Below are 72089 nucleotides of genomic sequence, written 5' to 3' on the forward strand. Positions count from 1 at the left end.
TATTTTGTCCACCTATTGATGATGTCCTTTCTTCTGTAAGACCGTTCCCTTCTTTGTCTTAAATTGTGTTAGCTTTGGTCCATCTTTCCTTTGTCAGATCTTTTACAACCTGGAAGGCTCATTTGCTATTTCTATTATTGATACACTCTTCAATTGTAGAGCATTGTTTTTTCAATCCATATCTCCTTGTCCACCTTAATTCCTTTCTTGATCTTTCTGCCAGTCACTCTGTATTTATCAGCTTCCTCAGTGCTGTTCCTGTCTCTCTTAAGTTCTCTTCTAATGTCACACATTTGTATTATTGCATTTGTGAACCATGGTTTTGTCGTCTTATGATGTTTCCCAAGGATTTCCATTGCTGCCTCATTCACTACAGCGTTGCAATTATTGGTCATTGGTTCTAAATCTTCCTCTAGAGCAAGCAGCAGGGCAAATTTTCGGCCTATCATTGCTTGGAATGACTCTGCAATGTATCGGTCTCTGAATCTTTCTAAGTCAAACTTGGTTCTGGTGAACTTTGGCCTGATTATTTTCCTTAGCCACAGCCAAAAATTTAGCATCACAAAGTTGTGATCACTTCCAATATCAGCACTGGAGAAGCTCCTTGTTTTAGCTCTGTTAATCCCAGAATGAAATCGGTTTTGCACCATGATATAGTCGATCTGGCTGTGATGTAGACCAGTGGTTCCCAAACTTATTCCACCGCTTGTGCAGGGAAAGTCTCTGGCGGGCCGGGCCGGTTTGTTTATGTGCTGCGTCTGCAGGTTCGGCTGATCGCGGCTCCCACTGGCCACGGTTCACTGCTCCAGGACAATGGGAGTTGTTGGAAGCGGCGGCCAGTACGTCCCTCGGCCCGCGCCGCTTCCAGCAGCTCCCATTGGCCTGGAGCAGCGAACCACGGCCACTGGGAGCCATGATCCACTGAACCTGCGGACGCAGCAGGTAAACAAAATGGCCTGGCCCACCAGGGGCTTTTCCTGCACAAGCGGAGGAACAAGTTTGGGAACCACTGATATAGACCATTACGTGCGTGCCATGTTGATCGTCTGGATGCTTTATGTGCTCCTAATGTGTTTGCAAGAACCAGATTGTTATAGCTGGCAAACTCCAAAAGTCTCAATCCTCTCTCATTGGTTACCACATTACAGAAAGGGCCACAATAATCTCGCCAATCTGCCTGTGCATCAGTACTCATTTTAGCATTCCAATCTCATTCCAGTCATTGTATATACTGAGATGAAACAGCTGCCTTTCTCATTCTGATCTGTATCAGCATACTGTGTTTATTTTAAAAAATGAAATAAAAAGCCACAAATAATCCAGAGTAGATATTATTACATCAAAAATAAACTACATTAAAAGAATGTTATTTAGATTGCAAAATCAAGCACCTGTAGATTAGGAAATATCAGATTTATGGTTTCTTATGCAACCTTAATTCTGCCCTTTTTTGTGTCTGAGCTGTGCCCTGAATGAGGCAGGAGTCCTGTGGAAAGAATAATATGTGATCATGTAATTAGAGACTGTATCATAATACATACACACAAAGGGACATAATTAAGGTTGCACAGCTAACCATAAACCTCACATTTCCTAACTTTTGAGTGCTTAACTTTGCCACCTAAATTTTTAATTTTTTAACATAATTTTCTAGGATTTTTAATAAAGGAAAAAGGTGTAAAAAGCTTGCTCTTTGCACATGTAACAGTGCGCTCAAGTGTAACTGTGTGTATCAGCAGCAGGAGTGGGGCCCTGAGCCTGCAGCCCAGCTTGTTACCACTTCAGCTACAGAACTAACACCATTAAGTGGTAGTAGAAAAAGGCTGTTTCCCAGATAGGGAATGGACCACTAGGGATTGGTTGGCGTAGGGAGACCTGATCCCAGCCGCAGCCAGCCTCCTCGCTCTCTCCCTATTCCCTGGGAATTGGGGATCTGCAGCTGGATGTGGTGCCCCGAGGGATGAAGGGGATTTATGGTGGAGAGCTCAGCGTGACTGTCTCCCTTGCACCCAGCAGGAGATGTAGAGGTTATGGAGAGCGGTCTTCTGCCCAATGTGATGCCCCCAAAGTAAGGCATGGGCCACTGGAACCATATGCTGGGTCCAGGATTGTTGGGGAGCTCAGCCTGGCTGTCTTCTCCCATCCCACCCCTACAGCTGCTTGGCAGCTCCCCAGCATTCCCAATACAGTGTGTTATTGCTGATGCTTTGGGGTAGCATCAGCTCAACTTTAGAACGTTCACGTTCAGCTTATTTTGGCAGGCTGAGGAATGAAAGAGAGAGGGTGGTTTTAACAGTTTATATCCCTGAAAAAGCTGGACGGAATTTCATGGGGCAAAGAAAAGACACTTATGTAATCTGAGGATATTCCCTCTGCTGAATAGCAAAGACCTGTTGCAAATAAAGGATAATGTGAGAGCTTCTCAAAGAAAAGGTTTGAAGACTCTTTTATAATGGAAAGCATTAGGCATTCTAAATATTGGGGTGGCCACCAGCTGCCCCATCTCAAATGTTTGTTTTGCACCCAACCATAACTGTAGAATGCAGCCTCGCATTCATTTCAGTCTGAATACAACAGAAGGGCCTGACTTCTGCCTACTGCAGAAAAAGACTCAAGTAATAAGGGCCTGATCCTGAGAGATGCTAAGGACCATGAGTTCCCACTGAAGTCAGTGGAACTCAGGATGCTCTGTGCTTTGATGGGTGTACTCAATGCCTTGAAGGAGGATGTTTGCAAATATTATAAAGAAAATGTATTGAAAACCTTGAGGAAGGGAGAGCCACTTAGAAAAATGTACAACTGAAAGGTACCAGACTGTGAAAAGAGAGTTTTCTCTCTCTCTCTCTCTCTCACGCACATGCCACCTAGTGAGGGATAATAGAAAAGCACACCTAGCTTTTTGCCGGTTTTCAGTGCCACTTCTTTCCAGTGCTTCAGACTCCATGAATACACTTTCCTTTTGACAAAATACATACTTTTAATTAAATCTTTAGACTCTTCTGTTGTTCTTTTGTCTTTTTATTCTGGAAGAGAAAAAATTTCACTTATTCTCAGTTACTCTTTTGCTGCTTTCTCATCCTTTCTAGTTCCAGCCTAGCCATGGTTTACATCAGCAGAGTTAATAGATCCTTTTCCTATCAATCAAAATTAATTAGTAGCCCTTTCCTAATAAAATATGTTCCATGGACCCTGAAAAATACGCTTCTAAGACATACACAAAGGTTCTTTCAGGAAGGTGTTGAGGGATTCTGTTATGTTAGGATGCACCATTTTTAGGGATCTAGAACACAGCTATAAAGATAACCAGCTGGCATACACTTTTTCAACCCAAAATAATTTTAACACCCTTTCAAATTAACTTAGGCTAAGGAGGCAAAAATAGAGCTTAAAGAAATTCATTGTGTTTTCTTTTAACTTTAGATTTACAGAATCTATAAAACAAAATCAACCTAACTTTCTATGTCTCCTATTTTATTTTCTGGGTTTATTTTGTTTGTTTCCATTTTTACCTTTTGTTGATGGCTCTCTTTAATTTTATTTTAAAACTAAAACTGAGCTTATCAGAGTTAGTAAATTTCAGGAGAAATTGCCACACACAATTTTGATTTGCCCCCCCTTTTTTTCAACTACCTCTACTAAGGATTGATTATTTTAAACAGTACAAATTGAGTTTAGTTTTAAAAATATCAGTGAATCTGGCTAGTGTTGTGTGCAGAATCAGAGGGGCTAAAAGTGCTCACTGGGTGAACTCTCCAATAGATAGTCACAGCAAAGCCAAGAGTCATTTATGCAAGTTGCCCCAAAGAAGTGCCAATACAATGTTATGCCCCTGACCCCTGGTCAGGCCCTGATGCTCTTTCTTTTCCTGAGAAAGACTGTCTTTAATTAGGAGTCAGAGTGGTGGAGCCATGGTGCTAGGGATTTCACCACCGAGTCCTTGCCCCTGGAACTCCCACTTAGAATTAATCTGTGCTGGCCTGTTCCACAGGTTGGGAGGGGACGATGGTATGGAAAGCCTCTGTTCCTCCATCCCAATTTGTCCCCTCCACGTCCACTGAGCCCATATCCAGAGGGATTTCCATATGTTTGCAAGGAAGAGACAAATTGCTGCAGAGCTGGCAGTCGTCTTCTCCCCTCATAGAATAACAGAGTTGGAAGGGACCTCTGGAGGTCATCTAGTCCATCCCCCTGCCCAGAGCAGGACCAATCCCAACTAAATCATCCCAGCCAGGGCTTTGTCAAGCCTGACCTTAAAAACTTCTGAGGAAGGGGATTCCACCACCTCCCTAGGTAACACATTCCAGTGTTTCACCACCCACCTAGTGAAAAAGTTTTTCCTAATATCCAACCTAAATCTCCCCCACTGCAACTTGAGACCATTACTCCTTGTCCTGTCATCTGCTATCACTGAGAATAGTCTAGATCCATCCTCTTTGGATCCACCTTTCAGGTAGTTAAAAGCAGCTATCAAATCCCCCCTCATTCTTCTCTTCCGTAGACTAAACAATCCCAGTTCCCTCAGCCTCTCCTCATAAGTCATGTGTTCCAGACCCCTAATCATTTTTGTTGCCCTTCGCTGGACTCTCTCCAGTTTCTCCACATCCTTCTTATAGTGTGGGGCCCAAAACTGGACACAGTACTCCAGATGAGGCCTCACCAATGTCGAATAGAGGGGAATGATCACGTCCCTCGATCTGCTGGCAATGCCCCTACATGTACACCCCAAAATGCCATTGGCCTTCTTGGCAACAAGGGCAAACTGTTGACTCATATCCAGCTTCTCGTCCACTGTCACCCCTATATCCTTCTCTGCAGAACTGCTGCATAGCCATTCGGTCCCTAGTCTGTAGCGGTGCATTGGATTCTTCCGTCCTAAGTGCAGGACTCTGCACTTGTCCTTGTTGAACCTCATCAGATTTCTTTTGGCCCAATCCTCCAATTTGTCTAGGTCCCTCTGTATCCTATCCCTACCCTCCAGCGTATCTACCTCTCCTCCCAGCTTAGTGTCATCTGCAAACTTGCTGAGGGTGCAATCCACACTATCCTCCAGATCATTTATGAAGATATTGAACAAAACTGGCCCCAGGACCGACCCTTGGGGCACTCCGCTAGACACCGGCTGCCAACTAGACATGGATCCATTAATCACTACCCGTTGAGCCCGACAATCTAGCCAACTTTCTACCCACCTTGTAGTGCATCCATCCAGCCCATACTTCTTTATCTTGCTGACAAGAATACTGTGGGAGACCGTGTCAAAAGTCAAGGAATAAAACGTCCACTGCTTTCCCTTCATCCACAGAACCAGTTATCTCATCAAAGAAGGCAATTAGATTAGTCAGGCATGACTTTCCCTTGGTGAATCCATGCTGACTGTTCCTGATCACTTTCCTCTCCTCTAAGTGCTTCAGAATTGATTCCTTGAGGACATGCTCCATGATTTTTCCGGGGACTGAGGTGAGGCTGACCAGCCTGTAGTTCCCAGGATCCTCCTTCTTCCCTTTTTTAAAGATTGGCACTACATTAGCCTTTTTCCAGTCTTCCAGGACTTCCCCCGATCGCCATGAGTTTTCAAAGATAATGGCCAATGGCTCTGCAATCACATCCACCAATTTCTTTAGCACTCTCGGATGCAATGCATCCAGCCCCATGGACTTGTGCACGTCCAGTTTTTCTAAATAGTCCCGAACCACTTCTTCCTTCACAGAGGGCTGGCCACCTCCTCCCCATGCTGTGCTGCCCAGTGCAGTAGTCTGGGAGCTGACCTTGTTCGTGAAGAAAGAGGCAAAAAAAGCATTGAGTACATTAGCTTTTTCTACATCCTCTGTCACTAGGTTGCCTCCCTCATTCAGTAAGGGGCCCACACTTTCCTTGGCTTTCTTCTTATTGCCAACATACCTGAAGAAACCCTTCTTGTTACTCTTAACATCCCTCACTAGCTGCAACTCCAGGTGTGATTTAGCCTTCCTGATTTCATTCCTACATGCCCGAGCAATATTTATATACTCATCCCTGGTCATTTGTCCAATCTTCTACTTCTTGTAAGCCTCTTTTTTGTGTTTAAGATCAGCAAGGCTTCACTGTTAAGCCAAGCTGGTCACCTGCCGTATTTACTATTCTTTCTACACATCGGGATGGTTTGTCCCTGTAACCTCAATAAGGATTCTTTAAAATACAGCCAGCTCTCCTGGACTCCTTTCCCCCTCATGTTATTCTCCCAGGAGATCTTACCCATCAGTTCCCTGAGGGAGTCGAAGTCTGCTTTTCTGAAGTCCAGGGTCCGTATTCTGCTGCTTTCCTTTCTTCCTTGTGTCAGGATCCTGAACTCAACCATCTCATGGTCACTGCCTCCCAGGTTCCCATCCACTTTTGCTTCCCCTCCTCGAATCTTGGACCAGATCTGCAGATTTGTGCTACTCTCTGCTCACATGTAGGTGAAATTTTGGCCTTGAACACCAAGGCAATTCATCACTTTTATGAATAGTCTACTGAGTGATCTTTTATACAAGTAGAAGAGTCAGGACCTCATTTTTTAGGGTCTTATCCTAGATGCCAATTGCAACAAGCCTCATGACATACATTTTATCCACCATGAAAGGTCAAATCTCTTCTGATGGGATTTAATTTTATGGTCTGTGGAAAAGTAGGCATTCCAAACATGGTACTTAGACCACAAAGTACCCCTCCCAGGCTTTGCTGCAAATATATTTATAGTGAATACCAATTTTCCCTCAGGAAATAGGTCATACCTAGAGGGGGGATACTGTAAAATGGGGGTGACCTTATATGAGACTGACATGAGAGTGAAGAGCTCACCTATCATAGCAAAGATTTGCACATTCCAAACGCTCTGTACACAGAATTTGGTTTTGAGAGTTTTACATCTTTCAAAGTGTCCCTTGATTTTAAATCCACTCTTTGTAGCTGTAGTAAATCCCAGTGTTTAATTCCCATCTGTACTGATTCAGCCTTCCTTGATAATTAACATGAGAAAAGAATGTGAGGGGAAGAAAGTAAAAGAGAAATGAAGTGCCAAAGAATGGGTGGCAGAAGACATAGCAGGGCTATATGACAGTCAGTGAAATGAGCAAAGGGAGTTCTATACATAGTTATTTTTAATTTTATTACTAGCAAAGACGGTGCTGCCTTAAAGTTGGTTTTCCTGCTGTTTTCAGACAGGGTCACAGCTAGGTCATTCCAAAGCAGATGACTTTTTCTGTTTTGTTTCCTCACAAAGGAAGTGATTGTTCCTTTCAAACTGTTTGGGTCATTCAGTTACCCTCTCACTGCTGCATTCCACTTCATTTTCTATGCTCTGTCAGAATGCAGCATGGTACCTGTGAAGTGCTGATGTCCAGACAAGCCTCCTAAATTGCTCAGCAACTGACGTGATTTTTGTCCAGTACACTGCGTATGTTCAGCAGTACCTAAATTAGGGACATTTTTAAAAGTTTAATACTCTACCTACTTTATATCATTATTGGTACTAGCAAAGCACCTTGGAATCCTAGAGGACCCTATTGTGCTAGGTACTGAACAAACACAGGGTAATAATGGTCCCTGCTCCAAGGATCTTACAATGTAATTATAAGACAAGAAACAAAGATGGATGCAAACAGACAAAGGAGGTCAAGGAAACAATGAGACAACCCCATAGACCAAAGGAGCTCTGCCCTGTGGTTAGATCTGAACTTACTAATAGAGCTGTATGAAATGTGTGCAGCAAAATTAAAAACATTCATAAGATGCTACTCCTTTAGTTGGAGGGGTATTTTTATTTTTATTTTTGTAAGAGTAGGTACTGTGGCCAGGAGGGCCAGCAGAAACCATTTGGGCTCTGTTTCTTCGAAGCAGAGGTTTTAGTTAGATTGCTCTCTGGGAAGTATAAAAATACATTTTTTGAAAAGGGTCCAGGCTCTGATCCAAGTAATACCAGTGTAGATGGGAGTGAAGCCCATGCAGTTAATTTGATTTACACTGCTACTATGGACATCTGAATAAAGCTCCTTGTCTCAGTGTAGTTTTCCCAATGTTTCCCTTCCAATGCACCAAATTTCTAATTTATTAAACCTTAGCCTGGAGAACCAAGAAATGGGGGATAAGGCAGAGGTGTAGGCTGTCCACAGAGGCGATATTGATAACGTAAAATGTTGAGAGCAGGATTTCTTCCATGTGTCAATTCTTGAGAAGTAGATGAGTATACTGCATCCCCCGGGACCCAGGAGCAGTAACAAGAGAGAGGATCAGAAAGGTACTGAGAAGGAGTTAATGACCATGAGGTGGTTGTAATGGGGAGGTGGATACGACATTGAAGGACACAGTTTAGGAATGTAACCAATATAGCGGAGGGGAAACCATTTCGTCCGAGTGTGATGTGTCAGCGCAAAGGCCCCAGCTACCGGGAAGGCAGAACATTTGCTGTAGCAGCACCATGTGTGCAAGACTGCTTCTGCCACAGCTTTGACTCCTGTTATCTCCGTCTCATCCCTGTGTGGCGCCCAAAAAGCAGCAGCAAGGGGAGGAATGCATGTGATAGTGTGCACGCAGTGCCCAGAATAGAATGAGAGAACGTGAAGAAGGGCTGGTTGCTCCTCCATAGTTACAGCTGCAACCAACTTGCATGAGAAACAGTCGCTGTGAGGAGGTGTGTGGAGGCCTGGCCTCTCCAAAGATTGCCAGTGCCTCCCTTGTCAGCCCTCTGAGCTAGTAGGTGTTCAGCAGAAATGGTGTTGTGAGCTTCCCAGAAGCACTGCCCTGACTGCTCAGCCTTTCCACACTGGCAGCCTCTAGAACAGAGGTGGGCAAACTACGGCCCGTGGGACCGTCCTGCCTGACCCCTGAGCTCCTGGCCCGGGAGGCACACCCCCCACATGGTCCGTCTCCCCCACCACGCAGCCTCAGCTCACTGCGCCGCTGGTGCAATGCTCTGGGCGGGGGGGCTGCGAGCTCCTGGGGCAGCACAGCTGCAGAACCCGGCCTGACCCGGTGCTCTGTGCTGCGCGGCTGCCTGTCCTGATGCAGCCGCGCCGCCAGCCACTGGTGCTCCAGGCAGCACGGTAAGGGGGCAGGGGAGTTCAGGGTGGTGGTTAGGGGCCGGGAGTGTGGATAGGGGTCGGGGCGGTCAGAGCGTGGGGAACAGAGGGATAGAAGGGGGGCAGGGGTCCCGGGGCAGGGCAGTCAGGAAGGAGGGAGGGTTGGATGGGACAGTGGGGGGCAGTTAGGGGTGGGTGTTCCAGGGGCAGTCAGGGGACAGGGAGCAGGAGGGGTGGATAGGGTAGGGGTCCCAGGGGGGCAGTCAGGAATGAGAGGATTGGTTGGATGGGGCGGCAGGGGGTAGTTAGGGGTGGGAGGTCCAGGGGTGGTCAGGGAGAAGGTGTGGTTGGATGGGGCAGTTAGGGGCGGGTGGTCCGGGGCGGGTGTCAAGGGATAGAGAGCCGGGGGGGATGGGTGGATGGGGCAGGGGTCTAGGGGCGGGCCGTCAGGGGGTGAGAAAAAGGGGGGGTCGGATAGGGGATGGGGGCCGTGCCACGCCTGGCTGTTTAGGGAGGCAAAGCCTCCCCTAACCAGCCCTCCATACAATTTTGGAAACCCGATGCGGCCCTCAGGTCAAAAAGTTTGCCTGCCCCTGCTCTAGAATCTCCGATCCCTCCCTACTGCCCAGAGTTCAGGCTTATCCCCTGCCCTGAGCCACCAGCTCTGCTCTCCCCACTTTCATGTCACTTGTTGGAGGACACCCCTCCCTAAACCCAAATGACTTTTTCTCTCCCTACTGCCCACCCAGATTTGATTCTCTCTCCTCTCCTTTCTCAATGGCCACCCCCAGAATCATCCACGTCTCTGCTGCCTCTTCCAGTCATCCCTTCTGCTTATCCTGCTACTGCTGATGTTTCCTGAGGAACAACACTATTGACCTCTGTGCTTACCTAGCCTAAATTGAATCATACCCACCTCACAGCCATCTTGTTTGACGCCAAGTTGACAAAAGTGCTGGCACTTCCTTTACTGGCATTCTCTTTTGCTGACTTGTGAAGGTGCCTGGAAAAGAAAATTCACCTCACAACTGTAGTCAGAACACACAGGTGGGCTATTTGTCAAACCAGTGACATTATGGGCCTGGTTCTGAGCTCAAGTCAGTTGCAAATAGAAGTATCTATCTATGGGTGAGCTTATGACACTTCTACTCTCGGTGAGTAGAACCTTACTCCACAAATGGTCCCATTGACTTCAACAGGACCATATATGAAGTTAGCTACTATTCAATGTAAATTAAAGGTTCTGGAGTCTAACCCAATGTGTGTAATGGGTTGCTGAATTAAGCTCAATTCTTTAATTTAAATAGTTACTCCTGATCTATACTGTTCTAATTACTCTTGATCAGTAGCCACCCTTTATCTAGCAGCCACCTCTTTCTTATGCAATAATACCATGCAAACCACAGAGGGAAAATAATTAAAGTTAAGAGAACCTGCCTTTGTATTGGAAGTCACCCTCAATTTAAATCTTCAGGGTCAAGTAATTGGATTAAACAGAAGCTGCAGCTTCTAAACATTTGATATATTCTATAGGGATGTCTGTTCCCAACAGACCAAGTATGATAGATATTTTTTTAAAGAAAGCTTAAATATGTACATTTTTAAACCTATTAAACCAATAGCTAGGATGGGTAAGAAATTGTCTATCTCATAATAGTTTGCAGAGTAGATTGCAAAGATGTTTATACATAACATGTAACTATAGCCATAGAGAATAAATCACCTCTTAAAGGGAAATGCTTTCAATTTTCATAGCATAATAACCCTATCATTCTTGAGTGACAAAGAGAAACAAAACTGTAAGTCAGTGACAAGACCACTGTCATGACTGAAAAGAAGATGTGTAACTCACCCTAAAAAATGATGCATTTTTAATAACTTATTTGTTGACTATGTTTTATAAATGATTGATGAACATTTGATTTTCTTTACAGATGTTCTTGAATTTCTAGATGCTCTGTGCCTGGTAGAAATCCTACGGAGTGTCAAGTACTGCTGACTCTTTCTTTAAATAGAGGCATTGCTTTGCAATACTGTTTGAAATCAGGACATAGATGAGATTTCCATGTTTAATATATTGCCTCTCTGATACCATTTGTTAACGACAAGAGTTTACACTATTAAAAAAGAGTGTGTATAAATAATGCAGAGAGCATAGCCTCCCTAACCTTGGAGGTCTTGTACGTGCTAAACTAGGCATTATCATTTATATTCTGAGTGAAGATGTAATGCTTTTATATTCCAGGTACGTGTTTATAAATATGAGTTATTGCACGTTTTATAATTGGATTCAACACAATAAGGCTGAAAGCACTGAAAGACAGATGCATGCTGTGCTATCTGTGTTATTCTTTCTATCTTTCTTTATATTTGTGTAATTCAGTGGTTCAGCAAACATGAGAAAACAATTTTAAACTGGCCTGCTGATATTCTGCAGCCTAGTCATGGGTTCTGCATATATCTGATACTTTATAGGTCTGCACAATACTGCTGTGTCTGTTACCAATGAGCACAGAGGACTTGATTCCTGACACAGCACTGATTTTATTACAGTAGCGAGCATCCATAGCTGGAAAGTAGAGTGACCCTTACACCCAAGTCATTATGCTCCAGGGATTTGTGGCCTTTGTGCAAATTGTCCTTTTGTTCATTCCAAATCAGCACCTGGTGCTTCCTCCAATAAGGGACATCTATCCAACACAGGGCAGCTGCAACATAAGTAACACTTAATAGGCAGATTGGAATTTATAAACTACCAAGTGATATCCCACAAGGTGGCACAGGTATAGGGAAAGTGATAAAGAACTTGCAATTTGGCAGGTTAAGTAATACATGCCATAAATTAAATAGTAAATGTCTTAAGCAACCTACAGAAACAGCCCTTGCCTGACCATAGTCTGAATCCACAGCACACCCAGTGACGGCTTAGCAGCAGGGGAATTTGCCATCTTCTTGCTACTGTGTTTTTGAAGCCCAGGAAGATCTTCAGCTCGGACTTCTCTTTGCCATCCTGTGGCACAGAATGTCAGCAGTCCCTTCAGACGTGAGTGAGGACTGCTTGTACCAGTGCATGCATAGTGTGGCTTCTCTGTCCAGCTCTATCTCTCCCACCCAGAAGCTTGTCCTAAGATGGACGCCAAAGAACCACTTCACTGAACCTGCTTCGCATTACTAGGAGCTCCCAAGGGACCTGCACTCTCTGATATACACAGATGCCACTTAAGAGGTTAAAAAAGCAATGTGGGTGGTATGAAGATATGTATACTGTTTGTTTAAAACCATAGAAGGAAGCCAGGATGCGGAACAGAAGCTCTACAATGAAGCAGAGAGAGCAAGCGTGCAGTTTTAGGAATAATACTGTTTTTCTTATTCCAGCAAAGTTACTTCTTCAGTGTTACAAAAAGGGACTCATTCTGTGAGTCTTTACCATTGTTCCATGACATTGTGTCAGAAGTTGACACATTTTGAACTAGCATCAATAAGAGGAAAAGAAAATGCTAATGTTCATCCTTCCATAAGACTTTCAGTTTTATAAAGCCATGGAGTGACCTGAGTGGAAGATGTGCTTCACCATATTTCAAAGAAAGCTTACCCCAGAGTGGCGAGGTGCATATCCGCTCATTTAATTTACTGAGTGGTGAGTGAGGCTGAAAATACTTATAAATTGTTTACCTTTGCTGAGGAAGGGGATTAAAAAATACCTTGACATTGTCTTAAAAAGTCTAATGAGCGTTTCATTCCAAAAAGGAATGGAAAATACACAGATGGGAGTGCTTTTACCAAAGGGTCTAAATGGCCAGAGATAGTGTGAAGGCCCTCTTTGAACAAACAAAGCCGTGTGACTTTGCATTCAGTCAAGAAGTCCACATATGAGACTGTTTGGTAGGTGACATTTTAAACAAGGAACTCTGAGAAGTTGAAGTTGACAGCTGAGCTAGCTCTGGAACAGCTATCACAATTACTGTAAATGCACATAGCAGAAGCATGATGCAAGAAGCAGCAAAGAAAAATTTACCAAGAGGAAAAAGAGAAGTACCATCAAGAAAGCCTCTTAAGAATACTGAGTTCCCTTGGCAGAAATGTGACAAGAGAGAACAGTGCAGATGAAGTCCACCCAGGCAGCGGGAGCATATGCAGAGAATGTAAGTGTAACCCCCATTTCTTTTTATTATTTCATGGTGGTCAGCCAAAAACACTTACTGCTGTAATTACAGCTGCTGTTTCTACTTGCTCTCAGACAAAGTGGCAGTAAAGAGCCTTGAATGGCTGCAAAGAAGTAGTTGCTATTTCAGCACGCTACAGGGAGTGTGGGAAATTGTTAACCATGCTCAGTAGTTGTTTTGAAGCTGGTGCAGAAGCTTCATTAAGGGCAGGCTTTCCTGCATGTGCACACGTACCCCGAGAGAGAAGCTGGAAGCTCCTAGCCAATCAGTAGTGAGTTATGTCAGGGCTACAAAACCTACAGCCTTGGTGAGCACTGGTCAGATCTAGCCTAGCCCTGCAGGGACAAGCTAGAGTTGCCAGGGATAACCCAGACAGAATCCATGGGTTGGATCTCAGTGCAGTTGCCTGTAATTTTAAAGAAGTCAGTGGGATTGAGACTGGGACCACACCATAAAGGAGGATCCCAGACTGGATGCCAAATGTCTTCAGCAGCTGCACTACATCTTGAAACCAAACACCGTGTGTGAGCCTAACAGCTACAGTCATTGTCCATTTGTTTTCTTCCTTATTTGAAGTGTTGTTTGTGCCCAATATTGGGGATGATGAAACAACTGGTTATATAGTACAATCAAATGTTTTATTTAATTGCCAGTGTAATACCCTGGGTGAGCTTACGTTAAAGCAGAAGATCTCCCATTGTCAGAAATCCCTGTATTTATTTAGTGTCTGGGCCCTGAGTTATGCTCTTCATTTTAAAAGAAAATAAATTTCTAGTTAGGGTACACTGTAACTGCTGTGCTGCAAAAGAGGTGTATTTTTTACTGTTATTCATAAAAAGGATTTTGAAATTATCAGCTGGGTGCACGCACGTAACTGTCTTGTGATTAAGGCTACGATTTAGTTAGGGGTATTTTTAGTAAAAGTCATGGACAGGTCAGGGGCAATAAAAAAAAAAGTCCCAGCCCCTGACCTGTCCATGACTTTTACTAAAAATACCCCTAACTGTATCGTAGGCACTGAGGGTGGGGGATGCTCCAGCAGATGCTGCTGCTGCTGGTGGGGCTCAGGGGCCCCGCTGCTCCCCCTCAGGGCAGGGGGAGACGGCACCCTGGGCCCCCGCCATGGCTCCGGGGGGTGGGGGGGACATAGAGACCTGGGGCACCACTACTACCGCTGCGGCTGCTGCTCTGGGCAGGAGGGCATCACCCTGGGGCCCTGTCCTGCCACCACCGCTCCTGTCCCACTGCTGCCCCCCCCCCCGCTGCTCCACCCCCACTGCTGCTCCTGCTGCTGCTCCGGGCCGGGCGGGCAGGGCCACGCCCTGGAGCCCCAGCACTGCTGCTGCTGTTCCGGGCGGGGAGGGTGACCCAGGGCCCTGTTGCTGCTGCTGGAGGGTGGGGGGACCCAGGGCGCCACTGCTGCTCCCAGACTGCTGCTCCGGGGCAGCCTGGGACCAGCTGCCTTGGGGCCACCTGAGCAGCAGCCAGTGCACAGCTGCTCAGGCAGCCCCTGGGGTCAGCCCCACAGGCCGCTGCAGAAGTCCCGGAGGTCCCGGAAAGTCATGGAATCTGTGACCTCCGTGAAAGACTCACAGCCTTAGTCATGATAAAGACTGGTACTGGATTCCTAAGGAGAGAATGAAAGTGAATCCTGTTATAATTTCCACTTTTGGTATTTGGAGGCTTCCTTTAGAAAATCCCGCTGTAGTCTCTTGCAAAAATAGAAATTCATGTTCTATGCAAAGACTTTGTCAGCTAGAGGAGTCCCATAGCACAGAATTGTTAAGTAAATTGACCTACCTGCCCTCTACATAGGTTACAGAAGAATGAAGGCTATTGAGAGTGTGTCAGTTGAAGTAAAAATGACGGCCCATGCAAGGGTGGGTGGTGCCTATTTCTCCTCCTGTCTTGTGACAGTAATCCCAGACAGACTTGGCCTGTTAATCTCAAGGTTTAGAGAACTGTAGTTGACTTAAAGTTGATTCAGGGTAGAGGCAATTGTGATTTGTAAATACACTTTTAAGGAAAGGAGTCCTAGCCTTTAGTTGGAGCAGCCCAGGTAGGACAGATAAATTGCAATCCTGTACTTTGACAAAAGCAAGGTGTATGCGGCAGATCTAGCGCCTTGCCTGACATAACTTGAGGGTTGTAGAGTGGGGTGTCTGTTAGCCACTTTTTGCAGCTTTCTGATCCTCGGGGTACCAGTTCAGTCCTGAAGAGCAACTCAGGGCATGTCTACACTCCTTATGGTGGTGTGTCAAGTACATTCACTGCACTCACCCCCTAGCATGGGTACAAATAGCAGTGTAGATGGAGAGGCACTACTTAGGCAAGTAAAGCCATGCCAGAACCTTAGAGTATGTCCCCTACATGGCTCTCTGCGTGCCCAAGCAGTGCCTACCACCTATTTTTAGCAGTGTAGTGTCCTGCTCTTTACTGCGGTGTACAGCTACATGTAACCTACACGCCGCTGTTAGTGTGGGCAAGACCTTAGCGTAGTCTCAAGATTGTTCTGAGTTGTTGTAGCCCTCAAGGGGCTGTTCAGTATCTGGGGAATCACTGGACAGCAGCAATACCCCTTTCTCCCAGCCGTGCCCTCCTGTGATGAGCAGATCATCAGCTGGCCAGTCAAGTCGTGTTTTCATCTGTTTTGCCCTGCTAGAGCAATACAAAGCCTGTAGAAGAGGCCCTTGCTGGCATACATCACAAGTGAAATGAATGTGGGGGTGTCAATCACATTTTAGTGCCAGTCTACAGCAGTCTTAGCCTTAAACGATAATACAATTAAACAGAGACTGTCTGTCGTGCTATGGATACACCCAAAGCCAGTATTTGAATAGCAGCACTGTTGCTGATCAGAGTGGAGAGGCAGAGCTCTGCAAAAAGGTTGCATTCCACCTGCCTGCCTCCGTTGGCTCTTTACAATACTGTCAATTTATCAGTTTAATCAGCATCACATTTACTAAATGTAAAATATCGGTACATATCCAAAGGCACACGATCTGCTGGTTTGCCTGTACTTAGTCAAAAGACAGTAGTCATTCAGTACTTGATGCTCTTTGTATTTGAATCTTCTATGGAATAAAAGTTTATGTACCCCCCAAACTGATGCTGATCCATAACAAAGCTAGCACACAACTTGCCAATTTTGTGCTGCTGATTGCTATCTGTCTGTAACAACCTTTTGTCAATGTATAAATATATAGTTACACACATACGTACAGTTGGAGTAAGAATAAAAAGGGAGAACAGGATACACTGTCAGTTTCATCTTTTATAAAAGGCTTTTGCAGCTTTCTCCCTCTCTGTGCTCAGACTACAGAAAACATAGTAAGAATAAAAGCAGCTCTCCAGCTTGTGATGCACAGCTGTGGAGCAGCCCTGGGCTTTCAGGGATGACATTTATGGCTGACATCAGGTCTGAGTATTTGCATTGGATTTTAGTGTCAGCATTGGAGGTGGGGCTTAGCAAGGACTCTGTTTTGTGTTTCTGATCTAGCTAAGAGGCAGCTCTGCCTGGAAAGATACTAATTTCCCCCCTTTCTGCTATCCTGCTTGGATCTGACTCCTCCCTCCTGCAGCTCTGAACAGCGCAGGCTGAATCAAAGAGCCTCTCATTCTCTACTATGTTTCTCCCTGAACCAGTTTGGCTTGAGCATACCTGACATTCTGCCTTCATTTCAACTGAACTCTCGAGTAAGGCACATTGTCTGCTATATGTCAAAAGTGAATGGTATTTTATTTCCGCAAGAACCCAATTTAATCATCCTCTTGCACTTGGAAGGATTATAAAGAACCAGCTCAACCCCCAAAGTCTGTTTTAAGGAGGAATTGCTTTTTTGTCAGCATCGTGCGCTCTTTGGTACATGTGTTAATGTTTCCTTTGATTTGATGGAGCCTGCTTTTTGGGTGTGAGCTATCCTGGATTTAGAGGACACACACATCTGAATGTATCCTGATCAAGTGTCAAAAAGGAGAGTCTATGAAAACAAAGAAGAAACTTGTGATGTGGAGCAGTTCCGATTCATCTGACGAAAACTTGCGGAGTCGGTGAGAAGGCAAAATAAAATCCCTAACAACCATGTCGGTAACATCTAGTCATTTCCCACTGAATGGGACAAGCCTCTTTACTGAAAATCATGGCATTATGGATGTAACCAATGGACAAAGAACTTTGAATATCTTTCTTTTTTGCTTGATGTTTATAATTACGCTCACTACCCTGCTGGGCAGCATTTATTCACTAGTGTCCTTACTGAAAATTCAAAACAAAACCACACTTTCAATGATTGTGATTTCCTTGTCTGTGGATGATTTGATAAGTGTGGTGCCAGTCACTATCTTTATGCTCATGCAGTGGTCAAGTGAGGCACTCCCCCAGCCTCTGTGTACCACATCAGCGCTGCTTTATTTATTTCAGGGCATTTCTAGCAATCTGAAAGGTACTCTTATAGTTTCTTACAACTTCTACACGATCAACAAAACTGTGATGTGGAGTCAGTGGACCTCCAAACAGCCAGTGAGCATGATATGGGCCATTCTCGCTATCTGGACTGTCAGCTTGCTGGTGTGCATTTTGCCTCTCTGTGGTTGGGGCACCTATGTTCCCACCTCTTGGGGTTGCCTCACAGATTGCACCAGTTCCTATGTCCTGTTTTTATTCATTGTCTACTCGCTGTGCTTCTGCCTTCTCACCGTGCTTTCTGTCCCTCTAACTTACCAACTGTTGTGCTCAGATGAGCAACAGCGTCTTTATGTCAATTACCAGGAAATCACCAGAGGCTATTTTACCCCTGGGACGCCCCCAGCCTGTAGCACCGCCCCATCCCTTTCTCTGGAGGACCCCGTGGATAAAACCCTGAAGCATTTCCGAAATGCCTGTCCCAGCTCGGAGATAGTATTCAGGCAAAGCCCAGCTGAGCGCTGTGGGCTGGACTCCCATTGCACAAACAGCGTGCAGAGCAGGAGCTACACTGTGGAGTTTGCTCAGAAACGATTCTCGCTGATTCTTGCGTTGACAAAAGTCATTCTCTGGCTTCCCACAATGGTAAAAAGTCAGACTTCTTTGCATATTTGTAATGATTTATTTACACAGGGAGAGAGTTTGTGTGATATTAATTGAAACAGTCATCCAGCAATTATGAACAGCATAAATCACATCCATAGAAGTCATTTCAACTAGAGCTGTGTTTGTCTGGCTTTCATCAGGATTGATACAGTCATACAAAATCAGTGCATTTCAAAAATGAAAAGCCAGATTCATCATTGTTTTTCCAGTTTTACCTCAGTGTAACGCCACTGAATCCAGCACAGAGCTAGGCTAATGGTAGGGGTGAATCAGGTTTTGTGTTTCAAGCAGTCTGGCAGGCATTGGGTTGACTCTCTGAGATCTGTGAGTTTTACTAAGGCAGATTGTTTTTCCTCCATCCTCACAGTTCTGAGTCACGCCCTTTGCCAGTCATCTTTGGGTAAGAAACTGAAGCTTGTCTGAGAAGTGATGAAGAATGTTTGTATCTTTGTAATTATTGAAGCATTACAACATTTTGATGCAATGTATGGAAAGGGTAAATATAACAAAGGATACTTACAAGTGAGTCCTTTGCTGGGCATGTGAACATGTTGGGAATTGTTCAGTGTCATCCTTGTCCTATGGATGTGTATGGAGTCAGCCTCTCAGCTCCTATCCATAAAGAATGAGAATTATCATGCACGTGAAGCCGAATCCTGCCTGGCACTGAGTGCCCTCAAACCTCATTGACTTTGGGAGTGGGGGATGCTCAGCGCCTCACTGGATTGGCTCAGTCATCCCTAAGAATTGCTTGGAATCTGAGCTGCTTCTTTGGCAGACCTCAGGCATCAATATTTATAATTTCATTTGCAGCATAAGGCATTCTGAGAAATAGAGAGAGAGGGAGAGGGACTGTATGAGGACATTTGTCTTCTAGCATCTGTCAAAGTCACAAAGCCTAGCAGGAAATCAATGAAAATCTGTGACCTCTATTTTTGTCACATTAACAATGTGATGTTTTTGTTATTCCTGGAAATACAGTATGTGACTGAAGTGATTTAATTTCTTAATGTTCTGCCTTTCAGATACAGATGGCTGTCCAGCACATAGTTGGTTTTCAAAGCCTTTCCTTTGAGACATTCAGTTTTCTGCTGACTTTACTAGCTGCCACGGTCACCCCTGTGTTTGTTTTGTCAGAACGCTGGATCCACCTGCCCTGTGGCTGCATCATTAACTGCAGGAGGAATGCATATGCCATTTCTTCAGAAGAAAGGAAAAGTAAGTGTGGGAGGTTGAAGGATGGGATATTGGTTTAAGTGATGTTCCATATGGCAACAGACTGTTAGAGTAAATTTTATAGTAGATTGCATAGAAAGTTGTCTGCAACAGTAACAATACTCTGCACTCCTGTAGCATATTTCATCTGAGGATCTGAAAGGTTTTCATGGACATTAATCAAATATGCCTAACAACATACCTATAAGATGGCTAGAGAGCATTATTATGCCATTTTACAGGCAGGGAAATTCAGGCACAGAGAAGTTAAGTGACTTGCCCAAAACCACACAGCAAGTCATTGTCAAACCTTCTAATGGAAACTATGAGTTCAAACTCTGACTCCTCCCCTAACCTCCTCCCCACCCCTAGAAAAACCCATCTGCCAAAATATGACATGCATTAAGAAAATACATTGACTGTGCTAAACACATTTTAAAAACAGGCAAAAACACCTCTGAATTCTGAGTGACTTCATGCCCCGGAATTACAGGAATTTTGTCAATGAGAGAAAAGGCCGTTCGGATCCTACTGCTCACACATCCATCATGCAGCCACTGAGAGGCCTTCAATGTTGACAGGACCTCAAAGCCACAGCAATGTGTTGCAATTACTTTCACATGTAATAATTATAATAGTTTTCTGTATTAGCCATTCAGCAGTGAGAGCTACTTGCAGATGTAGCGCCTGATTATCTTCTCGCTATAAGGGCCTGATCCATAGAAAATTAAAATCGGTAGAAAAATTCTCATTGACATCAACTGGTTTTGGATTAAACTCTTGTTCCCTGTTTATACCGGTGTAACTCCATTGACTTGAGTGGGTTTACTCCTGATTCTCATGGGAGTAAATGAGAGGAGAACAAGGTTCATGATCTTCAGAAAAGCACCTTTTGGTTCAAGTCATTTGTTCTCTCTGAATTGGATTCTTCTTTCAAATCCAGACCATGAACTTTTAACCACTATCCCAAGGAGAGTGACTGCAGTTTGTCAAGAAAACTATTAATTCCAGATACAGCTTTGCTCTGAATCTAATCTAATACTTACAGAGGTAAACTTATGATGATGGTAAAGAAACAATTATATAATAATGTAAATAGTAGGGCTGTCAAGCAATTAAAAAAATTAATCGTGATTAATCGCACTGTTAATAATAGACCTTAAAATTAATCGCACTGTTAATAAGCCTGACCTTAAAAACCTCTAAGGAAGGAGATTCTACCACCTCCCTAGGTAACGCATTCCAGTGTTTCACCACCCTCTTAGTGAAAAAGTTTTTCCTAGTCCACTCAGTCCTGCTTCTTGTTCAGCCAATCGCTCAGACAAACAAGTTTATTTACATTTGCAGGAGATAATGCTGCCCGCTTCTTGTTTACAATGTCACCTGGAAGTGAGAACAGGCACTCGCTTGGCACTGTTGTAGCCGGCATCACAAGATATTTACATGCCAGATGCACTAAAGATTCATATGTCCCTTCATGCTTCAACCACCATTCCAAGGGACGTGTGTTCATGCTGATGACGGGTTCTGCTTGATAATAAACCAAAGCAGTGTGCATGTTCATTTTCATTATCTGAATCAGATGCCAACAGCAGAAGGTTGATTTTTTTTTTTTTGGTGGTTTGGGTTCTGTAGTTTCCACATCAGAATGTTGCTCTTTTAAGACTCCTGAAAGCAAGCTCCACACCTCATCCCTCTCAGATTTTGGAAGACACTTCAGATTCTTAAACCTAAATCTCACATTAGTACCTTCTTTGTGTTTTGTCAAATCTGCAGTGAATGTGTTCTTAAAATGAACAACATGTGCTGGGTCATCATCCGAGACTGCTAGAACATGAAATATATGGCAGAATGTGGGTAAAACAGAGATGGGGACGTACAATTCTCCCCCAAGGAGTTCAGTCACAAATTTAATTAACACATTTTTTTAACAAGCGTCATCAGCATGGAAACATGCCTCTGAAATGGTGGCCGAAGCATGAAGGGGCATACAAATGTTTAGCATATCTGGCACATAAATACTTTGCAATGCCGGCTATAAAAGTACCATGTAAATGCCTGTTCTCACTTTCTGGTGACATTGTAAATAAAAAGAGGGCAGCATTATCGCCTGTAAATGTAAACAAACTTGTTTGTCTTAGCGATTGGCTGAACAAGAAGCAGGACTGAGTGGACTCGTAGGCTCTGAAGTTTTACATTGTTTTGGTTTTGAGTTCAGTTATGTAACAAAAAAATCTGCATTTGTAAGTTGCATTTTCACGACAGAGATTGCACTACAGTACTTACATGAGGTGAATTGAAAAATACTATTTCTTGTGTTGATCATTTTTACAGTGCAAATATTTGTAATAAAAAATAATACACACTTTGATTTCAATTACAACACAGAATACAATATATATGAAAATGTAGAAAAAGATCCAAAATATTTAATACATTTCAATTGGTATGCTATTGTTTAACAGTGCAATTAAAACTGTGATTAATCACAATTAATTTTTTTAATCGCAATTAATTTTTCTGAATTAATTGTGAGTTAACTGTGATTAATCGACAGCCCTAGTAAATAGAAATGCTTTGTTTTTAGGATGTTCGAGCTAAACATGTTTTTAGGATGTTCGAGCTATTCTGGATTTTTAACAGAATAATGGTTGAGTTTGTGATTTCACACTTAATACTATCTTTTGAGAAATAGACTCTATATGCTGAATAAAGATACTATTTTATAAATGGTTCTCTGTACTCTGTGTCTTAAAATGTTTTTAGATAGATTTGTGAGGAAAATGCTTTCATGATTTGATAAGAGACATACCTTTTAATTTCTGTGTCTAGTACTATGAAAATGGGAATGCAGGGTGAAGAAATGGAGGGAATTTATGGTAGAGGAGAGAAGTAATTAAGGGGATATGTGGAGGTAGAGCACTCTTACCTTAATTCCTGAACTACTATATCAACTAAAATAATTAGAGTCCTGATGTTAGAATATAATTTTATATGTGGAATGTATATATTGTCTCTGTATGAAAGTAAACTGATTATGGAATTAGTTCACCTACATGATTGTTTTCTAATGTAGAAATGTATTTTTCTTATTTTCCTCTTGGCACTGAAGTACAGTTCTGATTGATTCTCAGAAGTAGAACATAGGGAGGCTGTGGAATCACTGGAGGTTTTTAAGAACAGGTTAGACAAACATCTGTCAGGGATTGTCTAGATAATACTTAGTACTGCCTCAGTGTGGGGGACCAGACTAGATAACCTAATGAGGTCCCTTCCAGTCCTATATTTCTATTGTTCTAAGTGTATTTTTCTGAAAGCATGCTATGTTATCTTTTTGGGGTTTGGGGAATTTCTCATTAGCTGAAACTGAGATACACTGTGAAATGAACCATAATTTGGTTATTTACTTCTAGTATAACTTTTATAAGGCTTTGCAAATCCTGTTCTTTAAAAAATGATGGGTGAAACTATTCCTATTTTCTGGCAAAGAACCACCTTCAGAACATAGAAATTCTACCATCCTTTGACAAAGGAATAAATGAGCTAATTACCAGAGTGTCTATAATGCTATGATTAGTATTTAATTTTCCATAATAATTCATATATTATGGATACCAAAAAGTCTGTTGTTAAAAGTAACCAACTTGTATTTTAGTTTTAAATTTACAGATAAAATTAGGCATTTTTAAAATACATTTTCTAACTGTGTTTCTTGTATGTAACTTTTTTATGTTTTAACTAGAGCTTTTCTCTTTCTGTTTAGCAAAAAGGAGGGGTTTTGAATTCAACCTGTCATTCCAACAAGGTTATGGAATCTACAAGATATCCCATGAAAGCCACCACCATGATGATGATGGTGACGATAACTCTATATCCTATCATAACCTGATGAACTATGACTGTGAAAACACACAAGAATCTCAGAAAGTTAGCAGCAAAATCCTTAAATCTGCCAAAATTGAGTTCAGCACCATACCCATCGAGGATAGCTCCATGTTTAAAGATTTCAGCAAGGGCAAAAGTACGGAGACTAAACAAGAACTTGCCAAGGACAAAAGCATGGACCGTCTTCTTTCTGACAAACTAGGAGCCTTTAAAAGAGAGGAGGTCAGAAACTTTGACAAATCAACATTTTTTGAAGCGCAGGAAAGAAGGCTGTCTCATGAGGAGAGCCGTAAACCAGAACTCACAGATTGGGAGTGGTGCAGGAGCAAATCTGAAAGGACTCCCCGTCAGGTAGAGCATGGTTTTGTTCTTCATTCTTTTTTTCTTCTTTTGAAGAGTTTTAAAGAGTTCTTGTATAAAAGCATCTTAAAATACATTTCTAATTTTGTTGAAAAATTCCCTTCAGCTAAACAGGTTCTAAAAATTCCAAATATTTAAAGCCATATATTTTGGCAGCCTCTTCTCACTTCCCATCTATTTTCTAATTCTGCTCTTGGAATTGTGTCCCATTTGAACCAGTAGTCTATGGATTTTCCTAAAGTGCTACATGTGTTGAGGTGGTACACTATAATAAAAAGTTCAGTGTGAAGGGTTTTAAATGATTTTAAGTTTACATTGTGACACAATGCTCCTATTAACCAAAAGATCAAATTTTCAAAAGCAGTTTTTAAATGTGTGTCAACACTTTTTCATGCCTAAATTTTGGATGGGCAAAAATGTGTAAGCATGAAAAAATGAATATGTAGAAATACGGGAGTGAAGAACATGTGTGCAGAAATTGGTGTGCCTAATTTTAGAAGTTCAGTGAAGGCCCCTATAAAAACTGACCCACCAGTTCAAAACAGCTATAATATATATCAGTGATCTTAGTTGATTCACCTCTGATGTGTTAGTTCTCTAGAAAGGAAAACAAAATCAAACCTATTTGAAATGTCTAAAATGAGCATTAATACATTCTGCAATTCATAATTAAACAATATATAGACCCTTTAATGTTTTGCACTTTTGCACGTGTAGCTTTTCCTATGAGACTCTTCTGTGTGTAAGAATGGATGCATTAACCACACAGGGCAAGATTATGGCCCTTGCTGTATGCTTGTACAGGAGAGTAAAGGACATAAAGAACCCTCTTCTTCTCCTGCCTGCAGCTGCTGTCAGTCTCCTCCCACTCAGATGGGAAGAGAGTGCATGGAGCCTTGGATTTCCCTCCCTTAACATGCCAGCCAGTGCATCTGAGCTGGCACAAAGGGGGAAGTAAGCTGTACCAGGAAAAGGACTGGCACTTTTCTTCCCCCATGAAGCAAGAGAGGAAAGGGGCTGAACTGTGACTCTGACACTAGTTGTTCTTACTCTGGGCAGACTGTCAGATGGGAATCTATCTCATGGTAGGCGTTTTAGCAGAAGACCCAAATGAAATGTGACATGTCCTTTGGGTGACATGCCAGGCATTTATTTATTCATACAACTGAGTGAAATGCAGTTGACTGTGGATTTCAATATGGGTATCAAGATTACCGTTCTTTTGGACCCACAGCATTGCAAGTCTTAGTATGATTATCCCTTTGATTGATTTATAACTTGGATAGTTACTAACAATGAGCAGTGCTCAGGAGCTGGTTAGTCTTCTAGTGCACTGTGGAATAACTGGTTCAAGATAAACTCCTTATATACATCATTTTAGTTTAATGATCTACTTAGGTGTCCATAAACTGGTCTCTTATTGTCCTGTAGATAAAGGACCTAATTCTGCTCTCACACTCAATTTACGGTGGTTTAATTTCATTGGCTTGAATGCAGTTAATTATGGCTTAGACTAGAGTAAGAGGAGCATCAAGGGCATAAGATGTATGTCATGTAAAACTGGGCTGGTCCTGATCCTGTAATCTGGTCTGACTCATATGCCTGCAGAGATTCCCACTGAAGTCATTCTAGTTTCTGCAAGGTGGCTGGGATCTGCCCATGTGGATCAGTTTGCATGTTTGGGGCCTACATGCTTCCTCTTCCACGTGCCCAGCACTCATTCGTGTACTCTCTACCATGCTGATGACATATCAAGAACTGTTGAGACATAAAATGTATACTGATCTCCTTAACATGGTGATATTTTGCTATGAGAGCTCGATTCTAATGCCATTGCACCTTCATGGGTGTTAGGGACACAGGAATTTTTGCATTGATTTCTGACTATAATTGAGTTCAGCACCTAAAAGAATTCCTGTTACTGGTGACTACTTAAAGCTGTCATTTGTAACAGTAGCACTGATCATTTGAAATGGAATCCAAAAAAATAAGCACGGGTATAGAACAAACCTACGCCACATTAATGTCTTGTATACTGCATCAAAGACACAGGAGGACTCAGAAATGGGTACGACTATTTGATTTTCCATAATTAATGTGTTTGTTTTAGGAGGGTGGAAAGGCCTAGCAAGAAGTGATGCTGAAGAAAATCATGTTGTGCCTAACAGAAGGGAGAAAATATTTGTTAGCTAGTTCATCTGTATTGAATAAAAAGATCGTTGGTATTGTAATGCAGTCAATGCACACTTGGGTTTCCTGCCTCCTTAAAAGTTCATGATTATGAACTAAAGGCCAAATACTGGCTTCAGGGATACATACAACCCTCAACAGCTATATCTATAATGGCACCTGTAGTGAGCAAGTGTTGTGCCTCAATCCTGTCTCCCCCAGGACTGTTGAGTTTACAGTCCAAAGACTCTTTACATGTTGAGCTGTGGAAAACATTCCAGGACAGGTTTTAGGAGTGATAAAGGGTAAAGCATGTGTTGTTATTGCACAGCCCCATGATCTGCCCCTAGCTTGTATACTCCTTCTCTAGCTCGAAGTGGTCATGCTTCTGCACAGCGATTTTTGGCCTGCCTTAAATAATGCCAATAATGATATTTTAATAACCATGAATGTGGCTCATTTTCAAGTTAAACCCCATGGAGGCTCTTTGAGGGGAGCGTTGCCTACGCTGTTTTGTGTCTGATAGTCTAATCACTGCTGTGAATTGGTTCTGAGACACTTTTAAATATCGGTCTTGCCTACTCACTTTCAGATGTCACCAGGCTCCTTTGGTTAAATCCTGAAGGATGTGATCTGACGATGAGATGTCCGAGAACAAACATGGAGCATAGGCAAAAGAATGTAATGCAAAAGACAATACAGAGCTTTCTTCATTACTGAATTACTGGTCAATTTGATCCTTCGTTTTATTTGATTGAAACCTCAGGAATCAGGTCACTTGTTTTGTAAATAACAAAATTTCAGACCTTTATTCTGATTGCATTTGACACTAAGGAGTGCTTAATTAGTTCATTGGCCATAGGAAAAACACCATTTAATCAATAAGGTAGTCTCCTACTGGCTTTTATACAGGGTTGTAATGCTGAAGAAAAACAAGAATCTCTCTCCTTAAATGAATGAGCAAAATATTACACGTAAAATGAAAGACGAGAATGCTCAAGAAAGATGGTTAAAATTTAAAAAGCTGCGTTACTGCATCAGTGACATTTTAGGACACTACTGGGCTGTGTGAATTATTGTAGGTCCACTGCCCTCCAGTGGTCACACATATAAAACGACCAGTTGCCTATCCAAGTGATAGATTCATAGATATTTAGGTCAGAAGGGACCATTATGATCATCTAGTCTGACCTCCTGCACAATGCAGGCCACAGAATTTCACCCACCACTCCTACAAAAAAAACCTCACACCTATATCTGTGCTATTGAAGTCCTCAAATCGTAGTTTAAAGACTTCAAGGAGCAGAGAATCCTCCAGCAAGTGACCCGTGCCCCATGCTACAGAGGAAGGCGAAAAACCTCCAGGGCCTCTTCCAATCTGCCCTAGAGGAAAATTCCTTCCCAACCCCAAATATGGCGATCAGCTAAACCCTGAGCATATGGGCAAGATTCATCAGCCAGATACTACAGAAAATTCTTTTCTGGGTAACTCGGATCTTATAGGAATAAGTGGAAGACTCTGTAAGCTCCTGGAACACATTTCCGGGGTAGGTGATAGGGTTTAATTATCCCACTTGCCAGAAAGCAGGAAAAAAGGGTTAATAAGATTCCTGGGAAAAGAGGAAAAGTACCTGCCATACCCCGAAGGGAATATCTAACTGCCTAGGTATGGAGGGAGGAGATGACAACTGGGTCTGATTAAAAAAGTAGGCTTTTTAAAAAGGCAAGGTTAGGTCATGGGTGTGGTCTTGGCTCCCAGGGAGGAATTTGCCTTTCCTTTGAGAACCCTGCCTACAGGAGCCAACGCTCAACAGCATGGTGAGTGGGACACTGATCTTGGACTGTTTGGGATTCGTGGTCCTGTTTGTGTAGCATTCCCTGCAGAATGGGGAATGTGGTGTGAGTTGACTTTTCCAAAGGGTTGGGGTCTAACTGAGAGCTACATTGGGGATCAGGAAGGAATTTCCCCTCAAGTCAGATTGGCAGAGACCTTGGGGGTTTTCGCCTTCCTCTGCAATATGTGGCACAGGTCACTTGCGGGTTTGAATGAGAGTAAATGGTGGATTCTCTGTAACATGAAGTTTTTAAACCAAGATTTAAGGACTTCTGTAACTCAGCCAGACGTTATGGGTGTATTACAGGAGTACATGGGTGAAGCTCTGTGGCTTGCGATGTGCAAGAGGTCAGACTAGATAATCATGATAGTCCTTTCTGGCCTTAAAGTCTATGGGTCTGAAAGGCTTTCATTAGGACCTACAAATGGAGGAGTGTGCCATTGTTTGTTTGAATCCTGAAGTCACCTGAAACCCTGCTGGTGCTGCCATAGTGGGCTCAAGTTAAATCAATAGGGGCAGATATTTGGGGCTGGATGGCTCCTACCTGTTCATAAAATAAAGAGATTATTTGAATATGTTGGATTTACTCTCCCTTTTTTTAAAATGCAAGTGTTTGGTCACTTACAGCCTGCAGAGATGAACAGTTGTGCTCTTTGCAAAAAGTAAATGACCATTCAGCAGTTTTAATGCATTGGCCTTTGCTCACGTATCCTGTATAATCTAGTTGACGAAGTCAGATCATACTGTAATAGGCTTATCACTAACTGTGACTGTCCTTGCGGTAGCCTCCAGTCACTTTTTCAACCAGAACTCCTCTACCATTTTCTTTGGCTGTCCTTTCAAATTGCTCGTCCTGTTGTGACTTCTGCTTGTAGCTAATGCCAGCATCTCTCTGTGAAGCAGCTAGCAGTGACTGCATGTGGCTGGCTTCCTTTGCCCTGGAGACTGTGTTTGTCACTTCTTGGACAGACTACTTCACCACTTGCCATTGCCCAGAATCCCAATTTGTGCTCTACTGACATTTTCCAAATTCTAACAGTGTGTGTGGTTGTCAGGCTATTATGCTTCGAAGGTCTAAAGTTCAAGATGCTAGTTACAGGATCTCTTTGTTTCTGACATTCAACTCTAACTTGCAGATCTCCACAATGCTGACATTTGCCCCGTTGGCGAGAAGGGCAAGACAAGGAGATTCCCACCAGGATTAAAAGCAGAATTAATCTGCTGGGATCTTGGGCTGACTTGGGAGAAAGGATTGTACATGATTAATAAAACAACCATGTAGGTTAATTAATGTTTGCAAAGTGTTTTGAAAAAGCAAGGTACAGTGTAAGTGCTAAGCAATATTGGGCCAGGTCCTCAGCTAGTATAAATCTGCATATCTCCATTGACTTCAGTGGGGTGGGATCAGCTCTCAGATCTGTAAAGAAGAATTTTAATAACTTAGTACAAGGCACAAAAGGTTAAAAGTGAACTTTAAATATTGTTGCAACCAACTAAGTGGACGTACATTTTTATGTGTTGAATGCCCAAATAGCAAAGGACATGGGACACTCAGCTTAAAAACTAGCTTTGGGCTAACTCTTCAAAAACTAAATATCCAGTATTCTGCGGGTTATACTTGTTGGAGCAATGGACCTGAACCATAAGGACGTGGGCAGGTGTTACCTAGTTTTAAAGGTTTTTTTTTTCAATAGCTGTTTCCAAAGATTCTGAAAAACAATAACTGTAGAACTTTCAAAATCATGTAATGTTATTTGGTGAGGGGAAAGGAAACCACTTATTTGAGCATCTGCTGACTGGCTCTGTCGTACCAATTAGTTCCTAGTAACAGTGATGTCTGAGTAATGGATTTTGGAGCATTCTAGTGATAAGGTATGGACAGAAAATTCATGGATGTGGTTGGCTTTATTTTCCTCGTACAGAAGTGTAGTTGCAAATTTAAAATTAGAGCGAACAAACTACCAGGAAATGTACTGAAGGGAACCAATAATTTAATATAAATGCTGTTTATATATTATATACAATGTTTTAATAATCTGGAGATGTAAGTACAGTACATTGTGATTAGCAGAGATCAACTCTCATTTAGCTTTATACTGGCTATCTTACATTCAGGAGGTGCATTGCAACTGGTCTTCATGCTTTCGTGCTAGGGAGGAGCATGGTTTGCCATGTTGCTTCCTGTCTGCGACTGGAAAGCATCACATTTCCGCCATTTAACTGGGGCACGTGCTCACAGTGTAAGTGCACATTATCAGACAAGAATGCTATCAGTTCTGTCATATTGTTTTCCTTATGGCCAGGTCAGTGCTGTGCACCAGTTTCAAGGTCTGGATACAAGGTGAGAGAAAAGCAACATGGGGGAGAGAAGGAAGGGGGAGTACACTCAGTCACATACCCATGTTACTTTAGAGCAAAATAGTTGTAAGTCCACTTTGTTAAACGGCAACGCCTAGGAGCCTTTTAAAAAGCACTATTTAAATGCAGCATAGAAATCAAGAATGCACTTCTCTAACCCAGGTAACCTCCTTTTTCGAGTCTACCTTTTAGGGAGACCATTAACTAATTTACCACCCTCATTCTCCCTCACCCAACTAATTGCAGTCAGCCAGTTCCAGTGATTACATAACTGCTCTTTAACAGCACAGAAAGAAATGGTTACTACAAAGGAGCAGGGTATAAAATGGTTACTACAAAGGAGCAGTTTTTATACCCAGAAACTGGGCCATATATACAGAATATCCTTCCCCTTTATTTAAAAAAAATGATGGTTTCCTATAATAAAGGTTCAGAACTCTGTGGTCACTCTATAGTAACCTCTAATGTTTCGGGCTGTCCCTGCTGATTATGTATTGCAGTACATTTTATATGGGCTCCCATCAAAATGAACATGGAGTAGATTTGACTGGGTCCTTTCACAGACTGTTGTCTCACTCTATCTTTGAGAGTTGACCTACACCTACTGTACCCATTTGGGGTCTAGTACAGGGGGGGGCAAACTTTTTGGCCCGAGGGCCACATCTGGGGAAACTGTACGCAGGGCCATGAATGTAGGGCTGGGGCAGGGAGTTGGGGTACAGGACGGGGGCGGGGAGTGGTATGCAGGAAGGGGCTCAGGGCAAGGGGTTAGGGTGCAGGAGGAGTGTGGGGTGCGGCAGGGGGCTCAACGCAGGTGGTGCAGAGTGTGGGAGGGGACTCAGGGCAGGGGGGTTGGGGTGCAGGAGGGATGCAGCAGGAGGCTCAAGGCAGGAGGTTAGGGGGCTGAGGACAGGGGGTTGGGATTTGGGGTGCAGGAGGGGTCCAGTGTGCGGGCTCCGGCACTGCTTATCTCGAGCGGCTCCAGGGCGGCAGCGGCGCACAGAGGGGCTAAGACCTGTCCGGCAGTAACACCTGGGGGTGGGGTGGGGTGGGGCAGGCGGCTCTGCCACACGCTGCCCTCACCTGCGGGTACTACTCCTGAAGCTCCCATTGGCTGTGGTTCCCCATTCCCGGCCAATGGGAGCTGCGGGGGGCAGTGTCTGCAGGCGAGGGCAGCGCATGGAGCCGTCTGCCCTTCCCCCTCTCAGGGGCCGCAGGCACATGGTGCCAGACGCTTCCGGGAGCAGCGCAGGGCCACGGTAGGCAGGCAGCCTGCCTGAGCTCCGCTGTGCCATGGGGCTGGCAATCCTGCGGGCTGGATTGAAAGCCCTGACGGGCCGTAGTTTGCCCTCCCCTGGTCTAATATATAATATTCTAGTCGTACCCTACTCCAGATGTTAGACCAAACTCCTCTCTGGTGTAACTCATTTTCTCTTCAGTGCAATTACCTCAGGGATTCATTTGATGGGTCCATATCACCAGTGCATTGCAACAGCTTTATATTGCTGTAACTCCACTTATTTCTTTTTGTCACAGCTATGTTTGCTGCATGCATTTTCTATGCCATTTTGTGTGAGGATTATTCTTCTTTGAGCAACATTAACAGAATTAGAGAATCATCATAATGCCATTAGAACTATGGGTTGAGCTTCAACAATTCTCTTTACTGCATGTGCAGGCTATTAGCCCTTTGGGCCCTATTCTGTGATATTTTTTACGAGCAATCATGACACCAGTAGACCTAGTGAAGTCAAGTAGTCAGTGCTAGTATTCATGGAAGATGGCAGGTTTGGGCCCCTTACTTATCTTAACACTACTTGCTGGGTGCAAGGAAGCAAGTCTGAGAGAGCAGGGAATGAAAATGTCTGACAGAACACGAAACGTTTCTTCTTCCACTTCTAAGCCTTCCAGAACAGATAGTTTCAACTAGAAGTAAACTCATCATTGCTTTTTTATAAAAAGTATAATAGGCTCCTATTTTTCAGTCTAACCTCTTTATGGGATTTAGCTCAGGTATATTGGGAATTCGATTTGCAGGCTGTCTGAATTATTGTGAATTTTTGTTACTTTAAATCTAATCATGAAGGTTGAGATTTCAAAGCTGAAGAAGTGTTTTTTTTCTACCCACGAAAGCTTATGCCCAAATAAATCTGTTAGTCTTGAAGGTGCCACCGGACTCCCTGTTGGTTTTGTGTATACAGACTAACACGGCTGCCCCCCTGATGCTATGGGACGTAGATGCACAGTTTCTATTGACACTGATGGGAATTGACCACCTAAATCCATGGGCAGATTTGAAAATCTCAGTGGAATTGTGTTTTCTCTGATAGATGGTTCTTTAAAAACAATATTTAGAAATGTTCCCCAAAGTGTTTATTTTGATCATGTCCATGTTTGTTTGTGCAAACGTTCGGGGAATGGCTGTTTTCCCTCCAAATACTTGGATACATATGTGAACAAGGCTCTTCACTGTTTGTTACTCATCGCTCATTATTTTCTCGCTTTGAAAGTTTCCCATGACCAATCAAGGAGCAGAAATAATCCCATATTAAAAGAGCCTATATTGTCAATAACTTAGTCACAATTAAGAACCAGACCAGATCTAGCTCTGTATTGGAATTCATAAATGGTTACTTTAGAAATAAAATTTGGAAATTAAGGTAGGAAGCAGTACGTATTCCTATTTACTTGCCATTTTGTTTAGTAACCGCTTGATAAAGTTTGTGAAACCATGCAATGTCAGAATCGTTGGGCGGCTGAATACAAGGTCCGGCAAACACGAGGTCAGCTCCTCAGCTGGTGTAAATGGAGCTATTAACAAGAAGACTTCCCCACTCAGTGTGGCAGCCTTGATAGCTATAGGCTGAGAATGAAGTAGTTAGTTATGCTTCTGCCAGGCAAAATACAGGTGTTGGAAAGCTAAGGATCTCCAGCCGTACAAAAATGTAAGATATAGGACACAATCACTTAGAGATGGAGATCCAGATTCAAGTAGCTGTGATGGGAAGGGAGAAAGAGCTTTAGCCTTAGCCTGGAGGGGGGGATTCCTGAAGCTGTAGTGGCTATAATGCACCCTCTCTGCAAAGGGAAGCTGAGCGGAGCTATGTAGCGGCAGATACTTTGGAGCCTCTGCATTGCCATAATCCCAGTCTGACCCATATCCTGCATGCTGGCAAGTAGGGAGCCACCCTGGTTCTCAGCTCCATACTGCACAGGAGATGTGCGCCCACTGCATTTCCTTGCCCCCCACTTGCACATCAGAACTGAACCACTTTTGGAGCTATGGAGGAGGAGGAGCAAAATTTGTCCCTAAGATGCAATTCATCAAAATAATCTTTAAAAACCTTCATATTTTCAATAAATTAGGGTAAAATAGACTTAGGGCAGCAAGCTTCTCCTGCTCTGGAGCACCTAAATCCTGTAGGAATGCAATCTTTTACGAGCTATAGATAGCACCTGCTCCTATCCTTTTTCTGTATTGTGTCTGTTTAGCATGTGCAACAGGATAGTCTCATCTGTTTGTAAAGGATCCAGCACCCTGCTGGTGCCATATAAATAACAGTAATACAATATTCACTTGCTCCTTTTTGGTCAAATCAGCACCCGGTGACATAGCTGGTCCCCGGAGAGGCAAGCAGAGGAGGACTCAAAATTAAATCTGCTCAAAATTAAATCTACTGCGTGGCTCAGGCTCAGAGACCTGTGGGCAGCTGTATTCACAAATTTCCCTATCAGGAAATTTAACCACAAATTAACCTTTTTCAAAATTAATTTTCTATTCAGTCACAATAGAGAGAAATAGAACAATTTCCTTGGTGATTCTTCTGGTTTCTTTAAATGCCATATTTATATAGAGCTCCGTTTCTGGAAACACCCTACTCTGCATGGCCCATTGACCTCAGTGGGACTACCTGTGGAGCAAGGACCTATACAGGATGAGTGAGGGGATCAGAATGTGGCTCACTGTGATCAAGGAACGAGTGGAAGTTATCAGCATGGTAAACTAAATGCTAATCTGATTAATGAGAACATGCATATCTTGTAATACTAGTTCATATGTTATCTATCTTTAGATTGGCATGTGCTCCTATTTGTCACTTCTCATCTATTTATAGGTTTCAGAGTAGCAGCTGTGTTAGTCTGTATTCGCAAAAATACTCCGACACCTCTCTATCCTCTTCTCCCTTCCTTCTCAAGTTCCTTCCTTGCTCCTCTGTCACCTTCTAGTAGATTTGCCTGACTACCTTGTTGCCCCAAGAGCTATGTTTCTGCCTCTGTTTTAACTATGGTAAAATACTAACACAAAAATAAAGCTTCTGTAATTTTTTTTTCTGTCATTTTTTCTTTTCAAGCAAGGTCTCTGCTGAAAAGATATGGATAGAGGCAGAATTAACAGATGCAGTGTTTTGTACTAAATCAGAGTGTAGATGAATCAAAATTATCGAGGGATATCTTGCTTCTCCCACTAATGTTAATGGAAGTCAAGTGGCTAAATCCATACACAGTACATTGAAAATGTACCCCTTTCTGTCTTATAAAACTGTCTAATATATTTCTTCCAGTTCTGTTCCAATGCAATGTGTGTTCAAAGCTTATGCTGGTAGGTATATGCAGTATTCCTCAAGTCACCAGGTAACTCCAGTCTCATACATTCTAAAATCTTCCTTTTTAAGTGGAAAATAATTCATTTTAAGAGACAGTGTACCTTTCCCTCATCATCAAACTTACAGATGTTGAGAAAGGTGTTCTTCCACGCTGCCAGATTTTCTATCTAAAAACCCTGTAGGGAAAGTGCACTGAGTTCTGATCTCACCTCGGTGTCACTTCAGGCACAGCTGGGAATAGCACCTGGGTCACTGATGTGACAGAACCAAGTTTTATCCATTCAGCTACACTGCATCTCAGAATGAATGTGCAAAATCTACGGGCTTGGATATACTGTCTCTAGTCATTGTGCTACCCATTAGACACACTCCCTCCCAAAGACAGAAGTAAAACCCGGGATTCCTGATCTCCAGTAGACTACTATTGTCTAGCAAATAGTTTTGTAATCCACTAGTCAAGTTTGTGTTAAATCCATCTCTACAGAGTGGTCCACCTAGGGGATAACAATTCCTCCTTTAGCTTAGCTAGTAAAGATCTGTGCTGGAGATCTCAGAATATGGAGTTCAAATTTAGCTGATAAGCCATGTGAGGGAATTCTTATTTCTGCAGATGATGGAATTTGTCTTTCTAGTTTTTTAAAAAAGCTAATTCACACAGTGAGATGGCATCCTTAAAAATGGATTTTATAGTTGCACACCATTATCTATCATTATGTATGGTACAGATGTTAAGAACATTTCAGTCCTTTCGTCACATTTTGTGTCATACAGGTTTGAAGGTTGAGAGTCAGACTGTCTGACCTTGCTCTAAAAGCACTGGGGGAAAGAAGAGAGGGGAAGCGGAACTGAAAAATAAATAGTGCTAAAAAGTAAAACTGGCTCAAGGGAACAAATGCCTTAATCCAGTAGCTGAGGATATGTAGTTTGGGGTAGTGGCGGGGGTTTGAAGGTCAGAGATTTCCAGGGGTGTTGGAACAATTTGTGTAGTGGGGGTGCTGACAGCCACTGAACCAAACAGTAAATCCTGTATATGATGGATACCACTTCAAGACAGGGGGTGCGGCAGCACCCCTAGTTCCAGCACCTGTGGAGATTTCTGATCTGTTTAGGTAGCTCTGAACAATGCAAACTTTTTCAAAATTAGAAAAACTATTTTACTGAAGCTGGTGAATAATGACAGTCTGACCGAAAAACAACAAAGGTCCAAATGTAGCAGTTCTTTACCAGGCAAAACACCCATGTTATGTAACAGTAATTTTGTCTCAGTAAAGGATTCATCCCAAAACTTTCACAGTTAGAACTGTCATTGCTTACTTTATGCTTGGTCAGAGTTTGGCAAAAATTCTGGTACTACTTCATGTGGACATAACTTGTAAAGAGACTGAACATTCTTCAGGGTACTTTACTGCTCCCCAAGGTAGATAACTCAGGAAGAGGAGCAGGGTAGCGTCTCAGAGTGTGTGTAATGCTCACTTACCTGAAGTAATTCAAGGACATAAGAAAGGCATGAATAATCCTTTTTTAAAGCTGCCTCCTCACCTTGCTTGCTGACTCACTCTTCATTATCCAGCGATGCATGTGTAAGGATACCCATTTTAATTTGTATCTTAGAAAGCAGCATTGTCCTTTTTTTGTTATTTTAAGACCCTTAAAGAAAAACAATTTAAAGGGCACCAATCATTTTCATTTAATGTTTTCAAGAAATAGGTTCCAAGAGACTGTATATTGTACCTCCTAGTCAGCATGTTGGAGACTTGGATATGTAGGAGTCTGTTGCCTGATTGTCTTCTCCCTTTTGAAAGTATTGAATCAAAAATAACTCCACTGCTGTTAATGAGAGTTATACCACTATAAAACTGGTGTCATAGGGTAATGAGGCATTCTGTCTTATCTATCCACACACTAGCTCCTATAGATGGGTATTGGAAAAGAGAAGTGCTCAAAACAAAAAAGGCTTAGAAAGTTCCCTCCATCGATAGAATCCGTGGAATTGCACTAGTGGTAGTAACAATGAAAAATTTGAAGGGGCTGGGAACCTGAGTGTAGCCGAGGCTCTAGAGAAACTCTCTCTAGGTCAGGGCTCAGTCACATTGACACAATAGTGTGAGGAAGCCTGTCTTGCATTGTGGCTGCTTATTCTGTAGTTCTTTGGTGAATAAATAAGTGTTCAGAGCTGACACTCAAGAAGCATCTTTTTATGAATACTAAACTCCCACAAAAAAGCACAGAAAAGCATAAGAATACCAAGCTATCGTCAAAATCAAGGTACACATTTCATCCCTCCACATCTGTATTTGAAGAACTATATTTGTATACATGAGAGCGAATCTTGCTCCAAGCCACTACTGATATCAGACAGCCTGTTCTGAGTAAACAGACAATACCATGAACGAGATTGATATCACTCTGATGAAATGACCTAAGCTCCTTCTACACTATGGGTATGTCTAAACTTCGAGGGGGGGTGTGATTCCCAGCTCAAGGAGACATACTCAGGCTAGCTCTCATCTAGCTAACGCACTAAAAAATAGAGGATAGCTGTGGCAACAGGAGCACTGGGAGGGGCTAGCCACTCCAAGTACTTACCTGTGATCTCGGATAGGTACACATTCAGAGCAGCTGCACACTAATGATTTTACACACTCTTTATTGGGGTGTGATAAATGGTTTATTATATGATTTACCATAAATACCTAACAGCATTATGAAAGCAGATGCCCAAAAGAAGTGAAAAATGATCAAATTCTCAATTGCTCACCTGAAAAAAATTATGCACGCAGATCGAAATGAGCAGTCCTGTGTTCTCGGTTATTTTCCACTGTAACTGTAGCATGTAAAACGGGTGTTCAGAGTGAAAGTAAATGTCTGTCAATAACCAGACCTAACACCAAGTCCTGCTGGGCGAGTCTGTTTCTTTACTCAGTGGATTTGGTACTGATGTCATGCACGCGATTTTGCACCCCTGAACCATCAGGTATTCAGCCAGCAGAAGACCTATTTAAATGTAATCTATTTGAGCTACAAAGATCCTTTTTTGTAGCACCATATTGATGGTTTATAATAATGTTAGCATAAGCAGTGTGTAGTGATAGAGCATCTTGTATTCTGCAGGACATCAGCAATTATAAAATGTAAAGAAACTGAGACCCATGATGAATGGCTCTCGTAAAATTTCACAGCAGGAAAAAAAACATGTAGTCATTTGAATAATATGAAGATGGTCAAGTAATGGTATCTTGCTTAGTTGAAGAGAATGAAAGAAAACTTTTTAAATGGTGTTTCTTTATCTTCAGTTAAAACTTTCTGTATACAAAATATATCTAAATATAAGACTGAATAAACATGGTCTTGTATTTTGTATAAAACTTTAATTAAAATGTAGATCTGTAGAATGCTGTTGATGAATTGCAAGGGTCATCTGAAAATACTAGGCCTGATGCACTAATATGTATTTAGCACATAGCTGCTCTAGACCTGGTTTAACTAGAACTGGAGAACTCCCTATGTATATGGAGATCCAGTTGTGCAGCATCTGTGCTGCTCTTCCACATTGTTGGTGGTTTAGGGTGGTTCCTGAGCTTGACTGTTCCCTGCATGCTGTAGCAGCTGTTGGCAGCTAGTGTACATTACAGCAGTGGCTCTCAACCTTTCCAGACTACTGTACCCCTTTCAGGAGTCTAATTTGTGTTGTGTACCCGTTTCCCCTCACTTAAAAACTACTTGCTTATAAAATCAGACATAAAAATACAAAAGTGTCACAGCACATTACTGAACAATTGCTGTCTTTCTCATTTTTACCATATAATTATAAAATAAATCAATTTGAATAGAAATATTGTACTTACATTTCAGTGTACAGCATATAGAGCAGTATAAAAAAGTCCTTGTCTGTATGAAATTTTAGTTTGTACTGACTTCACTAGTGCGTTTTATAAACTTTGTAAAACAAGGCAAATATCTGAATGAGTTGGTAGACCCCCTGGGAAGACCTTTGCGTACCTCCAGGGGTACGTATACCCATGGTTGAGAACCACTGCATTACAGTACCCTTTGTCTTATTCTGGTTTCTACTAGGGACCAGGCTGGAACCCAGATAATGTCAGTGTTAGGAGAGACACAAAGGCTCTGAGATGCATTTTGCACTTCCCAGCTATGCTTCCCCAATGCAGGGCATGGCTAAATACCCCCATGTAGCACTATCTAATTGCTGACTATTAAGGAGTGCTGGCTGCTGAGCTCATTCCCTTCTCTTGCAGACAACAGACTACAAAAAGCACAGATGCCAACTTATATTTGTATAGCTCTTATTTTGAAAAAAGAAAAGGAGGACTTGTGGCACCTTAGAGACTAACAAATTTATTTGAGCATAAGCTTTCGTGAGCTACAGCTCACTGAATGCATCCAATGAAGTGAGCTGTAGCTCACGAAAGCTTATGCTCAAATAAATTGGTTAGTCTCTAAGTTGCCACAAGTCCTTTTCTTTTTGCGAATACAGACTAACCCGGCTGCTACTCTGAAACCTGTCTTATTTTGAACAGTGTCTGTTGCTCCTTTTTATATGAATTTGCTCCAAGTACAGATCTGGACAGATTGCCATTGTCCTACCCAATTACTAGTTTCCAAGTCACTTGGGGTGACCTCATCTGTTCCTTTAGCTATCAGCCTCTAAATTTACTGCAGTCAGCCTTCCAAAGGCCAAATTACTGCAGTAATAAATGTTACTGCAGTTAATTTTTATTTTAGGGGATTTGAAGAGAGTCTATTTTAAAGTAAACAGAAAAAACATTGTCCATGAAAAGCAACAGTGAAGGCGTCCGTGGAAACATTCTAAAAATATAGTTCAGCTATAGTCTGCATTCCTTTAAAGTTATTAGGCGCACAAACCTTTTAGAGGTTTACTCAGTTTTATTTTGCCATTAGGGGAAGCAGACAGGGCACTGGCCTAGGAGATCAGGGTTCTATTCCTGGCTTTGCTGCTGGGTGACCTTGGGAGTGTCGCTTCGCCTTTGTGTGCCTCCGTTTTTCCATCTGTAAAATGGAGATAAGACTGACCTCCTTTATAAAGTATTCTGACAGCTAGGAATGAAAAGCACTACATAGCTTATATTATTAAGGAGTAGACTCTTTGGGTTTTGCTATGGACTTCAATAGGGCAAGGATTTCACCCTCTGTGTTTAAGTTTATAACTAGCTTTTTGTTACAAACCTATTTTTAACCCTCTGACAGGGTATAGTACCCATCTAGGTCCCAAGGGGGGCAAGTGTGACAGGGTCAGAAAGCCCTGGAGCTCCAGACCGGCAAAGCAAGGGTTAACCAGCAGAGCTAGGAAACAGCTGTATACAAGGAGGTACAAGTCAACAACAGCTGTTGAAAGTGAGGAAGCAATTTGTGATGACAGGCCAAGCTCTACTTCTCACAAGGTTACTGCTTCTAGGGACTTGTCTACACAGGGTTACTCAGAAAATTAATCCAAATAAATTAAGGGTGTGAATTTAAAATGGATTACTTAAATTGCATTAAGTGTCTGTGTGGGTGTTCTTATTCAGAATTAAAGTGGCATTAAATTCAATTAATCCTAATTTACTTCCACAGTTAAAAGATTTTGAGTTTGATGTAGCATACCTCAGATATTTTCTTGAAGGAGGAGAAGGAACACCAAAGACGTGTTCCTAACACGTGTGCTTCCAGTCTGGCTTTATTTTTTGTTTTGAGGAATAAAGGAGCTCTACAAGGCTGTTTTCTAACATTTTGCTATTCCCAATTACTTAATGCTGGTCATAGGTGAAAATCTCCCTACATTATTTTGACAGTGGCTGACTGCAGGCTAGCTACAACCTTTACTCTGTTCATGTGGCTTTGAAGAGGGAGAGGAAGTGGTCTAGGGGGAAACAAACCCCAGGGGCTATTTAGATATGAGACTAGGATGTCAAAGAACAGGGTAGATCACAAGGAAAGGCTCATATGTGGCCTTCTCGAGAGGAGACTGTTGGTTTGTAATGTGATAAAGTATTGATGAGAAACTATTCTAACTTAGCTGACGTCAGTGCAGTTACTGTAGATTTGCATTTGTGTAACTGAGATCTTAGTGTAATTCTATATGAACTAATGATGAAGCCACTTCTAGAGTGTCCCTGTTCAGTATCATCCGGGTCTCACTGGATGATTCTCCAGTCTGAAACAGGTATTCACACCCAGTGTTTATAGTTGTGTGAATAAATATTTATGGCAGCCAGGCCTTATCCCCTCCTATTGTGCGTAGGTGTGCAAAGGTCCTCAGAATGAGGATGATAAATACAGATCATAGATGCACAGTACATAATGAGGATAAAACAATTTCATTCTTAATGCTGAATAATTTTTGCCTTTAATATTTTTAATGTCTTCTTCTATTTTTAAATTGCAGTTTCTAGCCCTTGTGATTGTAGAGAAAAAACTTGAAAACATGAACCTAAGGGCTCCAAAACCAGAAGGAAAATTAAAAAGAATCCAGAATGTATTTTTCTTAATCTCCAATTCTTATGCAAACATTGTGATTGAGGGAAGGGCATAATTCATGATTTTTTTTGAATGCTTAGGGCTGGCAATATAGCTGCAGTCATTTTTGTCTCACTAATTCACTCTGTCGGAAATTACTTGAGCCATCGTTCAACCTCTGTTTTGTTGCAGAGCACTTTTTCTCTGCTTTTAGCACAAGGCTAACACAAGTATTATCTGGCGGAAGACACTCTTGGAGCAGATTTGACTTTATTCTCTGGATAGAGTGTTTTAATAATCAATAAGGACATTCAGAGAACGGAGCTGGATTTTTTCCTTTGCCACTATGTAGTTCCTGCTAACAAATCTTTCCTAAAATGCTGCTTAGTAGGAGTTAAGCATGTGCTTAAATGACTGCACAGGGTGCAAGGCAGTGGAGACTCATACCCGCTGAGTTCAGGTTCCACATGTGTGAATAGAATAAGGTCAGTTGTGTTCAGTATAAAATGTCAAATATGCATAGAAAAGTTTCCCTGGTGAAATTGAGGTATATTAATAAATCATCCTCAAACAACACTTTTTGCCTCATTTTCTAGGCTTCCTCTAGCGAAATAAATACTTCATCTCCTCCCAACCCACACTTCTAACCAAAAGTATTTTGCACATGAAGTATAATTCCCACAGGAAGCAGAATACATAATTGATTATAGTGAGATCCAGCTGAGGAGCACAACATTAATGGCCTCACCATGAGGTCCCAAGGTGCTCAGCAACACTTATTTAAATCAATGGAAGTTAAAGGCATATGGTACCTTTTTAGGTGGTGTCTGACACTTTGCAGGATGTTACGACTTCCCTTAACTATGTACTTGCAAGTTAAAATCACTTTATTACTCTTTCATGTGTGCATAACCAACATTTCTTGCAAACGTGGATCGAGTAGTAGTTTTTTGCCAGTTTGCAAAGGGAAATATAGCAGAAGATTCTAAAGCTTTTTTTTCCTCACGGAACACCTTTATTATGGGTCAGATCCATCAGTTTCTACTCAGGCAACATTTCTAGTGAGTTCGGGCTGCAGAGAGACTAGGCTCCATAAATAGAGCTTTGTTATAACAAGAATTGCAGTTTACGTGTCCGGATGCATCTAAGACTCTGGGGTTTATATTGCAGCCCTTTCTCTTGTGATTTCAGTCAAGTTACTCATGAGTCAGGCTGTAGAATTTGCCATTGTACTTTAGCTTCACTGGAAACAAGCTATACGCTGCACACACCAGCATTCTTTCTATCTTGGCTTCCTTTGGATATGAAATCTTATGGATAAGGCACGGCCCTGGACTCTTTCCTGCACTGTGATTGGCTCTGCACAGGAGCAAGAGGAAGCCATCAGAGAGCGAGCCATGTCTCCATGTTTCTTATGGTGAATCTGAACCAGTCCTAGACTATTGGTGGTAGAGAAGCTCTAACTTATACCAACAGCTTGGCCATGTGCCAGTTGGCTGTATTGGTAGACCACAGCTGCCCCCCTCGTTCACTGCCTTTGCCATGGCTCCTTGGCCAGGTGGGCATAGGAGCTGGCTATGTCTCTCACCAGCTGAGAGCTCTACAACATGGGGGAATTCTCAGCTGGTGAGCTAGGCTCAGATTCTGCCTGAGCAGCACAAAGTAGCCAGAAAAGGAGGGAGAATCTAACTCACTCTGTATGTGTGAGTGGGGGGAGGGTCATACCTGCCTCATAAAAGGAGGAGTATTTTCAATTCTCCACAGTCATAATAGGCTACAGTGTGTGACTTACATGAACAAAAAAGGATTTGCTGCAGGGATTGTGCAGAGATTGCTTTGCTCGGAATGACTTCCATTGAGGTATGAATGATGTATGTGAGGTATGAATACATCTGTTATTTATTCCACTGTAACTTTTCATTTCTTCGTGTTAAAAAATGAATGTACTGGTATATGTAGTCCTCCAGTGAAAACAACATCCTAGATTCTAACAGACAGGATTGCCTTCAGCTATTCCAGACAGGAATTCATACAGATGAAGAGCCCTGTGGTAAGACATGATGGAAGTACACACTGTTCACACAATAAAATAGAAAATAAAGGGCTTGATTCTGCATACACACTGAGTGCAAGGAACTCCTAGGGAAGTTAGTGTGACTTGTGCACATGGAATTGGGGCCCAAATCTTTATTTTTTACTAAATCGTATGTTTCTGGCGTGGCATCACAGATGCAGAAATAACATGTTTAAACATCTTTAAAAATATTAACAATTTTTTTATTTTTCTCAGATCGAAGCACTTACATTTTAGTCGAAAACAAACTTGACTGATCTAAGGTGCACTGTACATACTGCTCGTCAAATTGTTCTTTGTGAAGCAAGGGTCAGATCCTAGGCCCCATTCTACAGCTCTCGTGAGACACTATGCTGTATGTGTCTGATCCTCAAAGGCCTGAACATCCTTTGTTCCCATCAGTGACAGTGGGAGTTGAAGGTGATGAGAAGCTCTTGAAAGAGCTACTCGTTACCACACAGGGACTAGCTCTTCTGAAATGAATTCAAGTGTCCATTTGGCCTGAAGAGTTACAATAAAAAAAAGACTGGTAGTGGCAGCATTTGTTAAGAACACATGCAGATCGGGCTGCTGTGGCCTGCCTCCATGAAACTATAACAAGTCATCATAGAACCAACACAGTGTTAGACTTAAAGAATTTGGAAGCAATATTCTAAATCTTACTCTAGCAGACTATGCTACTTTAATATGCAAATCTAATATACTGCTAGACTGCCCGTATATCATGGATACTAAAAAGCATTTTCACTAGGAAGAGAGAGCTTTTTTTATTTCTAATAGCTGTTCACCCCATGCAAATGCATAATTCCCTGATGCATTCAAATGGATGATGCATTAAGTCAAGACATCTTCAAAATTCTCGCTCTCCGAAGGTGATCAAGAGAATCAGACTATCAGTAGGCTTCCTATTCCTCAGTTAAAGAACCTTTATAATTATGCTTTTAAAAGAGGAGCTGTAGTATATACTGTGTGGGAGCAGTCTGAATTTTAAATTTATTTTAGAAATCATACTCTTTTTGTTGTTGTTGTTTTTTAAGTGTACCATTGTAATATAAGGCGCAGGGAGGGAGCAATGTTGAAAGAGACGAAAGGATGGAGTCTTCCTCCAAAAACATTTTGGGCTTGTGAAGAGTGCCCTTGTAGATTATTCAAAAAGAGAACAGCTGATTGCTTTCAAATTTAATTGTATTAAGAATGAATCCTATCCCTGCTACATCTGCAGATACCATTGTTTCACTCAGATAACACTGCGGGTGGTAAATGAACCTGACTAGAATAAATGGGAGTCCATCACTGAATTACTCAGACAGCTTCCTGCTCTTAATGTTTTTAAATTCAAATTGCATTCAAAGATTTATAATCAAAACATAAAATCAGGTTTACGAAGATACAGAAGGCAAAATTCTGCCTCATGGAATGTACCAGAATCAGGCTTGTTTTGGACAGAAGTCATACTCCAAATGCTGTACTTAATATTGGATTAGTTAGAGGTGCTGAAGTAGAAATAGTAGACCCATAATGGACATCTTTAGAGAAATAAAAAGAACAGCCAGCTCTGATGTAGACAAACAATGACAAGACGCACTATTTATTGTTATATCCTTGTAGGCAAACAATACCTTATTTTATAAAGATAATCAAGCTTAATAGAATCCAAGGTCACACTTTGCTCTTATTCATATCAGTTTACATCCAAAGTAACTCCACAGAAGTCAATGGAGTTACTCCAGGTTTCATGGGTGTAGAAAAGACCTGTATCTGGTCTGCTCTCTTGCAGAACGAACAAAGTTCTTCCTCTTCCAAGTCCATTCTCCCTTATATTAAATATGATATGTCAGATACAGTTTCTACTTAGGCTGTTTCATTCATGCATGAGATTTGCAACACAAGCAAACCAACCTAGGTAAGAGATGTGAATCCACAATAGACCTTAACCTTTGGCTCACGTTGTTCAGTGCATTTTCAGTTACAAACTCTACATGAAGGAGTGTCAGATCTTGTTTGCATTACTGAGATCTAAATAGAGGACTAATGGCCTTGTGCTAACTCAGTAGGTTAATAGGGTACTAGATTCCGCAAGTGTTCAAAGAAGGTCAGCTGCTTAGAGGGTTTTCATCTCTGGCTAGCCAGGAGGCTGAAACCACTCCAGGGGACCCCATTTTCCTTCATAGCCCTGTCACTTCCAGGCAAGACTACAGTAATACATTCAAATTAGAGCTGACCAAGTTTCACTAGAGTAGAGCGCAGAAGCACTACTTTTTAATGTGGTCGGCCAGTATGAATATGGAATATCAATACTCAGATCTCTGTCCTAGCTCTCACTTCATCTCCTAGTGCAGTAACAGGTATTGCTTTTATATGTATATTATAGAGAGGGAGAGAGAGCCCAGAATGCTCTGGGATGCAGTTAGTAACCAGAGCTGGCTGAAATATTTTTTCTGTTTTGTTGAAAAAAAATTACAATTTGTCAAAACTGAAACTTCATGAGAAAGGATCAGTTCTGAAAAAATTGGGAAAAATGTTTTGAAACTGACAGCACATCCCACTTCAACATTTCAAAATAAATTCTGGATTTTGGTTCACAATGGCTTTTCATTTTGAAATGTGAGTGAATTATAGAGATAGTTTTAAAGTCAACATCAAAATTAAACATTTCAGAATTATCAGAATGAAATATTTTCAATTGATCCAAATCCAACTTATTTTAAAGTTTTTTTCACTTCACAACATTTTTTGAGATTTCAATATTTCATCCCAATTTGGGAAAGGGAAAAAAGTTTGAAATCTCAAAAATGTTCCTGGGATGGGAGAGCCATTCTCTCCCCAGCTCTATTAGTAAACACTATGGGACAATATAAGGCCTATTAACTTTATTTAGTACTAGGTTGATTTGGAGTTTTGTCATAATATTTTGCATTTTTAACATGTTTGTTTCAATAACATTTGCTCTGTTAAAGCATGCAGGGGATAGATTACTGGCCATTTAAGTGGCAGTTTGTGAGTTTATGCTTTAAATTCTGTGTCTGCTACAGCTGTAATGGCTATAACGATTAATAATATTTATTGGCCATTAATACACAGGTAAATTATGATGTAACTATTGAAATTATATAGTTCATTGAACACTGGAAAAACATAAATTTGGCATGAACATTTGGCTACTTAAGATGGATGTTGATCTCTTACTCAAAAATAAACTATGCAGAAAGAGCAGCGAGAACTATGGCAGTGGCAATTACTCATTCTGTTCAAGAAAGAATTCACTCTGAAGGCCTCAGATTTACTCTGTCTTTAAGACATCCAATTTTACAAATTAGTAATATCTTAAACGAGAATCTAACCTTACACTTAATAGGTGCTAGCATGTTCAGTCCTTATTGATCTTGTTTTTTCATACACTCCAGATGTCCTTCACAACCTAAGTGTGTTTTTTAGAAAGTACTCCAGACTCTGAACCAGATTAGCTGCCAGAAATGCAGACACTAATAGACCCTTGAACAGAGAACTTCAAATGGTGCGGACTAGGAGCTTGCACAGCACAAAGAAAGTAGCTAGAGCCAGGGCTGAGAATTGAGTCCTAGGTCTTATCAGTTATTTGGAAATTAATTTATGAACTACTTCACTCTCTGTCCTACTATCGTCCACTGCTGCAAGGCACACCGTTTCTGCCCTCCCTATGAATTCAGTTTTACACTGTGAATTGAATCTGGCTTTCACACACTTATAGACAGAACTAAAAGTTGGACCCAGACACAGAACATAAGCTGCCTCTGTTACTTAATTTAAACTGGATGAATTCTTGACAAATTCTTTCTCTGACAAATCTATAAAGAAGGCAAATATTATTTTTATTTCCTTCCAGCAGGGTAGGCCAATTTCTGGCAGGGCAAATCAACTTCTTTTCAGGCTAGTTGCTTTGTCCAAGCACCAGACTAGGCCTGAGTCTAATAAGATTCTCTTGCATAATAGGATCCCGTTTTTCTTTGCAAGTGCAGCCTTTTCATATCTGTGTTAAGGATTCATACAACTTGATTATCAGCATGGCAGCCCTGTAAAACTCCTGACTCATTCTACCAGGTTGCATCACAAGATCTTTTCCTTAACAACCAGCAAATAATTGCCTTCCTTGCCCTCTCAAGAGCAAATTTACCTTTCATGTCAATGGGCTAAGCTGCTTTGATACTAAAGATTTGCTCAGCTTGACTGTGAAAGAAGATGAAAATCAAGGCCAGTCAAAATGGAGGAACCCTCTTTCAGTTCCCAAGTAATCCCAATACACATCCCTGCTTCCATTTATTTTACCTGGTTCCTTTCTAGTAGTTAGCCATTAGACAGAATATGGCCCCTCTGCTAGCATTAGCTGAGAGAGTGTCCCTTTGACTCAAGCAGTGAAGGCTTGTGGTTTTTGGAACTGAGGAACTAGGGTTTTACTCTGACCTCTCCACAGTGTAGGATTTATCCAATATTCATGTCTGCCAGCTGTACGTGGCTTCATCACAACAGTAGCACAAATCAGAGGGAAATTCTGCTGACCTTGGAGCCTTTCCATCCAGTCCCTTTTTAAAGCCCTCCCTTGGGAAGGGTTAGAGGGCTAGTAGGTGCTGCCCCCACTCTGCCTGCCTTATAAACTTGTTCCACGTCTTAACAAATTTGCTGACATCGCTCTTTTTCTGTCCATTTCTTTCTGTCCATTTTCTCCCTCCAGTCCTGGTTGTCTGTTTGTTTGCAGGTTTTTCCCTTCTTGACATCTTTTTTCTTTCTGTTTATTGCCAGCCCCCTTTTGGCTGATTCTTCTCCTCTCCCTTCCTCCTCTGGTTACTTCATTCCCCTCCTCATCCCCCAGTTTACCAAAAAGCTAAGACTACTGCACTGGAGTGGCGGGAGGGGAAGGGGTCCAGAGAAGAGACACTGGGGCTGGTGGTTGATTCTTGAACCTTCAGCCTTGTGTACAGCAGCTGCTCCTGTAGCCAGCTATGTTGGACCCATAACATGAGCAGGGAGGAAAGCTGGGTGACTCTCAAAGAGCTACCTGAGGCCTTACCTGCAGAGGGGGCAGACCCTTAAGGTCTGTCTTCACTGCAACTGGAAGGTGTAATTTCCAGCACAAGTAGAAATACCCGCACTGGTTCTGACTGAGCTAACATGCTAAAAATAGAAGGGGTAGCCATTGTGGCGAGAGGGACTAGCCACCCCTAGTACAGTCCCATCCAGGACCCTAGATACATACTCAGGGTGACTAGTTCCTCTCACTGCTCCCGCTACCAGGGTTATAGGTCTGTTTTTAGGGTGCTAGCTCAATCAAAGCTGCTGCAGGTACATTTGCTTGGGCTGGAAATTATACCTTCCAGCTCCAATGTAGACATACCTAAGTGTCTGGGGGTGTGGATTTGCGCTCTGCAGCTTTCCAGAGTCACAGAGATCTTCTCCTCTGCCCTGCATCCCTCCTCTTAACTATTCTGGCACCTCCTCCCAGGGTGGCCCACTGCAAAATTCCCAAGTATTCATCTGCCTGAGACAGTCTGCCTTGGGCAAAGCTCCTCCTGCCTTGGAATAAGGCTAATTAGAGATGCTGACCACTGCCCCCCTGGGGACACTCCAGGCGCAAACTGTAGCAGATCTGCTGGAGAGCAGGAGGTAGAGAAGCCCTGCAGGCAGGGGCAACTCTCCAATCCCTGTGTTCCAGGTAGTTCAGTCATCTGTAGCTTTGCAAGGAGTACAGTTACTACTGTCAGAGTTGCCAGCATGCCCAATACCAGGGATTGAACTGGAGACCTCCAGAGTTAAAAGACTGAGTCTTCGCAGTTTGAGCTAAAGTCCCAGGCTCTGAAGCAAGGAGCTGTAATCGATGATCCTTCTCTGTGGATCAGGCACAGAGGGGGACACAAAATATACAGACGAACCCCAGGAGGCTGTGCTACTTCCGTCCATATAGAAGTGCTCAATTTCTTCTAGTGCTTTTCATGCAGATTCTTTCAATGACTCTCTTTGTAATGCCTGTACCTTTTCTAACATGTTTTTTGGGAGGAATGTAACCTTTGGAGAGACTTTTCTCTGTGTAAACTCAAATACAAATGCTAAGAATTCCTAGCTGCAGCTTTACACAGGGTACCTCAGGACTGCAATGGAGTTTATTTTCAAATGGTTTTAACATCATGACTGTTCCTCTGTTGCAGGGGGGATTGCAACCCTTTAAAATCCTGTCTTGCTCTGGGAGCAGAACAGTGGTCGTTACTGTACAACCACGTTGAAGCATGGTAGTTGCTAGCAGGGTTCTAACACAATTTATCTGTAACCAAGTTAGTTCTGTTATAAATCTGTGCTACAGATTGGCAAAATTTATCTAGCACCCTTCTGACCATTCCCTCTCCTTCCCCCTCGGCCCATACTGGCTTGGGAAACTGACAGAACCTCCCATTACCAACTGTGCTTTAAATATGTTCATAGCTAGCTCAGTCCTGATCCTCATGTGGACCAGGCTTTGATGAAATTTGAATCCTATAGAAATCTTATAATTAAGACCTTTGTGACCATGCATATAACTGAGTCATAGTCACTTTTATAATAATAATCTTGCCTTTTATATTAAAATGCATCATAAAGAGCCTTGCTCACTTTAAAGCACCTATTGTTTTCACCCTTTAAAAAAGTCATACTGTTGATTTAAATACCAGGCTTCTCATGTTCACAGTAGTGAAAGCAAGCTAATAAACTAGGCATAATTGGCTTGTTTATAATGGATTTTGACTTCAGAAATGAACATTAAATAATGGCAATTCTGTTTCTTTCCAGCGCTCAGGTGGGGCCTTAGCTATTCCTTTATGTGCATTTCAAGGGACTGTATCTCTCCATGCACCCACGGGAAAAACTCTCTCTTTATCTACCTACGAGGTAAGCACTGAAGGGCAAAAAATAACACCCACATCAAAGAAAATTGAAGTATATCGATCCAAGAGTGTTGGTCATGAGCCAAACCCTGAGGATTCTCCTACTACATTTGCAGACACAAATGTTAAAATTCATTTAGAAGTTCTTGAAATTTGCGACAATGAAGAGGCCATGGATACTGTATCAATCATCAGTAATATCAGCCAGTCCTCTACCCAGGTCAGATCCCCGTCCTTGCGTTATTCACGGAAAGAAAACAGGTTTGTTTCATGTGATTTAGGAGAAACTGCTTCCTACTCTCTCTTTATACCATCAAACAATCCTGACAGCGATATTAACATATCAATTCCAGATACCGTTGAAGCTCATAGGCGGAATAGTAAAAAGCAGCATATGGAGAGAGATGGTTATCAGGAAGAAATACAATTGTTAAATAAAGCATACAGAAAAAGGGAAGAAGATGGCAACAGCAATTAAAAGACACTTAGAGTAGTAAATCTGATTTGACTGACACTCCTCCTCTCATTCAATTGATCTATCAAACACAATGACTTTTCTCTTCTGTAACATGAAATTTTATTTTGTTTGGCTATACCAATGGTTCCCAACCTGCGACCAATGGGCTGCTTGCTCATGTGACATCCTCAGGGCCATACAGATACACTGTATGGATGAGGCCCAAATAACAGAGAGCTGCATACATGGCCCACAATGGTAAATAGGTTGAGAACCACTGGACTATACCAATAAGTAGGTTTTTTAAAATGTATGGGTGGGAAAACATCAAATAGTTAATTGCTTTTATAATATTGATTAGAGAATTGCAACACTGGTGGTGGTTGTGTTTTAGCTTTTGGTTTTTGTTACTATAATTTCTAAAACCTTTTCTGAATAGAAGCTTAGAAGCTGCTTTGGTTGCTTGTTGGCACTGGGCAATCTACCCATGGAAACCTGTGAAAACTGAATGATCAAACCATTTCCATCCAAGGAAAGATTCTTAACATTTTTTGTGCTTCTGTCACAATTCTGCTATGACTGATGTCTTGTGCCTGAAGTATTTATCAGAAAACAGTAGCTAAAGTCAAAAGCTGAATACAGGATTTGGTTAAATACAGGATTAAAAGAGGCCTAAGTGCTTTAAGTTTCCACTGTTATGTACACAATTCCAATGTACCACATAAGTAACTAACCATTATAATATCAACTTTTGAATCTGGGTAGCTGAAATGTAAGCATGCACATTCTGTAGATATGGTAACATGTATTTCAACAAGGTTCTAATTGCTCAACATTCCTGTGTACACGTGTATCAATGTTCAGTTTACTTATCCCATGGAATCTAAGGAACCCGCTTCCTGCCCCCACCTTCTCTTCCCATGTAAGAAAAAGAAGCTTTCCAATCTTACAGGGTGTCCATACTTGATCCAAACAAGGGTCATGTTGGCAGCATGCCAGGAGCCATCCCATCATGCTTAATTTGCATAAAATGCAGCTGCCTTCATCTTTAAAGGTTATCAAGGCCAGAGTCATCCCCATGCAAGCGCTAGCATAGAAAGTGTAGGTGACATGCACTCCACCTCTGCAGAGGCTGCCAGGGATGGTGCAACCCATGGCACAACCCTGAGAGTTGCCCTAACTTGCACCTTTGCTGCGATAGTCCCTACATGCCATTGCAGGGTCACAGTATGGCTGAGGTGAAGGTCTGTCCCAGCCACACATCCTCCTTCAAGAGGTCTGTTATCCCTCCCTCCACAGCCCCCAGTGCTACCGGAGGGAGGAGCCTGCTGCAGAGCTGGTAGAGCCAGAAGGGAGGGGTTACACTTGTTCTTTGACCCCTTTGTATCAGTCTAGCAAATGGACTGTAGCAAAATGATGCATCAAGCCCTTTTCTTCCATCTGTTTGTCAGGCATTTCAGTTAAATAGGGATGAACAAAATTAAGAGTTTTAAACAAAAATCACATTCCCTCTCAATCAGCTTTCATTTTCATGGTATATGTGATGCCCTAATCCCTTATAGAGCTAGAATGATCCCAAATTTTCCAGGAGAGAAGTCTAGAAAAGGCCTGAATTTCTAGGGGATGGGGGGGAAATAAGCAGAAACCCTTTCAGACCTTATTTAGAGACCACAAAGAAGCAAAACAAAACATGGGCTGACTTTATTTTTCTTTGCAGTTAACCCTCAATATTGAGGTGTGAACTCAAATGACCTGATTCCCCTCTCAGTTACACCAGTGTAAGTTAGAAATAATTCAATTGAAATCACTGGGTTTACACTGGTGTAAATCTGAGGAGAATGAGGCCCAAAGACTGGAGGTTGCTAAGATAGAGATGGATCACACTGTGCTATGAGTCGTGGTTTAATGTGCTGCCCTTCTACACTGAAATTGAGGGTGGTAACACTATAGCTGCTTCTTCATTTCAGATTTAACTAGAAACTATATTGTTAAGAAAAATCCATTCTAAGATCTATTCAACTATATTTTTTCTACAAATTGTGAATAGGCACCCTGCTATTTCTGAAATTACTGCTTTCTGCTGTCTTCTACAGAAAGCAGGTAGAAGGCAGTGTAGGAGCACAGTTTGATCTGATAAGCCCTTCTCAGTTGAATTCCAGTCTAAAGCACCAGATCAAAAGATTGTAAACATCTTGCTAGATGCAAGTCTTGGGGCCCAACAAGAAGACATGGCATTCTTTAAAACTGGAATGCTTGGCTCAAAAATGAGATGGCAACTTTTCTCACAGCCTTGTTCAGCGCAGGAAAAAAATCCAAACTAAGTTTAAGCAAGTGCTTTCCTCAGAGCAGCCATTTATTAATCTATGGGCCACATTACCCCAAGCCCAGGACAACAGGAAATGAAGGGTGAAATCCAGTAGCCAAGATTGAAAAGCAATACACAGATGAAGTTCTCTTAACGTGGCTCCACTTTCCTTTTGCTTTGACTTGTTGGTATGTTTTGCTCTTGCCCACTGGATGCCATCTGATTACTTGAACATGTGTCCAATGTGTTCCTGGATATATTTTAAAGTTTTATTTATTGGCTAAATTCAGCACCCATATCCTAGGTAGTGTCCCAATTGGGGCAACATACCCATAGGGAGAGTGGGCTAGAGGGGCAACATCTTCCCCCCAGGGCACCAAAAAGGGTTAATCCATCATTACCTTGGAGTCTTCTTTGTTGATTGGTTCTTTTTACCACCTCCTCCCCCTCCCCAAGAGAGATTAGTACTGTGTATAGGAAAAATATTAACTGATGGTGTGTTAACATCTGATTGTATTTAGGAGGGATTCAGATGCAATCTAGATGCAGCCCTCAACTTGACCTAACTGTAAAGTACTATCTTACTGGTCTATAATAAATACATTTTCTTCAGTGACGATTCTGTAAATAATTTGGTAATGTATTAAACATCTATTTTATGTTTTGTTTTAAAATGGTTGCTACAATTAAACATTTGAAACAGTGTGAACACCCATGTCTTAATTATTCAACAGACACGAGCCATTTGCAAAGTGCTCCAGAAAACTTGCTTCATTTTCTCCTGGTTCATATATTAGGACTTGTCTACACTACAAAGTTAGGCTGCTGTAAGCTGCCTTGCACAGACCTAGTTGTGCATGTGTCTACATTTAACTTGTCTCCCACCGATATAGGTTCCCTGTTACAGTGACACAGTAACATCACCTCCCTGTTGGGGACACTGGGGCATGGCCGCTAGGTAACTCGAGGGGATGGAAGACCACGAGTGTCGATAAAGCCCCCTCGCACTAGGCCCAGGTGTCCTTGGCCCCCCCTCCTGCCTGGAGGCACTCGCAGCAGCTCTGCGTACTAGGCCCAAGCATCCTTGGCCCCCCCCCGCCTGGAGGCACACACAGCAGTTATGCTGAGAATCTGCAACAATATGTTGCAGAGTCAGACTGCCTGAAACTAAGCAAGGCCAAACAGGGGAGATATGGAAGAACAATGCTGAATAAAGCAGCTTTATGTATAGTTTAACAAATGATACAGAGAATCAGGAAACTAGCTGGGAACTGGATTGGCTGGCTATATGGATACTTGGGGCAGCTTGCTATTGGATAAGTATGCTGGGAAAAAGGATGTATAAAAGCCTGTGTAACTTCCTGCTCTGTTGTGCAGGATTTGAGATTTTATTCTCCCTGTACCTTTTTGCAGCTGCAAATAAACTTTTCTGCTTCTCCACCCCGTTGTGATTATTGGGTGTTGCACACCGGGTAACGAACCACTCAAGCTGTTGTTCAGCCTCTCGGCACTGGGTGCCGGCAACATCCCTGAGCAGCACTGAGCCATGGTTGATGTAGTGAGGTTGACACAGCATAAGTGTAGACACTGTGTTACTTGTGGCAACCCAAACAGTCTCCAGCAGCTGCCCCACAAGGCCCAACATTGCCTGCCCTGGTCACAGTTGTGAACTCCATTGCTTAGAAGGTCACAGACACTGAAAGTCCCTCCCTCCCCTTTAAAGCCCAGTGAATTTTTGAAATGCCTTTTGTGATTCTCCATCCTGGCAAGCCCACACAGTAGGACTCCATTGTTCTGCAACTGTCCTGCTGACCACGCGCTCCAGATGCGCTCTGGCTTGGAGCAGACAGGAGCTATTGGATCTTCTGGGCCTGTGGAGAGAAGCGGCTGTGCAGGCGCAGCTACGGACCAGCTGTAGAAACGTGGACACCTACAAGCAGATTGCTCGGGGGATGCAGGAGAAGGGGCACGATGGGAACCAGCGGCAGCAGCGCCGCGTGAAAGCAAAGGGACTGTAGCAGGCATAGCAGAAGGCCAGGGAGGCGAACAGTTAATCCAGTGGCAAGCTTCAGACCTGCTGCTTTTCACGAAGAGTTGCATGCCCTACTTGGCGGAGGCCCCACCACCGCCCCACAGACCACCGTGGATACCTCGGAGAAGCACAAGTCACAGGCCCCTGGCATGAACAGCGAGGATGAAGTGGAGAAGTAAGAGGAGGAGGATGGGAGACATACGACTAAGAGGTCCCACTGTGCCATGAACCGGGACCTGCTGAGACTTTACTGCAGTCTGGTCAGTCCTGACAGTCAAGCATGGGTGAGCCTGATGCAGGGGAAGGAACCTAAGGTAATTGTGTAATTGTATTTCCCATTACAATGCTGTATGTACTGATGGTACCCCATCTCCCCAACTCAGCAGGACACAGCTGACTTTTCATTAATTTACTCATACTAGAAGAGGTAGCAATGCAGCCAGAGGTGGAGTTATCTTCCGTTCATGCCTCTGTAGAGTTAGGCAGGGGAGGTCATGTGGAGCATTTTGTTTATGTGCAGAGATGTCCCTGGAATCCTCCTGAGAGATCACAATGAGCCTTTCATTACTCTGCAATCCTCTCCCTAAGGCTTTTAGGGATGGCAACCTTATTTCTTCCTCTGTGGTAGGACACTTTCGCATGCCAGTTAGTGATAACTTCAGGTGACACCATTGCAATAAACAGGCTAGCAGCATATGGGCCCGGATGGCTTCGGGATGCGAGCAGCCGCTGTGCTCTCTGTGCTTTTGTTACCCTCAGGAGTGAGATATCAGCTAAAATCACCACCACCTGTGGAAAAAGATGCCAGTATTCAGTGCCATTTCATGCAGCTGAGCAATTCCCTTGTCATTACCCCAGCCGGAATACTCTCCACGGCTGGTTCTGTGAGTGGTGCTGTGCACAAGCACTCTGAAGCAGAAATGTCAATAGGCATGTCTTGTTTATACTTTAGGGGAGCAAGGGAAGAGAGATCTGAATCTTAACTTTTGCTTTCCAGTGTGACTATACTGACAGTGGTAATTCTGTGTTTTATCTGCAGCCACTCCCATTGCAGCCTTGAGTGGTACCCCTCCACACTGTGGAACACCTGAGCGGGGTGGGGCGGGGGGCAGGGCAGGGGGGAAGAGAAGAAAGAAGAGGACTGGGGGTGACGTGTTCAATGAGACTCTGCAAGCCAGTGCTGCATCAGACCGTGAGAAATGGGTCTGGAGGGTGAACACTGCATATACCCTGGAGAGGGAAAGAGTGGACAGGAGAGAGGCCCAGGAGTCCCAGCAGAAAAAGGAGAGGGAGATGCACCAGGACATAAGGGGGCTTCTCTGGCAGCAAATATAGATGCTGCAGACACTTGTGGATCTGCAGGTTCTACAATCATGGACTCGCCTCCCTTGGCAATCCATAGAGAACTCCAGCACAGCATCTCCTTACATCCCACCCAACATTCCACATGGCATCAGGGGCCACATCCCTTCCCCTGCCACTCCATCCCAGGGGACATTAAGGACAACCACAGCTTCACATGCACTGACCTGGGAAAGCCACAGTTACAGTATGAGTAGGTAAAATTTTCTTTCTCCTTGTAAATTTCTGTTCCATTAATTTATTACATTTTTAATGTATTTGCTTTTAAATTACACCACTTTTTCTTTGTACTGGTTTTATTATGAATAAAATTCTATTATTTGGAAAATAATTCATCTTTATTAGTTTACAACATATGCTGCAGAGTGCTAAGCAGTTGTGAAAACACCCACTTGTTATTCTACAATGTGACAACTCATAGAATCAGTGAAAAAACAGTGTAGTAATCATAAATGTACAGCAAGCACTACAAAATTAATGGATGCATTGACACTGTTATATTCATAGATGTACGTAAAGCACCACACAGTTCCTAACTGGCCCCAAAGCAAAAGGGCCAGGTAGAGCACAGACCACAACGATTCAGTACTGTCGCTCACTGTCAAAATGCTCTTTGAAAATCTCCCTGAGCTCCAAGTTGAGCTCTTCTAATAGCACTTGTGTCTGGCTGTTCAATCTCAGACAGCCATTCCAACTCCACCCTCGCAGCAACTTTTCCCCCTTTGCTTCGAATATATTATGCAGGACATAGCAGTCAGCTATAACCGTTCGGATGTTTTTTTCAGTGAGATCCAATCTTGTGAGTAAACCATGCCAGCGTCCCTTCTATCAAAAGCGCATTCAACTGTCATTCTGCACCTCTGAACCAGTAGCTGAATCTTTCCTTGGGGATGTCAAGGTGGTCGGTGTACGGCTTCATGAGCCAGGGGAGCAAGGAGTAGGCAGGTTCCCCCAGGATCACTATTGGCATTTCAACATCATCAGTGGTAACCTGCCAGTTGGGAAAGAAAGTCCCTGCTTTTAGTTTTCTGAACAGTCCTGTGTTCTTAAAGCTGTGAGAGTCATGCACCTTCCCTGACCAGCCAACACTGATGTCAGTGAAGCGTCCCCAGTGATTCACCAACACATGCAAAACCAGAGAAAAGGAGCTCATTCTGTTGATATACTCTGTTGCAAGGTTGTCTGATGCCAAAATAGAGATACATGTGCCGTCTATTGCTCCACCGCAGTTCGGGAACCCCATTCCTGCAAATCCATCCAGTGTGTCCTGCACATTGCCGAGAGTCACAGTGCTGCATATCAGAAGGCAATTAATGCCCCTGCACACTTGTATGACAGTGATTCCACAGGAGATTTTCCAACTCTAAAAATGATTTCTCGCTGACCAGTAGCAGTTTGGCATTGCAAGTTTCCACACAGTGATCACCACTCACTTGCCCACTGTCATGGCAGCTCTCATTCTGATGTCCCTGCGCTGGAGGGCTGGGATGCGCTCAGCACACAGATCCGGGAATGTGGCAGAAAAGTTCTGCAGCCTCTGCTCATCATCCCAAGCCTGCATTATGATTCTATCCCACCAGTCAGTGCTCGTTTCTTGGGCCCAGAAGTGGTGCTCCACTGTCTGCAGCTGCTCTGTGAATGCCACCAACAACCCTGACCTGTTTCCCCCTATGCCCCACAGAAATCTGTTCTCCAAGAAATGATCACATTACTCACTGAGTCAGTTCTTCTTATGGCTCTGCAAATACTAAAGGATCATGCGTCCTGTGTGTGCAATGCTTATTACAATAGTGCAGAGCTCTGCAGGCACCATGCTTCTGTCAGGGATGGTGGACAACGAGGAAGGCTGTGCAGGTTCGTGGGATTTTTAAAAAAGGTATGAAGGTTATGGGATATAGATGACATAATGGGATAGAGACAGTTGCATGCTGGGAAGTTGACTCCCTTGCTCCCAGTCATCCCAGTACGACTCATGTAGTGCCAAAACTTCCCAAAAGACAGCGTGCTGGACGATGCTGGGTTTCACACGGGGATATCTACCCATGGTGCACCACACTGTGCATTGACACAAGCACTTATAGGGAGTGTGCGCAGCACTGACGCCAGGAGCCAAATATACATGCACCCAAGGTATATATATATATTAACTGCAGTGGCTTTATGCCGATGTCACATGCATCAACCAAAGGTTGTAGCATAGACATGGCCTAGTAAACACTGTACATTGGGCTCACTTATCACTTCTAGAAACCTAGGTGGATTTAATTTTTTAAAACCCCCTTGTAATAACTAGTAAAACATATTCATATCCCTTTCCAGTTTGAATTTTTTTTCCGGCTGACCTTTCGTGCATCTTTCAACAACAGCTTGACATTTGTGGGCAGAGGGATGGTTGTCAAAGTGACCTTTAGAAGGTGACTTCAAAGAGAAGAGCTCCGTCTCTGAACAGAAACCCAATAAACTGAAACAGAAAAAAAAATTCCTTGAAAAATATCACGTGTGTCTAGCACCTGAGCACCTGTTTGTAACTTTAACTACTGAATAATGCAAAGCATATTGCACTGGAAGCTGAGGAAAAAATATGCAGGGCAATTTCTGATAAACAGTATATTCATTGGGCCAGGTTCTTCTCCAACAACACCAGCCTAAAACGGGAGTAACTCTAAGTTAACAGCAAAGGTGAAGTTGATGCATGTAAGTCCAGAACCAGGTCCTGTATGACCTAGCTCAGAGGAATATGTTTGGTTTTTTTTAAAGGTATCAATCATAATGATGTCAGGTATTTTTACAATTTCACATTATTTTAACATTTATTTCCTGTAAATTGGTAATTAAATGATAACTGCAAATATTTTATGTTTATAGGTTTTGTGTTAATGGGTGACTTCTAGAACTGGCGTACAATAGAACTTCCCGACATTTATCAATATAATGAAATCAAAGATGAGGGTACATGTTAATGTATTGTTTCACTGCCATAATGTATTTTATGGCATTAGACAACTCTTGCAGGCAGACTAAATTTTGCTTTCTCAGACTCAAACAAAAGCTTTTCATATGAATTACAACATCTATGTATAACTCTTGTTGATTTTGAGAAAATCTAATAAGGCCTTCAAATCCTTATAGGGATAATCCTTATACACATAATCTTTATTCACAGAAGTAGTCCCACTGACTACTTGCATTGCTACCTGCATTAGTAAGGATTACTCGCTGTAATTGTACAGTTAGGCCGTTTATTGTCATACCTCCTCATTTTCAATCGCATCTGAGCTAGCATCTTCATTGTACTATAGTAGAACCTCAGAGTTACAAACACCAGAGTTCCAGATTGACCAGTGAACCATACACCTCATTTGGAACTGGAAGTACATCATCAGGCAGCAGCAGAGATTAAAAAAAGCAAACATAGTACAGTCCTGTGTTAAACATAAAGTACTAAAAAAAAAAAAGGGAAATTAAAAAAAAAAAGATTTGACAAGGCAAGGAAACTGTTTCTGTGCTTGCCTCACTGAAATTAAGATGGTTAAAAGCAGCATTTTTCTTCTGCATAGTAAAGTTTCAAAGCTGTATTAAGTCAATGTTCAGTTGTAAACTTTTGAAAGAACCACCATAACATTTTGTTCGGAGTTATGAATATTTCAAAGTTATGAACAACCTCCATTCCTAAGGTGTTCGTAACTCTGAGGTTCTACTATATAGACTTGTATGTAAAATTATGTCTTTTCACATTATAATGGTTAAGTATTTTTTCATTACAAATGCCACTTTATTCCATTACAAATGGCACAAACGCCACGAGGCAAAAGAGGCTCTACCTCTCACTTTAAACTACCGAAAGGAATGTATTATCTTTCATCTTTTTAGAATATGCTACTATGCCAGAATCCATCCTGTAGGGATTCATTCTTTTACATCAAGATAATGTACTATTGAGTTGGACACAAAATTAATATGAACAGCACCCAAAAAAAGGGGCTGGGAAAAGCATGGCAATTTTTCAACTCACTAAGATTATACTAAGAAATGTCTAATTTTATTCAGATTATAAATGCCACTTATGTGTACATGTTATTATAATTTTAACCACACTAAAAGTCTTTGCATTTTTATTTCATTACTTTTTTTAAAAATGTGCATTATCCTACTTTTAAAAAAACCTGATTGAAATGTAGCAATTTTCTGTATGAAGCCTTCAATCTTGCATAATTTCCAGTGTGGGTTTAAATCCCATTGATTTCAAGCATGTGCTTAGATGCTTTGCTGAAGTGGGGCCTATATTCATCTAAAACATCAGCTAATAATGAAAAATATCTGCCATTCATGTAACAGAAGAATTCAGTGGAAAATCTAGGCTAGTGAATCTGTGGCAGACCAAAGAATATAAACTAGGATTCCCAAATCCACTCCCCTAACCGCTAGACTTCAGTCTTCCTGGGTGGTTCATACTTTGGTAACTTTAGGGTATGTCTACAATGCAAATGAAGATGGGATTGTAGCACTAGTAGGCATGCTACTAGTTTTAATCTAGCTAGCACAAGTAATAGTAGTGGTGTAGATGTGGCAGCACAAACTTCAGAGTGAACTAGCCACACCAGAGAAGCCCACTAGGAAGCCTGGGTAAATACTGGGGTTGCTAGCTCATGCTGAAGTCGGTGCTGCCACGTGCACGCTGCCATTGTTACCTGCCTTAGCTAAATTAAAGTTAGTGCAGGTATGCCTACCCATGCTATGATCACACCTTTGCTGGCAGTGTAAACATACCCTTGGATACATACAAATTATCACTGAAACGTGTTTGATTAATTGAAATTACAAAAACTACAAAGGGCCTCAAATGGTAGAGAATTTTCTGGTCTTAAGTACTGTCTCTGGAGGTGGAATAAATTAGCGCAAAATAAGAGCTAAGTGGTCTAGGAGCGTAAAGGTAAACTGAGTAGCAGTACCATGCTGATGGAGTGGTATTACAAGTGATCTTATTATAACCAGGACTGGGATATTGCCACTGCAATGCTTAGAAATGCCCATGTTCTCTCAGTGCATGTTGAAAAGACATGAAACTATTAGACAGATTTTTCTGCTAACAGTACTGATTTATTCCAAATGACCCAGGGGATAATCATGTGGAAATATTGGGCCAAATGGAGCAACTCCAGTGAAGTTATATGACCATTCTTCCTGCAAGGTGGTGATGAAATCTGAAAAATCGGATTTTTTAAAATTATTAGCTTTGACTCTTCCCTTGCATCTGCTTACATGGAGAGGTTAAGTATCACATTTGCCTGGCTTGTAAATATAAATCTATGTGGTATTTATTTATATAAATGAATTCAGCTATTAATCAATATTTTCTGTTGTGACATGGTCGGGCCAGACGACTATAGGAGAGTAATAAAAGGCAGATATATTAGCCCTAGGCTAAGTAGGTCCCCTTTCCCTGGGTAAGGTAACAGGGAAGGTTCCAGAACAATCAGGAACCTTCTGGAGACCATTAAGACAGGCTGATTAGAATACCGGAAGCCAATCAAGAAGCTGCTAGAATCAATTAAGGCAGGCTAATCAGGGCACCTGGGTTTTAAAAAGGAGCTCACTTCAGTTTGTGGTGTGCGTGTGAGGAGCTGGGAGCAAGAGGCACTAGAAGCTGAGAGTGAGAACGCAGACTGTTGTAGGACTGAGGTGTACAAACATTATCAGACACCAAGAGGAAGCTCCTATGCTGAGGATAAAGAAGGTGTTGGGAGGAGGCCATGAGGAAATAGCCCAGGGAGTTGTAGCTGTCACACAGCTGTTCCAGGAGGCACTCTAGACAGCTGCATTCCAGAGGGCCCTGGGCTGGAACCCGGAGTAGAGGGCGGGCCCGGGTTCCCCCCAAATCCTCCCAACTCCTGGTCAGACACAGGAGGAGTCGACCTGGACTGTGGGTTCAGAAAAACGGCCAAGCTGAGGGCTGCCGTGAAGCTCCAAGGCGAGCAAATCCGCCAATAAGCGCAAGACCCGCCAAGGTAGAGCAGGAACTTTGTCACACTGTGTTTTGAGAATAATGAAGTTTGGTTCTATTTTCTGGGCATTCTGATTTGTCATCGAGATATCTATTTCAGAAACAGATGGGGAGATAAGGTAAGTCCTTGTAACCTGGTGGAGTACCCATTCAGCTCCATACAGTCAACATATTCATTGTAAAGAGTCAAAAAGTCCTCCTCTCCTGGATTTAGTTGTATTAATAAAAGTAATTCAAACAAACATGACATAAACCCCAGCCTAGACCTCCTGTCCTGGCTTGGCTACACCTAGGTTTCCTCCCTCTAGACCCTGTTTGTCCCAGCCCTTCACCTCTTTCCAAGAGAGTTAGGTTGTCCTCTCCTGGAGCATGTCTATGCTACAGTGGCACTGCTATGAATCTGTAGCCGTTGTGCCATAGTGTAGACACTTCCCATGTTGACAGAAAGGGCTTTCCCATCAGTGTACCTAACCCTTCTCTCCGAGAGGTGGTGGCTAGGTCAACGGAAGAATTCTTCTGTCGCCCAAGCCATATCTATATCAGAGTCAAACTACAGCACTCAGGGTGCAAAATTTTTCCCAGTCCTGAGCTATGTAGCTAGGTTAATCCAATTTTTAAGTGTAGACCAGGCCTTAGAATCATTGTGAAGTCTAATGAGTCTTTGAGCCAGCAGTAATTAATTGCGCCTTGGAGGCTGCCAACAATTGTTTAAAAACCTGGAAGGAATAGAAGAATCCCCTTATTCAAGTCTTATTTATAGGGTTATGATTAAAAAAATTTGGTATCAGTACCTGAGGACATCACTGCCTGACATCATAACAGGCCAGATGAATACTTGCATGTGAAAAACAATCTAGTTTTGTTTGCCTCCCATAAACAGAATTACTTTTTTCTTAAAATCAAAGGTGATTTCTCTGTTCCTTTTCCTTCAAAAACTGGAACTTGTGACTTCTGATTTAAGCAGATCCTGAGGAACTTTCTTTGAATGATGTGAAAGAAATATAAAAACAAAAACAAATAGGTTTCCAAAGGCTTAAACATGCACATAGATGTTTATGCAAGATGTGGCTATAAGTCAAGCAGCATTCAAGAAACGTATTGTTGCCCCTTTTCAATTGAGCAACTAGTCAAGGTTTGGGGCCCTGAGGATGTTCCTCTTAGAAGTAGAAATTGGTGATAGTCATGTATTTCCCTGGTGCAGTTTTCTTTATTTACAAAGAATGTACCAAGTCCTCTGTCTCTGAATGCAGCAGGACCCAAGAACAAAAGGAGCAATTTCTTCGCTTACAGTCGAAAGTCTCTTCAGCCAACAGGTCCAAATAGGGTTGCCAACTTTCAAATTTCTTAAAACCAGACACTACAGCCCCCAACCCCTGGGTCGCTCACTCCCCCCTGTGCCCCGTTGCTTGGCTGCTCCCACTCCCCCAGTTGCTTGATTGTTCCCCCCGCCCCCGGGACTCACCTGCTGCCTGCAGAGCTGGGCTGGGAGCTGACATGGAGCCTGCCTGCCCATGAGAAGCAGGTAGGAGGTGGATTCGGACTGAGAAGGGGCTGGCATGGGTTGATGACCACTCACCCCCGGGCAGGGGGCAGGCTGGCAATGGCATTTCCAGGCAGTGACCCCCGTTTCAGCACCCCTGCAGGCAGTAACCGGACTTTTGGTATCCAGTCAGTTCTGAGCAGACATCCTTCAGGTCCCCTTTTGACCAGACTTTCCAGTCAAAAACCGGGCACCTGGGAACCCTAGGCCCAAAAGCTTTTCCCAGGGTCACACTGTGCTTACAAGCTCCAGCTTGGCTTTTTCTTGTCTCTTTTCTTCTGCCTCTCTCTGTTCTTGTCTGTGACTTCAGTATCTGCTTGTTTTCTCACACTCCAACACACAGTTACCCAACTTAATACTCAGCCCAAAAGCTCCTGGGCAGGTAGACATACACCTTTTTGTTTTAAGGGAGACTCATATTTATGGTTATGTTAACTGAAGGGTGAGTTCACACGTATCAACCTCAATGGGATTTTAACCCAACCCATAACCCAACCTCAGCTCTTACTAGTATACTGAACTGAACATTGCTACAGGGACAAACAATTTAAGCACCGAATGGTGGTAAGTGCTACAAATGTCCATCGAATTATGATAAATCATTTCCTTTTAGTCCCCCACTGGTTTCAGACTATTGTAGGGCACTTCTCCTGTAGGCTATGTCGATTGATTTAAATCACTGGCTTCTAAATTAGAGATGCACTAATTGTTTTGGCTTATATTCATCAAAAGGCTTAAATCCAGTCCAAAAAATCACTTTCACGTCCATCAGCTCATTAGTTTTAAGAGGATGAGGGTTGGGAAGCAAGACCAACATTACAAGGGCATGAAAATTCTTACTTGATACTGTAGCTACCTGAGGGACTCTCCACTGCCTGAGATCTCAGATTAGCTAAATAGCTGTTGAAAGGTCATAGCTGCACTGTATTAGAAGAAGCAAGAGAACTTCCTCTTTGTCATAGGGTTGGAACTGCAAACTGTCGCACTGCACAAACAAGCTGGAGAAGATGGGGTATACAGATCCCTTTCTCTCTGTCTCATCCCTTCTTTCTCTTCCTCTCAGGAGAATGCAGCTGTGGAATTCTCTTTCACTAAACACATAACCATGTTGGTGGCGTGTTTCACAAATGAGCCCTAAACTTTTTAAAATTCCTTTTAAGAATTCTCAGTGTTTATTTTGTGTGATTTTATTTGGCTATTTTCTGCATGTCTATTCAGTGTGCCTTTTTAAAAAAAATTGGCAATCTATTCCCTCCAGAATTTGTGGCCAGTTGGGGATTCTTTCAAGAATTCAGGTTTCAGAGTAACAGCCGTGTTAGTCTGTATTCGCAAAAAGAAAAGGAGTTCTTGTGGCACCTTAGAGACTAACCAATTTATTTGGTTAATAAATTGGTTAGTCTCTAAGGTGCCACAAGTACTCCTTTTCTTTTTTCAAGAATTCAGTGTATTCATCATAAATTTGCTGTGAGGTGATGAGTGCCTCCTGAATAATGCTGAGCCCCCCCAGCTCCCATTGATTTCAGTGGGAATAGAGGACATTCAACACTCACAGGCTTAATAGATTGAATTTGTACTGAACCACACAAAAGCCTCACACATGAGCACTTAACAACTATTACATATTCACGCTATAGAACATATTTGCATTTGGCAAATTCATTTGTCCATCTCAGAATGGGAGATAGGGACACCGTATCATCCCCCTGATAATGATGAACTTGCTCCCTTGTAAAATTTTACCAAATTACCAGCTATCTCAATATCTCCAAAGAATGATTTGATACTACACGGATTTTTGTGCATCTAGGTGAAAAAAGAAAATGGCCAATAGGTAAGTGGGAAATTACTTAGTACAATTTGCAAAGCATGATGACGCTCCAAATCATGGACATCACGGTGCTATATTATTTTTGGCACAGTTTCAGCTTTGGGAAAAATTCTATTAGTGCTTGATTGTGTTTGAACATACTTCCTCCTAGGCACCACTTTGAAAATTTCTCTCCCATTAATTATAAGCAGAAAGCTTTGTTGTTTCTATAGCCAATCTTATGATCGTACATTGGAAGAACATGTACAGATTTAAAATAAATCTTTTTTCTAATTTTCTCCTCTTATTAAATCTACAAATGTAGTGTTCATGAGGGACACCAGATTGGCAGTGCTGGAAACTACAGTCCAGTGGCTATCAACTGAACAGGTACAGTATGGACTAGACCTGTGTAATCTATGCCAAGATGGACCTAAACTGTGTAGCGTGTCCCCTGTTTCCATGGCACCTCAGTTCTGAATTCTACAGAAAACTGGACATTCTGTCTCAGATTCTTTAGTTTGAGCACTGTACATGTTGGGAAAGGGGCTTTGTGCATCTTTGCATTCCCACAGTCTTGAGGAAAGACTGCTCTACATTGTGCTCTGCTAAACCGGGGATCGGCAACCTTTGGCACATCCGCAGGCTCAGCCGATCACAGCTCCCACTGACAGCGGTTCACCCTTCCAGGACAATGGGGGCTGCGGGAAGCGGCGCGGGCCGAGGGATGTCTGCTAAATCGACTGCCTATGCATTGATCGCTGCAGCGTCTATCCTCCGGTAAGTGTAGACAAGTTCTAACTCTAGTGTGGGAGGAGAGCACAGCACAGTTGAAGATGAAGGTGGCTGAGAGTTGCAGTGTAATGAGCTCCCCCTGGTGTTCAGTGATCACACAGTGCTTAAGGTACTTGCAAGAGCTCTGTTTTATTCTGTGTCCAGTTCCAGCTGGCTGTGCATGAGCTTCACAGCCTCTCTGTCAGGGAATCTCAGCTCCTAAAGGCACATTCCCAATGCCATACCCATTAGCTGGGTTGAAAATGTGTGTGGCTTGAGAGAGGCAGGTGGAATAGGATTTGAAATAAAGTGCTGTTGTGGTGGTGGATGCTGACTGTTGTCAGCTTTAGGGAAGGAAAATGCTGCAGTGTCAGGGCTCTGGCTATATTAAAATTAGTTGGATTTTTAAATAATGTGCTCTCACTTCCATTCCTTCAACTCCCCCTCCTGTTAGAATATTATCATCTTTCTTCTATCTATGAAGAACACCTCTGTGTTCCGCTATTTTAAAAATTAAGAGCACTTTCTCAAACACGGGCAGGTAACGATCTACACTAACAAAGGAAATAGAGAGAAGAAAAGCAGGAGGCTGACATTCAAATTTGCATTAAAACAGGATGTGACCAATTTTAATCCAATATTGCTCACAAGAGATAGAGCTATGCTGTATTGCTAATATTACTGCTACTCATTTACATGAGCTGAATGTTTGTAAAATCAAAATGCCCTAGAAAGAATAATGTCTGGATGTGAATCCAGGGCATTTGAAGTATGCTAAAATATTTTAAATTATTTACCACAAAGAAAACACAGCACACTGCATTAGGTCATGATTCATTTTTATGGAGCTTCAAACAACCACCTACTGTGTTATTTGGTTTCTTCTGCCATCTTTAATTTTATAAAGTGACAGTCAGATAACTAGCTAAAAAAGTTTTATGAAGCTAAAAATTGATGACTTTATGCCAGATTTAAGCAAAGGTAAATGAAGCATCTTCACAGTGGTTCGTAGCAAAATCTAGTATTTATTTACTTAATTTGATTTCTCAAACAAAAATGCACCTGTCCAAAGTTCTAGGCACCCTGCAAGCTCCTAAAATGACATTTAAAAAAAATCATACAGTAATACACCTCACTCAGCTTTGCATCTTAACAAAATCCAGCCGTACTAAAACAACCATACCACCTCAGCTCCTACCCTGTTCTCTATATCCATGAGCCTCTCTCAAGCCCCAGAAAACAAAGGAATCCTGCAACATGCTGTGACATCCTGCTTGGGTATCCAGAACTGTGAGCCACTATGTTACCGTCCCCACAGTCTCACCAAATGAGAGCTTTGCTGCTGCTAAGCTATGTGTCAGCTCCCTGACACACTAGTTCAGGGGTGGGCAAACTTTTTGGCCCAAGGGCCACATCGGGGAATAGAAATTGTAGGGAGGGCCATGAATGCTCACAAAATTGGGATTGGGGTGTGGGAGGGGGTGTGGGCTCTGGGATGGGGCTGGGGATGAGAGGTTTGGGGTGCAGGAGGGTGCTCCGGGATGGGATCGAGGGGTTTGGAGAGTGGGAGGTGGATCAGGGCTGGGGCAAAGGGTTAGGGCATGGGGAGAGACTAAGGGGTGTGGCCCCCGACCCAGCGCCCCCCGGAGTGGGGCCGAGCCGCGTGGTGTGGCCCCAATCCTGCTCCCCAGCCGGAGCGGGGCTGAGCCGCATGGTGCGGCCCCGGACCCAGCGCCCCGGCTGGAGCGGGGCCAAGCCACGTGGTGTAGCCCCAGACCCAGCACCCCAGCCGGAGCTCCAGAGCAGGGCCAAGCTACACGGTGCAGACCCAGACCCAGACCCGCGGCCAGAGCAGGGCCGCACCACTCGCTTGGCTCCCAACCCAGCACCCCAGCCAGAGCGCTGGAGCAGAGCCAAGCCGCTTGGTGCAGCTCAGGGGCTGGCTTAAAACGGCTCACAGGACGTAGTTCGCCCACCCCTGCACTAGCCCATCTGTCTTTCCAGCAAACTCTTCAGGACTCTGCCAGTCCAAACCTTGCCTTGCAGTTAACAATCAGTGAATCCCAATTCCTGAGTTCCCCAGAGATGTCTGCCTGCAGTGTCCAGTCCCTCCAACTGGACACTCTCAGAAGTTATTAAGTTTGTTGCCTTCAAAGAGACAGAGCACACACCAGCCCGTTAGGTTAGCTGAAGACTCACACTTCACTGTAATACAGAGCCCTGTGATGGTTTTGTAAAGAAACAAGAATAAGTTTATTAACAAAGAAGAAAGGTTTAAGTGATAATAAGGAAGAATAAAAGAAATAGGTGTGGTTACAAGTAAAACAAAACATGCTTTCTGGTGACTAAAACGTAATTTCAGCAAGTTTTTATTTTTGTCTTAGCAGGTTTCTCACCTATATGCAGTTTCCAGCTACGCTTGCCTCCCAGGCCAAGATGATCCACCTTTCAGAGAGCACTGAACCCTAAGTTTAGGACCAGCGTGTTACCAGTTTGCATAAGATCCCTTACATGACACCTTTAAGATACACATCATGACAACAGTGTGTTGGGGAAATGAGTGGGTCAGTCCAGATGTGAGTAACAGTATGGTGTGCCCTCTATCAGTTAGTATCGAGTGGCTCCCAGAGACACACGTGCCCTCACTGTCAACATATCTGGGCTTTTTCAGATCAAGCTGGGGAGTGAATTCCAAAGCTGAGGAGCCCTGCCTGCAGATGCCTCTCCCTTATATACTAAGGGACCGAGTTTGAACATATAGTTTGAAGTCAGCTCTCACAGGATAGCATGGGAAAGTGATTTCTCATATAGACATGTCCCAGGCCATTTTAGGCTCTGTATTTTGTACCATGCCTACCACAATAGGGTCCAGGTCCATTTCTAGGTCTCCTAGGTGCTATGGTAATACAAATGATAACACCTTAATTTCTACTTGGAAACCGGAACACATCACAGAGAACTCATGACAGGTATTTATGGCATCCAGAACTCCCAGTAGGACACTCCACTTACCAGGTGAGCTTCTGAATAGTCTTACAATGTAGCTCTACGGGGAGCTCATAGCAGTAATCTAATCTTGAAGTGACAGAGATATGGATGATGGTAGCAAGAGCAGCATCTGGCGGAAGAAGAAAAAAGAAAAGGGGGGTGCGGGGAGCCTGCAATCTTCTGGCTAAGTACAGATGAAAGAAAATCTGTCCTGATCACAGATGCTACTTGGTCATCTAAAAGCATCTGCTGTCTAACCTGATCCCCCAACCTATGACTACTGGATTACTTAAAAAGGATGAATGTCAGATACCCATATATGAATTAATATTTTCAGCTACTATGCATGCTTCCAGGTTTTCAGTCCTTGCATGCCCTCTGTTGCTGTACAAAAACGAACAAAAAATCCTGCTTGACACTGTCCTAAGGGGTAGACTTCTCCCTGTACCCCAATTCTTAGCTTACGGTGGATTTTGAGAGGTGGGAAGTGTAGGCTTGTAGTTGTACATCCCCTCCTGTATGATGCTTTTAGGGTGACTGGCTGGTCCCTCCCCGAATACAATCTTCAGAGGCAGGGTCAGCAAAGACACCCTCCATCCCTACCCCTACAAATCTGTGTTAAAGTCTGAGAGAGCTGGCTGCCTCCAGTTCTGTAGTGAGGCAGGAAAAGCTCTTGCTACTATTGCCCATCTGCCTAGGACTCCACAGAAAGCAATTGCATGCAGTAACTAGGGAAACCTCATGAATTGTACTAAGCCTCCATGGTCTATGGCAGGGATCTGCAACCTTTGGCACGCAACCTGTCAGGGAAATCTTCTGGCAGGTGGGGACAGTTTGTTTACCTGCAGCGTCCACAGGTTCGGCCAATCGCAGCTCCCACTGGCCATGGTTTGCTGTTCCAGGCCAGTGGGGGCTGCTGGAAGCGGTGTGGGCCGAGGAATGTCATGGCCGCCGCTTTCCGCAGCCCCCACTGGCCTGGAACAGTGAACCGCAGCCAATGGGAGCTGCAATCAGCCGAACCTGCAGGTAAACAAACCAGCCCACCAGCAGATTTCCCTGATGGGCCATGTGCCAAAGGTTGTCGATCCCTGGTCTTACAGTGATGACTTTGAGCACTCTCACTGCCCTTGTCAAGACTCCCTTTTTATTTAATGAAGGGATGTATGACTATAAAAACTCTGAATATAGAGATCTCAAACCCAGTGCTCCAATAGTTCTTAAACCATGAGCTGATAGATTGTGCCCAGAGTTTCTTCCATCACAATGTAAAGCATGAACCAGTACAAGAGAGGGAGAGAGACGGATTCAGTTATGCATTCGTCTGTTCCAAACAAAGGGCAGTGGGTGGGTTAAGCATGTAGTCAAGCAGCTGCCCCCATTATGTATCTGTGTTTATTTTCATCTTGCTTCCAGAGTACTGTCTTACTATTATTTTATGTAACCAAGTGCTGGAATTGTAAGATTTAGATTGGGGTAAACTGTAGCATTGGGACTTGCGAGGGAAATTAGTCTACGAGAACAGAACTGTTTTAAGAGGCGGCTGTTAACATGAAACAAATTTGAGAACTAGTGCGCTGGATAGTTGGTATTTTGGAGAATCAGACTTCAAAGCATATGCTGTGAAGAGTGGTAGACTGACAACAAAGCAGAGAAAGCAAAGAATGCTATAGAGAAATGAGAGTCAAGAGCCATTTATAGCAGGGATATTGTGATGCTATAAACCAGGGATCGGCAACCTTTGGCCCGCGGCCAGCCAGGGTAAGCCCCTGGAGGGCCAGGCCGGCTTGTTTACCTGTCGCGTCTGCAGGTTCAGCCAATCGCAGCTCCCACTGGCTGTGGTTCACCGCTCCAGGCCAATGGGGGTTGCGGGAAGCGGCGTGGGCCGAGGGATGTGCTGGACACCACTTCACACAGTTCCCATTGGCCTGGAATGGCGAACCACAGCCAGCGGGAGTTGCAATCGGCTGAATCTGCGGACACGACACGTAAACAAACCGGCCTGGCCTGCTGGGGGCTTACCCTGGCGGGTCGTGGGCCAAAGGTTGCTGATCCCCAGTTTATAGCATCACAATGTTACTCAAGGAAACAAAAGGAGTATTAATTTAATTAACAGTGAAAGATTAATAACCTAAAAGAATGAATTTAACATTTCAGAGCTTGGACAAAATTTACTACATAAAGCAGCAATCAACACAGAACACCCAGAACTAGTACTAGTCTAAATGTAGATAGAATATAAAAATCCCAGTAATAGAAACACCCATCCTGAGCCATGTTTTTTTTATAAGATTTATAGTTTAACAATAAATCAGAGAATCACACTGGATATTGCTGCTTTCTCCACAGTCATAATAGCTGCTGCCTCAAGAAGGGAAGGGCAAATAAAATCTTTGGTTGAAACTACAGACACATTTTTCAGTTGATGTAACTACTCACATTGGTATTTAGAGATGACATGGGGGTTCATACCCATACTCTTGTGAAAAATAAGACTGAGTCTTTTCTGACCATGGAGTATGGATTGTCTCTCAAACAAGTTGGCTCTTCTGACAGCACAGCACCATTTAGGACTATTCTGGGACACTGGTTTTCTAAGGTCTTAGAGGGAAGTGTGTCACCTATAAAGAACAAAAAACACTTTACAGGGTGTTTTTAAATGTTTGGAAATCTTTAAGTTGACTTCAGCTGTTGGAGCAGAACAT

At 42.7% G+C, this 72089-nt stretch overlaps 1 protein-coding gene across 1 annotated transcript; it reads left to right on the forward strand.

Annotated features, from left to right (window-relative positions):
* Window positions 1–17276: 17276 nt before the first annotated feature.
* GPR149 (G protein-coupled receptor 149) lies at window positions 17277–50644 on the forward strand. Its single transcript, XM_073358765.1, has 4 exons — window positions 17277–18242; window positions 19289–19481; window positions 23242–23714; window positions 50027–50644. The coding sequence occupies exons 1-4, from the start codon at window positions 17277–17279 to the stop codon at window positions 50597–50599; spliced, it is 2205 nt and encodes a 734-aa protein (XP_073214866.1). The 3' UTR covers window positions 50600–50644.
* Window positions 50645–72089: the final 21445 nt, after the last annotated feature.

Source organism: Lepidochelys kempii, chromosome 9 (genome assembly GCF_965140265.1).
Source record: "Lepidochelys kempii isolate rLepKem1 chromosome 9, rLepKem1.hap2, whole genome shotgun sequence".
NCBI classification, from domain to species: domain Eukaryota; kingdom Metazoa; phylum Chordata; order Testudines; family Cheloniidae; genus Lepidochelys; species Lepidochelys kempii.

Coding starts and splice junctions, on each gene's coding strand:
- GPR149 (XM_073358765.1), top strand. CDS start 17,277: ATGTCGGTAACATCTAGTCATTTCCCACTGAATGGGACAAGCCTCTTT. Junction 18,243..19,288: donor TTCTCTGGCTTCCCACAATG/GTAAAAAGTCAG, acceptor TCTGCCTTTCAG/ATACAGATGGCTGTCCAGCA. Junction 23,715..50,026: donor CTGAAAGGACTCCCCGTCAG/GTAGAGCATGGT, acceptor GTTTCTTTCCAG/CGCTCAGGTGGGGCCTTAGC.